This window comes from Phyllostomus hastatus, unplaced genomic scaffold (genome assembly GCF_019186645.2).
Source record: "Phyllostomus hastatus isolate PE091 unplaced genomic scaffold, TTU_PhHast_1.1 phas_contig_38, whole genome shotgun sequence".
Lineage (NCBI taxonomy): Eukaryota > Metazoa > Chordata > Mammalia > Chiroptera > Phyllostomidae > Phyllostomus > Phyllostomus hastatus.
Genome location: NW_025333869.1, coordinates 17,701,757 through 17,773,316, shown reverse-complemented (window position 1 = coordinate 17,773,316; position 71,560 = coordinate 17,701,757). Strand labels below are relative to the sequence as shown.

At 42.0% G+C, this 71,560-nt stretch overlaps 2 protein-coding genes across 3 annotated transcripts; one reads left to right on the top strand and one right to left on the bottom strand.

Annotated features, from left to right (window-relative positions):
• Positions 1-14,559: 14,559 nt before the first annotated feature.
• TMEM254 (transmembrane protein 254) lies at positions 14,560-22,485 on the bottom strand. Its single transcript, XM_045842164.1, has 4 exons — positions 22,353-22,485; positions 20,435-20,538; positions 20,183-20,242; positions 14,560-15,916 (listed from the first exon to the last, which is right to left on the bottom strand). The coding sequence occupies exons 1-4, from the start codon at positions 22,440-22,442 to the stop codon at positions 15,796-15,798; spliced, it is 375 nt and encodes a 124-aa protein (XP_045698120.1). The 5' UTR covers positions 22,443-22,485; the 3' UTR covers positions 14,560-15,795.
• On the top strand, positions 22,337-53,652 carry LOC123820967 (pulmonary surfactant-associated protein D-like). 2 transcript variants are annotated; one of them, XM_045842163.1, is made up of 5 exons: positions 22,337-22,470; positions 43,265-43,466; positions 50,010-50,126; positions 50,752-50,835; positions 53,076-53,652. In XM_045842163.1, exons 2-5 carry the CDS (start codon positions 43,268-43,270, stop codon positions 53,450-53,452), a joined length of 777 nt encoding a protein of 258 aa, XP_045698119.1. In that variant the 5' UTR covers positions 22,337-22,470; positions 43,265-43,267; the 3' UTR covers positions 53,453-53,652. The 2 variants fall into 2 exon arrangements, with proteins under 2 accessions (XP_045698119.1, XP_045698118.1); XM_045842162.1 differs by lacking the exon at positions 22,337-22,470 and adding an exon at positions 41,882-42,026.
• Positions 53,653-71,560: the final 17,908 nt, after the last annotated feature.

The following is a 71,560-nucleotide window of genomic DNA, read 5'->3' as shown; positions in this document are numbered from 1 at the left end:
TCTAAGGTTGGAAGCAAGTAGATCTGATTCTAAAATCCATGCTCTTAAGTATTATCAGGCCACTTTACTCTCAGGCCCCAGGGGAGTAGTTAGGTAGTGAGGGAGTCTGGAGAGAGGTGGAAATAAGAAGACAGCAAACTGTTTTAGTGTAGCAAGTTCTTAGCAGTTAGGGGGAGCCCACCCATAACCACCTGCATAAATAAAATGACATAATGTGCAGAGCTTTTCTTTCACTTAATGCTCCTGTCACCCTGGCAGGCAGCATCAAGGTCCACAGTGAACAAACACCGTGTGAGGCTCGGAGAAGTTAGGAGGTGCCCATGTAGAAATGTGGGGTTTGTTTCCAGGGTGACTATTCCATCCTGAGGCAAAGCCACAGGATGCACATGGGCCTCCCAGCCTGGCTGTGCTGAGGGGACAAATGGTGGGCAGTCTGGCAGGGGGCTATGGGAACAGGAAATAGGGGCTGGCCACCTCTCTGGGGGTGGAGTGGGAGGAGAGGGACAGCCCTATTGAAAGGGCTTTGGTGGCTAGGAGGGTGGGAGCTGCACAAAGCTTCTTTGTCTTCTGTCTTGGCACAGGCAAGACCAGTCCAGGAGAGCCCTCAGCACTATGTGGGTCAGGCCACCTCCTCTCTGCATAGATGCAGGAGCCCAGGGGCACACAAATTATGGTCAGAGAAATTGAAACACTTGGGTGTGGGTATTCATGTTTCTGTTGGGGGGACAAAAACAAGGGGCACTTGACAAACTGAGATTTAAGAATTTTTTGTTTTTAATCCCACCTAAGGACATGTTTCCATTGATTTTTGTAAAGAGACAGGAAGGAAGAGAGAGAGAAACATTGATGTGAGAGAGAAACATAGATTAGTTGCCTCCTGCACACACCCTGATCAGGGATTAAACTCGCAACCCTGGATCGAACTGGCAACCTTTCTGTGCACAGAATAATGGTCCAAGAAACTGAGCCAACTGGAGAGGGCTTCTTCTTTTTTAAATCTACCTCCTTACTTGCAGTTCTGAATCCTCCCAGGCAGGGCAGATGGGGAAATCTGTTGGGTACAGGAAGAAGTAAAGTTTGGGAGGAGGGTAGAGGTCTATTATTAACAATAATTATAGTTCTAACAGCCAATGTTCATTGATTCTGACTTTCTGTCAAGCACTGTTCAAAGCATTGTGTGCTTAATTTCTCTGTTAATCTGGGCTATCTGCTGCATGAGGTGGCTTTTGCAGTTATCTCAGAGCTTGGCAATAGCAGTTTCCTAAACAGTGTGATTTGAAGTCATGAATCCACATTTAAAGGTGGCGCAATAGAATCCTACCACCTTGGCTTTGAAATATTTTTGCACACATTCATATTGCTTATTGGCAATTCAGTTAATAGGTAATTCTGAGATCCTCTGTGCACTTGGGTATCAAGGAGTCCGTTGGCATTTTCCCTAGCCTTCTGAGAACTTTGTTTGCAGTGTTCTCTAGGGATGTCTCATTTTGCTCCTTGAGGTTGGAGTTGGGGTAAAATGTAACCTGTCTGAGGACTCGGTTTGCCTGACTACTCAAAGCATTTCAGTTAGAATCTCTCAGTAATGGGAGGTTTCAAACCCTGACCTTATCCTTACTGGCTGTGAGGCTTTAGGCAGGTCACCTTCCTTCACTGAGCTTCAGTTTCCTCACCAGCAAAGAGGACTAACAACATCATCTACCTCACAGTGGAAAATTATGAATGCCTTGCTTGCCTCTGACATGCTTTTCAGCTTTCTTGAGCCTGTCACTGTTTCCTGGTCTTATTTATTTGCAGGTTGGGAGCTTCCTAAAGGTAGAAAGGGTGTGAGCAGCTCCTGACAGGGCTATGGAGGACTTTGGAAGGAGTTCAAGGTTTCCAAGGAGTCAGAAAAGTCAACTGCTGACCAAGTAAGAGCCAGCAAAGAGGACAAAGAACACCTGACTGCTTCCTGAAGGAGGTGCAGGAGGATCACAGCCATTGCTTCATAATCTTTTTGGAGCACAGACCCCTTTTAGGATTTTATAAAAGCAGGGGACTTGTGCCCTAAGTATACACCTACACTCACACATACACACATGCAACTTTGTATACAACTTCAAAGAATTAATTGACGATCTCAGTGTATGAGACATCATATAAAAAGCCCAAATTGACTTTTTGGAGGATGAGATACCACATAGAGTCCTAAGTTGTTCTAGTCCTTCCAAAGAGGTTCATAAGTGAGCCCATATGAGATCAACAAAGACCAGCAGAAAAAACCACCCATCTGAGCCCAGCCCAAATTGGTCATGTGCAGAATCATGAGCTAAATAATGGCTATTGTTTAAAACTACTACATTTGGGGATGGTTTATTATACAGCAAGAGCTAATTGATACAATCTCCATGAAGAAAAATTGGAAATGCTATTGGCAGACACAAAATAAGACTTGAACAAATGGAAAGACATATCATGTTCTTGGATAGGAAGACTCAAGGTCAGGGAGATATCATTTTCCCCTAAGTTATTCTATAATTTAAATAAGCTACAAATGAAATACAAATAGGGTCTTTTTATAATCAGATGAGCTGATTTTAAAGTTTATATAGAAAAACATTCAAGAACCAGGAAAAAAAAACCCAGAAGAGAAACTAGCTGTTTGCTGGGCCTCTTTGGATTCCAGACAATATCAAAGCTTCACTGACTCATCCATGGACCCCAGGATAAAAACCTCTATTTTAGAACTTCGGAGTGATGAAGGGCAGGTTCTTCTTTCTACATTCTGCAAGACAATCCTCACTCAGCCCACATCCAATGTTACAGGGATGATTCATCTCCTCCCCGTTTCTGGATATACCTTTTTGGGTACCCAGCCTCCTCTAGTCCCAGTGGCCTCTTAAATCTCTACCTTGATTCTGCATGAAGCTGCCTGGTCTCTGACTCATAGACCCTGAAGACTAATGTCCATTTACCTACCCCTTCCACTTGGTCTGGATGTAGCAGTTACAGCTCACCTGCTTGGAGTTATCTTCCCCACAGTGACCGTGGAAGAAAAGCTTGGTACTTGCTTGGGGTGGGGCCTGGGGCCTGGCCATGCCTACCCCTAGAAGATGTTGGTGCCACTAATACTACCTTGGAGCATATCTCTTAGACAACCAGGCTAAGATGTGCAACATTCTGCACATCAACCCTCCTTCCCAACCAGGCAGCATGGCTGGCTCTGTGCTTTTCAGTTAGCCCCTCCTCCTCCCCTTGAATTAACTCCTATGGTGAGAAATCAAGAAGCATCACTGCCATCTTTTACAAGACCCAAGCTTCTGTTGTATAGTTTCCCAGTGGCTTCAGAGTAGGCTGCTGTAGCCAATCCTTGCTCAGATTCATGTTCAGATACCTGAGGGAAATCCTGTCTCTTGGAGTCCTTCCAGTCAAAGATGAAATGAGTTGGCCCAGACACAATCTGTCTGGGGGAGAAAAAGGCTGGAGATTCCCTCCAGTGGAGAATGTCCCCAGCCCTTCCTCGAAACAGCTTTTATTGAGATCAGAATGCACAGGGGTATACTGCAGATGTGCATTGCTTATCAATCAATGTCAAAAGGCTATAATTACAGAAAACAGCTATTATCTATAGATAACAATTAAAGAAACACAGATCTGCCTCAAGTTAGGGTCTGTTAGATAAGCTGACACCAGAGGGTCTTTAAGGCATGGATCATGAATTCAGGAGTTCACTCCCTTATGCTTTGAACTTAAACATCTGGTTTATACCAACAGGGTTATACAAAGCAAAGCAAGCTTTAAAGGGTACAATGCATTCTTCAGGCCTGATTTCCCACGGGAACCCTCAGTGATAGCTTTGGGTCATGCCCACCTCCTGCATTCCCAGTTTTCTGGTCGTCTTACAGGTCTCTTTCAAGACTTTGCTTGCCCAGGGCTACAGTATCCCATACCACACAAAATGGTCCCTAACAGATACCATTTCAAATAGACATTTCAACTGGACTCATTGCTTGAAATAGAAATGGAGTAATTTCTACATAAGGATTAGATGGTGGAATCTATTTTAAATGTGTACTCTTCACAGAGCCATGTATTTTACTGTGAAAATACTGATGCCAGGGAGTGATTTTAAATGTCATGGTTATAGCTATAATTTACAATCAATAGGCCATGAACACACATATGCTACAAACACAGGCTTTGGAGTCACAGGGATCTAGCTGTGATTCCTGCTTCTGCCACTCACTAGCTCAGATTGTTAACAACCTACTTAATTTCATTAGGCATCAGTTTTCTAACTGGAAAAATGGCACAGTGGCACCTACCTCCTAGTGGCTAAAGGGAAGATTAAGTGAAAGAATACACTTGAGGTCCTAAGCACAATGCTTGGCATACAGTGAGTGTAAAATTAGTTTTTGTTCTTATTACTATTAACAAAGAGGCCATTCTTTGGGATTCCTGTGGGTTCAAGGATATAATGAAATTACACAAGAATTCTTGCCTCTGGCCAATAGTATGTTTTGCAACAAACATGACAGGATGCCAGGACAATATTAGTGACACATTGACAACTGAAATTTTATAATATATTTATTTTCAGTTCCCTAGGAAATATTCTGTAATACTCTGAAAACCCAGCAAGCTCTGTAGCTGTGCAGATATTATAGCTTCATAAATGCTATGAATACCTCTATTCTATGTACATGTGCAACATATTATTGCTGCACCTTTAACCAATGGCAAGAAAACCCCTAGGTCTGTGAGTGTTTATGGTATTTGTGCATTGCTATGGATACAGTATCAAAGGCAGGCGCCAGTAACATGAATAGGATGTAGTTTAGGGCAGCTAACAGTGATGGAAACTATTCTCACTCTTAATGGGTCATTCTTGGATAATATTTGTAAAATATTTGGGAGGTGAGGCATGCTATTGAGAACATTTCTCTGGCTGCTTCATCCAACAGTGCTGACAGGCAGCTTAGTGAAATGCTAAGGAGTCTGGGACTTTGGTCTGCCACCAAATTGGCTGGGTGACTTTGCTTCGTGGTTGCTTTGCTTCATGGGCCCTCAGTTTCTCCCAGTGTCAAGTGAGGGGGTCTCTCTGAAGATTTTTGCAGTCCTTTCCAGCATTCTCATTACAAGTGGACACAAACATGATTTTATCTCATATCCTGTGTAGTTTAATGCAGTTCTGGTGCAGTCAAGCAAAATTAAGAGAGATTTTTGGAGGCATCCAAGATGAGCTATGTGAGTTGGCTAGCTTGGACTTTCTTTTCCTGTTGTTACCTGTCTTGTTCACAAACGTAGCAGGTTCAAATTGGCTCTCACACTGTCTTGGAGACAGATTTTTTCCTCCTCCAAGGGAGCAACGTGGAAAGTGGGCAACTCAGCTCCTATTGTCAAATTGTCAAGAATTAAATGAAAATCAGATTAAGTAACCAAACTCCCACTGTCCTCAGAGTCCTTCTCAAGATGCCTAAGTTCAGCAGCAGTTGACATACTGGAACATGATTGGGTCTTATCACAACATTTTATTTATTTTAAATACTTTATTTATTGATTTAAGAGAGAGAGGGGAACACTGATTTGTTTTTCCACTTATTTATATATCGTTGGTTGATTCTTAGGTGCCCTGACCAGGGATGGGACCCACAACCTTGATGTACCGGGATGACACTCTAACCAACTGCACTACCCAGCCAGGGCCACACCACTATTTATTTAGATTAAAAGTACATGCTCACAGAACAACAACGTGGTTTTTGCAAGAATACATGCACAGCAAATGCACTGGAATCATTGCCTGGGAGTCATTGCAGGAGGAAAATGGGGATAAAAGGAAAGAAACAAATCAAGAGGGGAGTAAACACTGAGACTCAAAGAGAGGATAAAAGTTACCCAAGGTGATATAGGTAGTGAGTAGCGGGTAACAATTTGAACAGAGCAGTCACTCAAAAGCCAAGGACTCTATTCCATTACAGTATACTTCCTTTTGCTCCTAATGGAAACAAACAGTAACAACAAATTATCAAAGTGTGACTTGTTATTTATCAGTTCTCTAGAGGGTTGCTATGTTTTTACTTTTTCCTTGAAAAGTAAAGTACCTGCAAGATTCCCTCTTAGGGAGCTTTCTCTTTATCAGATCTTGTATAATTTGGGTGATTTCATTCCCCAGTAGCATGAAAGTTATAGTAATTAATTTGAGTCAAGTTGCCTGAGATCGTTTCAGGGTAAATAATTCCAGTTCATCGAGATTTTAGACTCTAGAGGGTTAAAGAGTGGAAAGCATCTCAAAATTTGTTTCTTAGTCTGGTATACCACTCTCTCAGGGATAGCACCTGAAATAAGTGAGGTGTTTTGTGAAAGAGCCTCTTCTTCTTTTTGTCTGGGAAATCTACACCATGAAGCATCTATTAAAGGAATTGACATTTAAGGAAAAGGCAAAATAAAAAATATTCATGTGTGCCATGGCTGGTGTGGCTCAGTGGATTGAATGCCAACCTGTGAACCAAAGGGTTGCAGGTTCCATTCCCAGTCAGGGCACAAGCCTGGGTTGTGGGCCAGGACCCCAGTAGGGGGTATGCGAGAAGCAACCACACATTGATGTTCCTCTCCCTCTCTCCTTCCCTTCCCCTCTCTCTAAAAATAAATAAATAAAATCTATACAAAATACTCATATGTATTGCTTTTATTTGCAAAATTACACACAGGAAGGATAAACAAGAAATTAATGATATTTGTTATGTAAGGTAAATGAAAATAAGATTGAATTTTCCCTGTTACCAAAAGAGAGAGATATTTTCTCCCTTCTCTTTTCTTGGAAACCCCTTTTTCTCTTTGGAAGCTTCTAAAGTTTTCTCTTTGTCCTTATTTTTTTGAAGTATATTTTACTGATTATGCTATTACAGTTGTCCCAACTCTTTCCCCCTTTGCCCCCCTCCTCCTGGTATGCCCTTCCCTACAGCAATGCTCCTCTTAGTTCATGTCCATGAATATTGCGTATAAGTTCTTTGGCTTCTCCAGCTCCTGTACTATTCTTCACATCTCTCTGTCTGTTTTGTACCTACCAGTTATGCTTCTTATTCCCTGTACCTTGCCCCCATTCTCTTCCTTCCTTCTCCCCTCTGATAACTCTCCATATGATCTCCATATCTATGATTCTGTTCCTGTTCTAGTTGTTTACTTACTTTGTTTTTGTTTTTAGATATAGCTGTTGATAGTTGTGAGTTTGTTATCATTTTGATGTTCATAGTTTTGATCTTTTTTCTTAAATAAATCCCTTTAACATTTCATATAAGGGCTTGGTGATGATGAACTCCTTTAGTTTTACCTTGTCTGGGAAGCACTCTATTTGCCCTTCAATTTTAAATAATAGCTTTGCTGGATAGAGTAATCTTGGATGTAGGTCCTTGCTTTTGATGACTGTGAATACTTCTTGCCAGCCCCTTCTTGCCTGCAAGGTTTCTTTTTGAGAAATTAGCTGATAGTCTTATGAGAACTTCCTTTGTAGGTAACTGTCTCCTTTCCTCTTGCTGCTTTAAGATTCTCTCTTTATCTTTAAACTTTGGCACTTTAATTATGATATGCCTTGGTCTAATCCTCTTTCCGTACAACTTCTTTGGGACTCTCTGAGCTTCTTGGACTTCCTGGAAGCCTATTTACTTTGCTATATTGAGGAAGTTCTCCTTCATTATGTTTTCAAATAAGTTTTCAATTTCTTGCTCTTCCTCTTCTCCCTCTGGCACCCCTATGATTTGGATGTTAGTATGTTTGGAGATGTCCCAGAGTCTTCTTATTCTCTCCTTATTTTTTTTTAAATACTTGTTTCTTCATTCTGTACTGGTTGACTATTTATTTTATCCTTCCTTATGTACCAAATCATTGATTTAAATCCTGGTTCCCTTCCCTCTACTGTTGGTTCCCTGTGGATTTTTCTTTATTTCACTTAGTGTAGCCTTCATTTCTTCCCTTATGTGTTTGCCATACTCAATGAGTTCTCTGAGCTTTCTTAACACCAATGTTTTGCTGTGCATCTGATAGGTTGGCTATCTCCATTTCATTTAGTTTTTTTTTTCTGGAGTTTTGTTCTGTTCTTTCATTTGGGCTACATTTCTGTTTCTCCTAAATTTGGCAGCCTCCCTGTGTTTGTTTCTGTGTGTTAGGTAGAGCTGCTTGACTACTTGTCTTGGCGCACTTGTTACATTGTATGGGGTAGAGTCTTAAATATTCACCAGGGTGGGGCAACCGGCTTCCCTGCTTTGTGGTGCTGTATGTGAGGGAGAGGTCAAGGAGGGAACAATGCTGCTTACCTGGCCCTCACCCTGTTTCCAGTCACTTTACCCACTTCTGGTATGAGACTGGCATCCCTCTAGCTTTGCACTGGAGGTGATTCCCAGAGTGGATGGGTTTGCATAAGTTCTAGGACCTTGGGGCCCTTTAAATGAACTCTCCAGGGAGACCAGCAGTTTATTCTGCAGCCCCAATCCCACTTGTTTGTATAACCAAAAGTTATGAGGCTTTATTTTCCTGGTGTGGGGACCCTGGGCTGCGTGGTCTGGCCTCAGGCTGCAATCACTCACTTCCCAAGTGTTCCTCCTGGTTTTTATTCACCGCAGGTGAATGTGGGACTGCCTGTTTGCTGGCTGCACAGCTGCTGCTACACTGCCATCACACCGTGACCTCTCTAACCCCGGCTCCCTGGTTCCACCCCTCCTACCCATCTGGATGAATATTTCTTCTTTAATCCTTAGTTGTCAGACTTCCATACCATTCTACTTTTTTGCAGTTCTGATTGCTTTTTGTTTTGAGGTTAGTTGTGCGGGGAGGTGAATCATGTCTACCTATGCCTCCATCTTGGCTGGAAGTCCTCTCTTTGTCGTTACTATTCTAAAGTGTTATTGTTCAGGATGTTTCCTTACCACATTTGTTTAGCACTTTTTAAGCCCATTTAAATAAAGTCATTTGGGGGAAATTTATCTACATTATTTCTTCAAATATTTCCTTCACATTATTTTTACTTTTCTCTCTATCTGGAACTACTGCCCAGGCATCAGCATTTCTAAGTTAATTGTCCACATTTCCAAGTTTTTCCTTCACATTTTGTATCTTTTGTGTTTTCCTATTGTAAGATTTCCACAGTCTTGTATTCACAATTTTTTCTTCAACTACATTCATTCTATTTTACTTTTTCTATTTTCATTTATTAGATTCTTTATATCATGCCCATCTTGAATGAATTCAAAAAGTTTGGAGGCTTTACTAGAAATAAATTACAAAAATTTATTCAAGATTCTTAGGGTTTGCAAATCATAAATGAAACTAGGCAAAAGTCCAGAAGTGTTCTGAAGAAGAAAGAAGAGTCATTTTTTTGAAATATATATATTTTTTAATATTTATTTTTACTTTTAGAGAGGGAAGGGAGGGAGAAAGAGAGAGAGAGAGAGAGAAACATCAATGTGCAGTTGCTGGGGTCATGGCCTGCAGCCCAGGCATGTACCCTGACTGGGAATCGAACCTGTGACACTTTGGTTCACAGCCCGTGCTCAATCCACTGAGCTACACCAGCCAGGGCTGAAAAGAGTAATTAAAAAAAATTATTTATTTATTTTTAGAAAGAGGGAATGGAAGGGAGAAAGAGGGAGAAAAACATCCATGTGTGAGAGAAACATGGCTTGCAAGCCCTCCACAACCACACCAGGCAGGACAAAGTTAAGAGTTCTTATAGTGAAAAATGCATTCCTGAGAAGAATCAGTCCTGGATTCGGGGCCCTAGGATTGGCAGCAGGATGGTTATCAGTCAAATGTCAGGTGGTATGGAAAATGGATGACAGGTCATCTGGAAGATGGCACCTGAAAGTCTTTTTATGTCTGGTGGTGTGGATGATGGGAGTCACATAGATGTCAGGTGGACAGGATATGTGAGTCCTTCAGGGAGTAACCAGAGAGTTATCTGGAGTTTTGACATGATATTGAGGCAGGGCTGGAAAGTTCAAAATTTAAGTTCCTAGGCCAGTTAAAACAAGTATATAATAATTTTCTCATGCCTCATTCTACTCAATTTTAGTAAGTTAGCAGCTTGCCTATAGTGACTCCATCTTATTTCTTCATTCTGTTCCTCAATGAATATTTTTACTTAGTTCTTTTTTGTGATATTTTGTTCCTATTTCATATTGCTAATATCTTCTTTTATTAACTCTTTATCTCCTATTCATGGAACATTTTTAGTTCTAATGCTTCTGTTCTAATGCTTCTCTTCAGATGATACGTGGCTCTGTGTATAGCTGTTGTCCTCTGCTGCCTGGTTATTTGGCTTGTGAGCTTGTTTTCTCTTGGGGCCACAACCAGCATGTCTCATAACGTGCAATGGGGGAGGGCTGAGGCTAGACTCAGTTTATGTTGAAATCAATGATTTAGAGTTGAGAATCTAGGAACCATGAAACCCTGAATGAATCATTGTTTGATGCCAATCCACTGGTCACTTGTTTGCCTGGGTTTTAACTTTTAAACCTTTAGAAGGAAATGATGATGTAATTCACGACTATGGTGATTTGGTTGGGAGCATGGTGGAGTGAGCCCAAGGGCTGACAGCCTGTGTTTATTTCAATGAACTCTCCCCTATTCCTCAGAAGGGCTTTTGTGTTACTAGTAATGACAAACATTGCCATGGCACTATTACTGCCCACTTCTGTACTCAAGGGCCAGGCCATTGACCATCTGTCCCAAGGCACCTTGAGGGAGAGACAAGACTAGAAGGTAAAAAGTTCACCTAGTTTGCTCTGCTGCCCAAGGCTACAGCCACCAGTACTCCCACCCCACACCAATTCCAGTAGTCTTCTGTCTGGAGGCAGCAGGGGTGGGGGTGATTCCTCAATTTCCCCCCTTGATTTTAAGAATCTCTCACTGTCTACTACTTCTTCAGGGTTGATCTTGGGAGAGGGTATCAGTGACTTCAGCTAGTCAGCCATCAGGGCAGGGGTCCTGTCAGTGTCTTCAACTGTAAAATGGGCATAATTGTTATCTCAAAGTGATGCTGAGGATTTTGGATATTTTATATCAATGTCTGTAACAATATATTTGAAAAGTATTGGATTCTTTTTACTTTCAAAGACCTCAGTCCCAACCTTTATTCTCAACGAGGGAGGAGTATGCAGGCAGATATGACAGTTGGCTAATTTGATGAGCAGTTTTAGCCTAATGACACTGCTCTTTGCCAGTTGTTGTTTACATTGAGTGCTGAGCTCCCAGTGAGGTACTTAGCAACTTTTCTTACTGACTAAAACATGTTAGCACATACAGAAATCAGTCCCAAGCCTCATAAAATCAGGGTTGAACAGTTTGATTGATAAATTTTCTCTAAAACTCTTGCTACTCAAAGTGGTCTGCAGATCAGCAATCTTAACATCACCAAGCAGCCTGCTAGACAGCAGAATCTTGGACCTGCTCCACACTGAATGAATCAGAAACTGTATTTTCACCAGATCTCACCTGATCCACCTGCATGGTTAAGTTTGAGAAGTGCAAGATGCATCACTGGCAACTATCAAGCTTCCAGGAAAACTATACTCTTGCTTAATGTGTTATCATGTACAAAGTTGCTTTACTAGATGATTTCACTGAAATTTACCATTCCATTTCATCCCAGCCACAATGTAAAATTATTCATACTCTTTTTAATAATAAAACTGAGGTCCAGGAAGATGGCTACTTGTCTAAAACCCTGTGGCTAGACCTAGGTTAAAGCCTACACTTTTTTCAGTGAGTAGTGTAATACTTTTTGATTACTAATAATATGCTATTAATATGCCCAATATTATCATTAGTATGCATAGTGATTTAAGGTAATAATTATGCTTCATTCTCACATGTGTTGGAGACAAATATAATGAACCAAGCTTGGTTTTTTAGTTACTCTTGCTTAGAACGATTTTTTTTGTCTATTCAGGTACAGTATAGACATGACTGAAGTTGTGACAGTTGTTTCTACATACCTGTTTAGCCAACACTTCCCCACTTTACACTAAAGGTGACATTCCTCTCTTTCATTCATAACAGTGTCAGGATTTCAATTTTAGTGGCAATTGTAACTAATTTTTATTTACTAGGAACATCCTGTGCAACATGTTGGCACAAAGAAAAAGTTCTCGCATGACTATTTCCCTGAACAGTATTAGTATGCCAAAGATATTTTCCCTAATCCAACTTCATGATAACACAAACAGAAACAAGGCAATCATTATACTCAATCCTATTAAGAAAGCTTAGGAATCATCTTAAAATGTTTGATGATAGAAATTGCAAACACAGTATTTTGAATAGGATTTTCAAGTGTCCACTGTGTAATCAAAGTATAGCTCTCCTCTTCATAAAGAGAAATGTGAAATGACAACTGTACACTCATTATCCAACCTCGGTGAAGAGGGAACAGTGATTCCCAATTTGATGTGGACAAGTGACCTTGCAGAGAGAAGGGTCTCACAGACTTCAAATGTATTACTCAGCTGCCCTACTGGCTTTTTTTTTTTTCCTCCCTCCCTCCCTCCCTCCTTCCCTTTTTTTTTTTTTTGTCTGTGCTGGTAAGGGGAGGATAAATGATACAACTCATGGTGCTAAACTAAGAGCCTTTGATTAACAAGGCTCCAGGAAGGGCTGGGGCAAAGATAAAAATATGATTGCACTGTGTACTCTAACCTCAACAGCAGACTCTCCATGTAAATACATACAGGCTCTCAGATGGCAAGCTGTTTTGCTAAAGAACTCTTTAGCAATTTATTTAACCTTTTAAATGGAATATAACCTCTTAAACCCAAAACTTGTTTTAAGACCATGGTTTATAAAACACATTTAGACTTGGATTCCATAGTCATAAATATTTTCAATGTAGGAAAGTGTTAGTTTATAAATCTGGCCTGCTTTTACTTAAGTTGTGAGGTCACTAGTTGCCCCCCTTCCCCCACCCAACGGTCCTTTTTTGTTCTTATAAACTATACATGCTCTATACATGCTCTTGACAGTTTGGGGACGAGCTGGGTAAAGTTCAGCTTGGCCTCCATGGCTGCTTCCACCAAAATGCCTTTGGCCTTTTCTTATCCAAACTCAACATAAAGATGTTTCTCCTAAATCGCCACTATGACTGCAATTCAAAGCCATGATGTCTCCATTTTTCTGTTTTTTGCTTCACAGACTTACTTCTCAGCTCCTGGGCTGTGGGGGAGGGGAGAAACACAAGATGCAGTCACTCTGGCCTCTCTCTGTGGTGTTACTGCACCTTGATGGGATGCAGTGTCTGTAAAATAAATCACTGGCACCATTTGTCCAACAAGATCATTTTTTTTGCTGTAAGCCATATACCCAAAATAAGATTACAGAATTTTCTACTTTTGGCATTAAAAAGTCAGAATAGTCTCACTTGCAGCATAGATTGCATGATACGCTAAATGAATTGTTAATGGAAACTAGAGGACAGTCCCATAATAAAAGGAGACACTCGTGCCCACTTGGGGGTCAGTGTGCGTGGAGAAGTTAAGTGGGCTGTGGGCAGCTTTATAAATGTACTGAGGAGTATACAAACCACGACCAGGGCATTCTGCATTTATTGGTGAAAAAAAATCCCTGATATCTGAACTGGACAAACAATTCTATAACAGAGTCTACTTGAGAAAAGGTAGAATCAAAAGTGTGACAATACATCAAAACTGACACAAAAGCAGTATTTTATTGGAGACAGTTCATAGCATTTCATCAAATAAATTCATTTCATTCAATAATCTGCCATATTGTTTCTGGCAAAATTAATACTATTGTCAATATTTCCCTTGGAGAGGACCATGCTTTCAAAAAAATCTGAGTTGGATTTTTATGTTTAAAATATTCTACCATACCAAAAAGCAATCCCTAATCAGAAGAGAAACAAAGGGAGACAGATTTGTAGAAATTGATCTCCACTAGAAATAATTCATTGTCCATAATCTTTCAGGGTTGTGCTTTTACATGGGGACTTTTTTTGGGGAGGGGGGAAGAGGGCTGTTTCTCATAAATGTTTGCTGAAAACACACAGTATACCCTACTTCAGCGATTTTCAACAGGGGTGCTGCAGCACACTGGTGTGCAAGAATTTTTTAAAAAGTTTCATCCTCACCCAAGGATAGGTTCATCGATTTTCAGAGACAGAGTTTAAGTGGGAGAGAGGAAGAAACATCAATGTGAGAGAAACATTGATCAGTTGCCTCCTGTAGGTACCCTGACTGGGGACTGAACTCACAACCCTTTGGTGAACAATGATCCAAACAAATGAGCCACCCGGCCAGGACTGCAGCAAGAGTTTTTAAAACACACAATACCTGATTATTTATCAGGGGTACTGACCTCTTTTCCTTTACATTGTCAAATAAGAAATGATAACAGCCTGGCTGGTATAGCTCAGTGGATTGAGCAGAGGCCTGTGAACCAAAGGGTTGCTGGTTCAATTCCCAGTCAGGGCACACAAGAGGCAACCACACACTGATGTTTCTCTGTCTTACTTTCTCCTTCCCTTCCCCTCTATCTCTAAAAAAATAAATAAATAAAATCTTAAAAAGAAAAACAGCCAATACAACAATAGTTGTGTGGTATGAATGATTCAAAATTATACCTGTTTTTTTTTGTAGATCAGCAAAAAATATATTTTTTGGTGTGCCATGAGATGAAAAAAGTTGAAAATCACTGCCCTACTGTAACCAGTCAGTATTAATGAGGTATAATGAGGTGAATTGGTGGAAGAGGTGGTAACCAGCTGGACCACCCATGGTCTAGAATCTCTAGAACAGGAATGTTTGTGTTGGAGTAAGCCAGAGCTGAAGGGAGACACCTATAGCATTTGGAGAAAAGGACCAAGAATAGGAAAGTGTGAAAAAGATATAGGTGTCCCATCAAGGGACCAACAGAAAGGTGGTACTACCAGTCAAAGATAGTCCTGTGCTTTTCCTTGAGACTAGGTTACACTAAATGGGTTCTGCAGTTTTCACATAAAAATTGGATTGATGCTAGACAGTAAAATCAAAGTTTCCCTTCTTTGTTCAATAAACACTGATAGAAAACCTGTGTGCAAGGCAATCGGGCAGGTGTTAAAGGTAAAATGAAGCTGTCTAAGATGTAGTCCTGACTTGAAGGAGTAATCCAGCATTAGTCATCAGACCTTGCACTGTGTCCAAGGGGCCATATGGAGGGAAGAATCACTCTGGTTGGCAGAATCAAGAAAGGCATTCTCCAATTCTCTCTTCTTGGGTGTCAGCATGTCCTTTTGCCTTTATGTATCTGCTCAGTCTGCCTGGTTCCAGGCACTGGCTTATCTTCCTTATCTTTTTTGGTAGTGTGAGAAGTGAAAATTTGAAAGGATAAGATTTTGCCTCACTGGTGCTAACAAATGCATTTGGAATTGATATATTGTGGATGTGTTTACTCCCCCATGGTCCAGAAAGGTGGAAAAATTTTGGGAAAAGAGAGCTAAGATGGTTATAAGGCGTTTTAGTCAGAAGATGGGAGCAAAGGTACACCAACAAACAAATTCAGTATGTGGCTTAAACCAGATGATAGGGAGAGAGCACCAACACAGCCAAGGACTTCAAGAAGGTAGCTGGAAGCCCTCTGACAAATAGCTTAGTCTACAGAATAGGACAGCTAAAATCTTTTCCTATGATCTACTCAAGTTCAACCAGAGCATATGAAATAATGAATAACTAGAGAGTCTTAACTTTCTAGAAAATAGAAAGATGGAATAAACAAAGCACCCCCCCAAAAAGGTGAGGTTGGATGTCAAAGTGTAGAGAAAGCTTCTGAATATGTTCTTTAAGTTTTTTTGGGGTGCTTTGGTTTGTAAGCAATCAAGATGGAGAGGGAGGCTATCCCAAAGAGGAAAGTCTGTAGGAACCAGAGTAGTTGAGCCCAAGCATTCGTTATGCCTTTTGACCTAAAAAAAGAAAAGAAAAATTTAACTGTCAGAATTTTAATATTATGGTTTCATAGGAGTTACTGCCTTCTATTTTTTAAAAATAATACACTCCTTCTAACTACTTTCATTGGGTTTATTTTGCCATTTTCTACGGCATCTTAACTCAAATGCTTAGTTGATTTCTTTTAATTTTTCTTGCGCATTTAGGATGGTACACTCTTCCCTGAGAAAGTCTGGCCACTGCCTAGAGCACTGTATTATACCACTGTTTCTCACATGATTTTGATGAGTGGATAGAGTTAAAGTAACACTGGTATGGCTTCAGAGCAAGAAGAAAGTGTTTTGAAGAAATACCGTATGTGAATCTTAGCTTGGCCAACTAACCGCTGAGACCCTGGGCAAGTCACTCATTCTTTAGACAATTTCCTTGTCTAAAAAAATTGGAATAATGGTATTTAGCTCATCAAATTTCAGATAATTTATGAGATAATGGACACAAAGTGCTTAGTAAAGGGCTTGACATATAGTAATAATAAACACCTGTAACTAAACTACTTAAAACAAAGCTCAAAAGAAAATGACCCAATTGAAGTGAGTGATGTGCTACAGTTTCATCTGTATATAAATAAGTCTCACATGGATGACTTTTCATTGAAAACAAAATTAAAAAATAATATGTAAAAATGATACACAGTTGATCCTTGAACAATGTAGAGGCTAAAGGAACTGACTCCTCCACATAGTTGAAATCTGTGTATAACTTCTGACTTCTGCAAAATTTAACCACAGTTGGCCCTTTTTATTTGCAGGCCATAGGTCTCAGGAACCCTTGGAGATACAGAAAACAGAAGATGCTCAAGTCTCTTGTATAAAATGATGTAGAACAATGCAAACAGGCCCTCCACATCTGTGGATTCCAAACTGTGGACTGAAGACACTATTTTCTATCAGCAATTGGTTGAAACCACGGATGTGAAACCCATGGATATGGAGGGCTGACTGCATGTATTAAAAAAAATACCAAACATGTTCTTTAGGGGTCAAGGGCAATTTTCTACAATAACAAATTAAAGGAGAAAAATCATATGATAATCTTAATAAATGAAGAAGAAGCATCTGATAAAATTTCAAAATTCATTCTGACCTAAGATCTTAGCAAACCTAGAAATGTTAGAATGGAACTTCCTTATTCTGATAGTGGAGATCTACACAATTCTAGAAAAGACACGATACAAAATGCTACAAGCTTTCCCTTTGATCAGAAACAACGCAAAAATGCCTACTACCACCATTTCTAGTCACTACTGTATTGGAGGTACTAGTCAGTGCAATACAAAAAGAATCCTGAATAAAAGATATACAGAATTAGCCCTGGCTCATGTGGCTCAGTAGATTTAGTGCCGGCCTGTGAACTAAAGGGTTGCCAGTTCAATTCCTAGTCAGGGCACATGCCTGGGTTGCAGGACAGGTCCCCAGTTGTGGGGGTGGCACGTGAGAGGCAACCACACACTGATGTTTCTCCCCTTCTCTTTCTCCCTCCCTTCCTCTCTTTCTAAAAATAAATAAATAAAACCTAAAAAAAAAAAGATGTACAAAATTGAAAGGAAGAAATAAAACTGTCTATATAGTGTTACTTACAATAGTAAAAACTAGACTTAAAAGTCCATCACAATGGGAATTTGTTAAATACATAAATACATAAATATTGAGGTACATACACATATAGACTACTATGCACTAACAAAATGAATGAGACAAATTTATAGATATAGACATGGAAAAATAGGAATAAATGACAAGGAGAAAAGTTATGGAAGAGTGTGTGTGTGTGTAGCCACCCACATACAAAATGGTGGCTATAAAGCAAAACATATAGTCCAATCTTAACTCTGGTTAAAAGGAATTCACCAATTCATTTTTATTGCTGGATGGTGGGATGTGGGATGCTACATATACACAATATGACTTTACATATTAAGTCATTCACTTGAATTATTCATTCATTCATAATCTAGAAGAAATGTTTATTTTGTTTTATAGTGACCAACAATACATTCCAACATGTTTGACCATAAAGAAATGATTTCAAGACCAAAATAATGGTGACTGAACTTCTCCACATTTGTTCTACCTCCACCCTTCAAGAAATGGATAGGAGGATGTTAATGAGTCTTTTGGTTTTCATTAGAGGTTCTAAACCAAGAACAAAATAGGTGTCAGGTACTCCAACAATGTAAGTTGAGGGGCTGAACCACTCACCTTTCAGCCAAGATTTCACCCAGAGGCTGAAAGGGCCATTGAAAAAAGGCACTAGTGTGCTGTGGCACTTCCTATCAGAAGTGAAGCCCAAACAACAGCTTTAACAGAACCACTTGGAGACCATGACAAGAATCCCCTGGAATTTAAGGGAAGGGATTAACATCTGATTTAAAGTTGAAAGACTGGTTGGCTTGCCTGCTGGGTACAAGGCTGTACTGTGAACAGCATGCACTTGCAGATTCAGCCCAATGGTGGGATGAAGAAACTGTTACTGTGAGCCATACAGATTTTGTGGAAGGACACTGGATGTTGGTGAGCTTAAAAGGGACCTGGGCTTAGAGGCCTGACTGAATGGAAGAAGAGAATTCAATAAAAGAGAATTTTCCCCCAATCATAGATCACAAGGAGAAACTGCAATGGCACACTGTAGGATGTGTCTGAAGAAACCAGCAGGGGAACTGCAGAAGGCAGATCCCAAGTGATGAGTGGTTTTGCAAACACCCACCAGAGCCCCTCTGGAGGGAAGAGCCAACACTTGGTATGCAACATTCTCAGCACCCAGCTGCTGATCACAAGGCAGACTGTGCCCTGTTGCCCCTAACTGCTCCCACAACCTCAGGAGGCCACAAGCAGCTGCTAATGAATAGAAAAAGAGATGGAGAGGAGACATCAAATCCCCTCTCTTCTACACAGCAGGATCCTGAGCACCAGCTTGATGAGAGCAGACATTCTGAATAGATAAGAGTTTCCAGTTTTAGCCCTGGCTGGTGTGGCTCAGTGGACTGAGCATCGGCCTGTGAACCAGAGGGTCACTGGTTCAATTCCCAGTCAGGGCACATGCCTGGATTATGGGCCGGGTCTCCAGTGGGGAGTGCACAATAGGCTGCTGCACATTGATGTTTATCTCCCTCTCTTTAAAGAAAAGGAAAAAAAAGTTTCCAGTTTTAGTAAATTCATGGGACTATACTGGAAAATATCACAGGGAAAACCTACAGAACTGCTTCAGATTTCATCCAGGCGTAGGGTGGGAGACAGACAACAATCTATACAGTGAGTGTATTTGGAGAGGGGTGAGAAAGAATAAAGCTGGTTTCAGTTCCTCCCCTGGAAACTCTAGCTTGTTTAATCAACCAGAAGACAGAGTACTACCCATTTAAAGAACTTAGCAGTGTCTGGGATAGTGCGTACCCAATAAATATGAATTACTTTTATTAACAGAACATAGTAGTAATACAATACCATATTTTCCACTTTTAGCAGTAATACAGCAATAATAGAGGCAACAGTCTTGACCAGAAAAATATCAATTGCCAAGCAGTTTGGCATGACCATAACTATCTCTTTCATTACATCATACTTTCTGTATATGCTACATTAAGTTCAAACATAAAGAGAACCTTTCCTAGTACTCTCACACAGTATTAACCTACACTGGCATCTGCTGAGTGGCATTTAGTCAAGTGGCTTTTAACTTGCATTTACTACCCGTGGAGCTTGTGAAAATAACACAGTCCCATGTCTGAAGCAAGGCCGACCAGATCAGGATCTTGTGGGTCTGGAAATCAGGCTTGTGTGTTTCGAAGAAGCTCCTTAGGCAACTCAGTTGTGAAAGTAGGATTGAGAATCATCAGCCCAGTCAGTAAGTAAGCCTTTTCAAACTAGAAGGCAGCTTCCTAATCTTTGTTCTTGTTGGTGCAAATACAGAGAGGTTTTTTTGAAAAAAAAAAATAAGAAAAGTCATCTAAATTAAGTAACTAAACAATTTTCCCCTGTCAGTTAGGCTTTTGAGAATAATTAAGTTCCAATAGATCTAAAATTTATTAGGCTAACACAAATGAAATGAATTCATTCATTAAACATTTATTGACTACTCCCTCTGTGCTGGCTCAGTATTAGGTGTGGGGATTCAACTCTACCCTGAGAATGCTCTCAGCCTACAAGTACATGAATTATTTAAATGGGGCTACTCTCAACTTATATCAGATGCTAAGAGAAAAGTGACAAATACCTATTTAAAACACTTACTTGCACAATACCATGGCATACAAGGACTCTCCCACATGGATCAGCCAGGCAAGCCAATACCTGAAACAAAGTCAGCCCAGTTTAAGGTGAAGGTTATTTGCTGATGAATTCTAACAGAGAAACCTCAAAAAGAAGGTGCTTTAATGTGAACTAGCACCATTCTTAGATATCTAAAGGCAAATGCAGGCCTCCCAAGTCTACAGGGAGACCATAACTGCAGTGGTCCAATCCCATTGCTGCTGTTCTCCTTACCCATTGTGCAGGAGGGTGTGATGGTGGTCCACCAAGTACTGAGTGAAGATGCCCAGAGGCCCTAGGCTCTGATAAGGAATACTTTGAGGCCAGAAGACAACCCACTGAAAGAGAACCAAAGGCACAGAACACCTATTAGGTCCCTTAACTCATTGCATTTGAGAGAGGCTATGAAATAATCCTGATTCTACAACAGTAAGGAGAGAACAAAAAAAATTCTGAATTAAGTCATGTGGGGTTCCACTCTTGACTTCTATTTTCTGAAAAATATTCTAGTGGGAGATTTATGCTGAGGAAACTATGTGGTTATCAGACTTATTGCCCAGGTTGGATGACTTCTATTTTTAATGAATTCAACCAAAAGATTTTTTTATAAAGTTTATTAACAATTTTAAGAGCTTATGTGTCCTGGCTAGCTTCCTTACTGCACAAACTATGGCTTGGGCCAAATACCCATTTAATTTACAATCCCTTTCTCTTCTTTCATCTTTTCTACCTCTAAAACTGTGACTGATTCACTGCACAGAACTGGAAAATAAGTAAGATCAGGTTTGTTAAGTGCTAATAGCAACTACTTAATCACATACCAACTTTCCCTCTGTCAATTAGGCTTTTGAGAATAATTAAGGCCCAACAGATCTAAAATTTATTATTCCATACAGATTCCAGCCAAGAGCAGTACTACCTCTCCCATTATAGTGTTACACACCTAAAATTTAAATAAAGCATAAAACCAAGTCATCCTCCCAAACCAAGAAGAATGGAATGGGCAGCACCCACCAGCTCCACAATATCCCAATATGAAGCCACCAAAGCTTCACTCTATTTATATCCTAACTACTCAGAGATGCAGACTCAAAGAACAGAAGTGCACCTTTGAAATTTTTCAGTTCAACACCTCCACTTTACATATGGGGAAATTAGCACAAAGATGGTCAGATTCCACAACAAACAACCATTTGGACAAAACACTTCTAATCCTGTGTCCAGGATATACCAGGAAATATCCAAATAGTTTTGCCTTCATTCAAAATTATACCAAGTCAGTCTCCAACCGACTTTTCCAGTTTTGCCCTTTGTTTTTTAAATGAACTCTGTCAGGCAGACAAGAGTTGCTCCTCCTCTCAGTAGAGATCCTCTGCCTTCTTGGTTCCATATCCGTGCCATAACATTTATATCCTCTCTATTCTTTCTTACCAATTAAATCCTACTCATTCTTTAGGTTTATCTCCATTCCCTAACCAATTCCAACTGCCTCAAACATTCTCCTTCAGAAGCCCTATCCTGACTTGGCAACCCTACGGCAGTGTAACCTGGTTTCCTCGCGGAGTTCTGAGACTGAGCTAAAACGCAGTAACCGTGAGCAAACAAAAAGGCAGAGGCACTATAAAGTAGAAATTGGGCTGCAAGGCTATTGAACTTCCGCTTAGCGAAGTAACCTTGGCAACCTCCACCAGCCCAAGCACGGGACGACACTCCCCGGGAGCCCCTGGCCCTGCGAGAGCCTGGCGAGCCCAAAACAGATGCCCCGCCCCTTCCGACGCCTCACCGCGAGATATCCTAGCCCGAGGAAGGTGACCAGCAAGGGCAAGGGTCTGCCTGTACGGAAGTAGGCAGTGGCAGCCTTGCCGGCCTCTGACTTTGCCACCACCATTTTGAAAGATATGGACACTGAGCCGTGGGGTGGAGAGCAGTACCTGCTCCCGCCCTCACACAAGAAAGCCTGAGTAGCTGGTTTTTCAGGGCTTCCTGCGTCGGCTAAAGACGCGAACAGATCAGTGCGCCTGTGACTTTGTCTGGAATTTAGTCTCCTTCCGCAGAGAGCGCGAGGGTGCTAGATTGCGTCTGCGCGACCAGTCCTCCCTGAAGGCCCGTATCTTGCGTTGAATGAGGCGCTTGCTCCCTTCACTGCCTTTACCGTGTAATAGCCAAAGGAGAGGGTGATGATGGTGAACCAGAACAGACTGCCCCTCTGGAAGTAGGCTTTATTGTCCGCTGCCAACCCCATCGCTGTAGCACATTCCGGGGAATGCGAGGTAGGGTACCGCTTCCCTCGGAGATGGAGGCGGGGTGGGGGCGGGGCCTGGCCGGCGCTCCTCCCTCCCTCTCCCTTCCTCCTCCCTCCCTCTCTCTCCCTCTTCCCTCCCGGGTGGGAGAAGGTTCTGTGGATTGCAACGAGAGACATTCTTGCTGGATTCTGGGCCGGTGGGCTGGACATCATCTGCAGGGTAGAACCCCCTCCCCCTCAGTGTCACTTTGCCGCATTTAAGATGGAGGTGTGGAAATAGGTGCTGTTTTACACATGTCTAATAAATACGAGTCTAATTTTTGAATTTAAGCTCGGCTGGCTCTGTGAGGAACAACGCTGTTCCTTTAGATCAGACGTGTGGAACATGGGGCCTGCGGTCAGCCCATACATAAATGTTTCCTCAGTGACGATTAGGCAATGAGGACTGTACAGAGTGATCCCTGCAAAACTGGAAGATAACTCACCTTCAGTGAATATTGTTAATCTCGTTTTTGCTGAGCCCAATCCCACAATCATCAGAAAGGGTCAGAAGGCAATAAAGGAAAGATGGCCCAGTTTTGTGAAACTCATTTCTCTAGGACAAGCCGAGTAACATTCTATTGTATATTTGTATTACATCTTCTTTTTTCAGTCATCTGTCAATGGACTCTCAGGTTGTTTCCATATCTTGGTTATCGAAAGTGATGCTGCATAGGGGTGCATATGCTTTTCAAATTAGTGTTTTGGGTGAATACTCAGGATAAATACTCAGAAGTGGAATTTCTCGGTTCTTCTTGTTCTTGTAACAACCTTTGCTTTAAAGTTTTTTTTTCTGTTGTAAGTATTGCTATCCCAGCTTTTTTTTGTTTCCATTTTCCTGAAATGTCTTTTTCCGTCCCTTTACTTTCAGTCAGTGTTTGTGTTTTGATCTGAAGTGGGTTTCTTGTAGGCAGCATATGTATGGGTCTTGTCTATATCTTCTGAAGAAATACTTTAGTCCTTTGACCATTTTAAAATGCAGTTGGGCCCTGGCTGGTGTCTCCATATTGTCTCCCTTCCCACCTTCCCTCTGGTCACTGTTTGTTTTTTCTTTGGCTAGTGTCTCCGTATTGTCTCCCCGCCACCTCCCCTCTGGTCACTGTTCGTTTTTTCTTTATTTCAATGTCTGTGGTTGTATTTTGCTTGCTTGTTTGTTTTGTTGTTTTGGTTCTACTTATAGGCGGGGTCATATGGTATTTGTCTTTCACTGCCTGGCTTATTTCACTTAGCATAATGCACTCCAGATCCATCCAAGGTGTTGTGAAGGGTAGGAGCTCCTTCTTTCTTTCTGCTGCATAGTATTCCATCATGTAAGTGTACCATAGTTTTTTGATCCACCCATTTACTGATGGGCACTTAGGTGTTTTCCAGCACTTAGCTCTTGTAAATTGTGCTATGAACGTTGGGGTGCATAGGTTCTTATGGATTAGTGTTTCAGGATTCTTAGGATATAGTCCCAGCAATGGAATTGCTGGGTCAAAAGGCAGTTCCATTTTTTGTTTTCTGAGGAAATTCCATACTGTTTTCCACAGTGGCTGCCCCAGACTTTGTTCCCACTAACAGGATACTAAGGTTCCCTTTTCTCCACAACCTCACCAGCACTTATTGTTTGTTGATTTGTTTATTATGGCCATCCTGATTGGTGTAAAGTGGTATCTCATTGTGGTTTTAATTTGTGTCTCTCTGATGCTGAGCATCCTTTCATATGTCTCTGGATCCTCTGTATGTCCTCCTAGCAGAAGTGTCTGTTCAGGTCCTCTGCCCATTTTTTAAAGAAGATTTTATTTATTTTTAGATAGAGGGGAAAAGAGGGAGAAAAAGAGGGAGAGAAACATCAATGTGTGGTTGCATCTCACGCGATCTTTACTGGGGACATGGCTTACAACCCAGGGATGTGCCCTGACTGGGAATCAATTTGGCACCCCTTTGGTTCACAGGCCAGTGCTTAATGCACTAGCCACACTAGCCTGGGCCCTTTGCCCATTTTTTAATTGGGTTATTTTCTTCCTGATGTGGAGTCGTGTGAGTTCCTCATATATCTGGGACATCAAACCCTTGTCCAAGGTATCATTTGCAAATATATTTTCCCAGATGGTTGGTTTCCTTTTTATTTTGCTGTTTTCTTTAACTGTGCAAAAGCTTTCTATTGTTTAAATATATTTTATTGATTGTGCTGTTACGATTGTCCCATTTTCTCCCCTTAATCCCTCTGCCATGTATACGCCCCCACCTTCACTCCCTCCCCCTTAGTTCATGTCCATGTGTCATACATATAAGTTCTTTGGCTTCTACATTTCCTATACTATTCTTAACCTCCCCTTGTCTATTTTGTACCTACCAATTATGCTTCTTATTCCCTGTACATTTTCTGCTATTCCCCCTCTTCACTGATAACCCTCCATGATGATCTGTTCCTGTTCTAGTTGTTTGATTAGTTTGTTTTTATTTTTATATTCAGTTTTCTATAGTTGTGAGTTTGTTGTCATTTTACCATTCACAGTTTTGATCTTCTTTTTCTTAGGTAAGTTCCTTTAATATTTCATATAATAAGGGTTTAGTGATCATGAAATCCTTTAACTTAACCTTGTCTGGGAAGCACTTTATCTGCCCTTCAATTCTAAATGATAGCTTTGCCAGATAGAATAATCTTGGATGTAGGTTATTGCCTTTCATGACTGTGAATACTTCTTGCCAGCAAGGTTTCTAATGAGAATCAGCTGATAGTCTAATGGGAACTCCTTTGTAGGTAACTGTCTCCTTTTCTCTTGCTGCTTTTAAGATTCTCTCCTTATCTTTATTCTTGGGTAATTTAATTATGATATGCCTTGGTGTGTTCCTTCTTGGATCAGACTTCTTTGGGACTCTCTGAGCTTCCTGGATTTCCTGGAAGTCTATTTCCTTTGCCAGAATGGGGAAGTCCTCCTTCATTACTTTTTCAAATAAGTTTTCAATTTCTTGTTCTTCCCCATCTCTTTCTGGCACTTCTGTGATTTGGGTTTTGGAATGTTTAAAGTTGTTCTGGAGATTCCTAAACCTCTCCTTATTTTTTTGATTTCTTATCTCATCATTCTGTTCCAGTTGAATGTTTCTTTCTTCCTTCTGCTCCAAACTGTTGATTTGAGTCATGGTTTCCTTCCTGTCACTGTTGGTTCCCTGTATATTTTCCTTTATTTCACTTTTCATAGCCTCCACTTTTTCCTCTATTTTGCAACCATACTCAACCATTTCTGTGAGCATCCTGATTACCAGTGTTTTGAACTCTGAATCTGATAGGTTGCCTATCTCTTCATCACTTAGTTGTATTTTTTCTTTAGCTTTAATCTCTTGTTTCATTTAGGCCATTTTTTTTTGTATCGGTGTGCCTGTTACACTGTAAGTGGCAGAGCCTTAGGTATTCACCAGGGTGGGGCAGCCCACATTGTTGCACTGCATTGCTATATCTAGGGGAGTGCTCCGAGAGCTGAGCAAGGGGAGTGCCCTTGCTCAGCTCTCGGCCAACTTCCAGTCACTTCCTCCACTACCCACAAGCAAATTGGGCCCTTCTGGTGCTGATCCCTGGGTGGGTGGTTTTGTGTACATTCTAGAACCCTATGAGTCTCTTCAATGAACTTTCCTGTGTCGTTGGGTGTTTCTCCCACCACTGCAATCCCTACAAGTTTTCAGTCAGAGGTTTTGAGGCTATTTTCCCTGCACTGGAACCCTGGGTTGTGTGGTCTGTCTTGCTCCCCAGTTTTTCCTCCCTGTTTATCCATATGGAAATGTGAGACTACCTGGTCTGTCTGCTGCCTTGCAGCAAGTCCTCTCCACCCTGGCTGCCCATCTCCACCCCTCCTACTGGTCTGGATGAATGTTTGTTCTTTAACTCCTTTGTGGTTGAACTTCCATACAGTTCGATTTTCTGGCAGTTTTGGTTGTTTTTTGTTTTTAAATTTGTTGTCCTTCTTTTGGTTGTGCAAGGAGGCACAGTGTATCTACCAATGCCCCTAATCTTGGCCAGAAGTCCTCAGGAGCTTTCTATTTTGATGAAGCCCCATTTGTTTATTCTTTCCTTTATGTCCCTTGCTCTAGAGGATACATCGGTGAAAATAGTGCTGCATGGAATATCTGAGATTTTCCTCTCTATGTTCTCCTCTAGGACTTTTATGGTGTTCTGACTTATATTTAGGTCTTTTATCCATCTTGAGGTTATTTTCGTATATGGTTTAAGTTGATGGTTGAGTTTCATTTTTTTGCATGTATCTGTCCAGGTCTCCCAACACCATTTGTTGAAGAAGCTATTGTTACTCCATTTTAGCCTTCTGTCTCCTTTGTTGAATATTAATTGACTATAGAGACTTGAGTTTATTTCTGGACTCTCTATTCTGCTTCATTGATCTATGTATCTGTTCTTATGCCAGTACCAGACTGTTCTGATTACTGTGGCATTGTAACATAGTTTGATGTCAGGTTTTGTGATCCCTCCTGCTTTGTTCTTCTTTCTCAAAATTGCTGCAGCTATTCAGGGTCATTTATGGTTCCATATACATTTTTGAAACATCTGTTCTATATCTGTGAAATATGTCATTGTTATTTGAATAGAGGTTGCATTGAATCTATAAATTGCTTTGGGTAGTGTGGCCATTTGATAATGTTAATTCTTCCAATCCATGAACACTGTATATGCTTCTATTTGTTTGTGTCTTCCTTAATTTCTTTCTTCAGTGTTGTATAGTTTTCTGAGTGCAGGTGTTTTATTTCCTTGGTTAGGTTTATTCCTAGGTACTTTATTTTTCTTGTTGCCATATCGAACGTTTTTTTGCCCTAATTCCTATTTCTGATATTTCATTGTTGGTGAACAAAAATGTCTTCAATTTCAGAATATTGACTTTGTATTCTGCTGTTTTGCTACATTCACTTATTAGGTCGAGTAGTTTTTTGGTGGAGTCAATAGGATTTTCTGTGTACACTATCATGTCATCTGCAAACAATGACAGTTTTTCTTCCTACTTTCCAATTTGGATGCCTGGTATTTCTTTTTCTTGTCTGATCTCTGTGGCTAGGACTTCAAATACTCTGCTGAGTAGAAGTGGTGAAAGCGGACATCCTTGTCTTATTCCTGATCTTAGTGGGGAAGCTTTTAGTTTTTGCCCACTGAGTATGATGTTGGCCGTAGGTTTGTCATGTATGGCCTTTATTATGTTGAGGTGTTTTCCCTCTACTCCCACTTTGCTGAGGGTTATTTTTTTTTTTTTACCATAAATGGGTTCTGTACCTTACCAAATGCTTTTTCTGCATCTACTAATAGGATCATGTGATTTTTTTCTTTCTATTTGTTTATATGATGTATTACATTTATTCATTTGTGAATATTATGCCATCCTTGCATCTCTGGGATAAATCCCACTTGATCATGGTGTACAACCTTTTTAATGTATTGCTGGATGCCGTTTGCCAATATTTTGTTGAGGATTTAGCATCTACATTCATCAGCAATATTGGCCTGAAGTTTCCTTTTTTTGTTGTGTCTTTATCTGGTTTGGGGATTAAGATGATGCTGGCCTCGTAAAAAGAGTTTGGGAGTTTTCTCTCTTCTTGGATGTTTTGGAATAGTCTGTGAAGGGTGGAGGTTAGCTCTTCCTTAAATGTTTTGTAAAATTCTCCTGTTAAAATGTCCGATTCAGGGCTTTTGTGTGCCAGGGGTTTTTCTATTGCTATTTCAATTTTGCCAGCTGTTATAGGTCTCTTCAGGATTCTGCTTCTTCTTGATTCAGTTTTGGAAGATTATATATTTCTAGAAATGTGTCCATTTTGTCTAGGTTGACAAATTTCTTGGCATATAGTTGTTTATAATAATTTCTTACAATCCTTTGTATTCCTGTGGAATCAGTTGTAATCTTTCTCATTTCTGATTTTGTTTATTGGGGTCTTTTGTCTTTTGTTCTTGATGAGTCTACTTTAAAGGCTTGCCGATTTTATTTATCTTTTTAAAGAACCACCTCCTGGATTTATTGATCCTTTGAATTGTTCTTTTAGTCTCTATATCATTTAATTCTGCTCTGATTTTGTTATTTCCTTCCTTCTACCTGCTCTGGGCTTTGTTTTTGTTCTTCCAGTTCTTATAGATATAGGGTTAGGTTGTTTATTTGAAATGTTTCTATCTTTTTTAGGTAGGCCTGTATATTTATGAACTTCCCTCTCAGGACTGCCTTCACTGTGTCCCATAGGTTTTGGATTGTTTGAGTTCATTTCCATTTGTTTCCAGAAACCTTTTGATTTCTTCCTTGATCTCATTCTTTACTCATTTATGGTTTAATAGCATGCTATTCAATCTCCATGATTTTGAGTGTTTCGGGTTTCTTCCCTTGAGGTTGGTTTCTAGTTTCAGTCCCTTGTGGTCAGAGAAAATGCATGATGTGATTTCAATTTTCCTGAATTTGATGAGGCTTGTTTTGTGTCCTATCATGTGGTCTATCTTTGAAAATGTTCCATGTGAATTTGAAAATAATATGTACTTTACTTTTTGGGATGAAAGGTTCTACATATATATCAGTTAAGTCTTTTTGATGTTTTATGGCATTGTTCAGTGCTGCAATATCCTTGTTGATATTTTGTTTGGAAAACATCCATTTTTGATGGTTGGGTATTAAAATCCCCTAGTGTAAGTGTGTTGCTATCTATATCTTTCTTGAAGTTCTCAAAGATTTTCCTTTATATTTGGGTGTTTCTTTGTTGGGTGCATATATGTTTATAATGTTTATGGCTTCTTGGTGGATTTTTCCCTTGAGTGTTGTGAAGTGGCCTTCTGTGTCTCTTTTTATGGCCTTTGTTTTGAAGTCTGTTTTGTCTGATGTAAGTATTGCTACCCCAGCTTTTTTCTCCTGTCCATTTGCTTGGAATATTTGTTTCTAGCCCTTCATTTTCACTCTGTGTAGGTCTTTTATTGTGCGGTGGGTCTATTGTAGACACCATATGTGCAGGTCATGTTTTCTTATCCATTCAGCTGTGTTATGTTTTGATTGGGACATTTAATCCTTTTACATTTAAGGTTATTATTGATAGATACTTACTCACTGCCATTTTACTCCCTTTGTACTTGTGTTCCTCTCTCTCTTGCTGTTTTTCTTTCTTTTCTTAAAGCAGTCCCTTTAGTATATATTGCAGTGCTGGGTTGGTGGAGGTGTATTCTTTGAGTTTTCTATTGTGTGGGAACCCCCTTATTTTGCCTTTCATTTTAATTGAGAGCCTTGCTGGATAGTGTAGTCTTGGTTGCAGGACTTTGCTTTTCCTTATTTGGAATATTTCTTGCCATTCTTTTCTGGCTTGAAGTGTTTCCATTGAGAAGTCAGCTGCTAGTCTTATCAGAGCTCCCTTGTATGTTACTTCCTGTTTCTTCCTTGCTGCCTTTAGGATTCTCTCTTTGACTTTTAATTTTTCCATTTTAATTATGATGTGCCTTGGAGTGAGCCTCTTTGGGTTTCTCTTGATTGGGACCCTCTCTACTTCCTGGATTTGTGTGACTTTTTTTCTCATCATATTAGGGAAGTCTTACATCATTACTTAAAATTTTTTTTAAATATATTTTATTGATTATAATATTATACTTGTCCCGTTTTTCCCCTTTATTTCCCTCTGCCCTGAACACACCCTCCCACCCTCATTCCCCCTCTTCAGTTCATGTCCATGGTTTGTACATGTAAGTTCTTTGGCTTCTACATTTCCTATACTATTCTTAACTTTCCCCTGTCTATTTTCTACCTACTATTTATGCTACTTTTCTCTGTACTTTTCTCCCCTCTCTCCCCTTCCCACTCCCCCTCTGATAACCTTCCATGTGATCTCCATTTCTGTGATTCTGTTCCTATTCTAGTTGTTTGCTTAGTTTTTTTTTTTTTTTAGGTTTGGTTGTTAATAGCTGTGAATTCGTTGTCATTTTACTGTTCATATTTTTTGTCTTCTTTTTCTTGGATAAGTCCCTTTAACATTTCATATAATGAGGCCTAGGTGATGATGAACTCCTTCAACTTGACCTTCTCTGGGAAGGACTTTATCTGCCCACCGCCCGTTCTAAATGATAGCTTTACTGGATTGAGTAATCTTGGCTGTAGGTCCTTGCCTTTCATGACTTGGAATATTTCTTGCCAGCCCCTTCTTGCTTACAAGGTTTCTACTGAGATCAGCTGATAGTCTAATGGGAACTCCTTTGTAGGTAACTGTCTCCTTTTCTCTTGTTGCTTTTAAGATTCTCTTCTTATCTTTACTCTTGGATAATGCAATTATGATGTGCCTTGGTGTGTTCCTCCTTGGGTCCAACTTCTTTGGGACTCTCTGAGCTTCCTGGACTTTCTAAAAGTCTGTTTCCTTTGCCAGATTGGGGAAGTTTGGCTTCATTATTTGTTGAAATAAGTTTTCAATTTCTTGCTTTTCCCCTTCTCCTTCTGGCACCCCTATGATTCGGATGTTGGAATGTTTAAAGATGTCCAGGAGGTTCCTGAGCCACTCCTCATTTTTTTTTTGAATTCTTGTTTCTTCATTCTGTTCTGGTTGAATGTTTCTTTCTTTCTTCTGCTCCAAACTATTGATTTGAGTCCTGGTTTCCTTCCCATCACTGTTGGTTCCCTATAGATTTTTCTTTATTTAACATAATGCAACCTTCATTGCTGCCTGGGTCTTTTTAATGCTATTAAAGTACTCAGTGAGTTCCTGGAGCATCCTCATGACCAGTGTTTTGAACTGTGCATCTGATAGATTGGTTATCTCTTCATTGTTTAGTTGTATTTTTTTTTCTGGAGCTTTGGTCTGTTCTTTAATTTGGAACATTTCTTTTTCTTGTCTCAGCATACCTGTTACATAGTAAGAGGTGGAGCCTTAGGTGTTCACAATGGCGGGGCAACCCATATTGCTGAGTTGTGATGTGGTCTTGATGAATATTTCTTTTTTAATTCCTTGATTGTCAGACTTCCATACAGTTTGATTTTCTGTCAGTTCTGGTTGTTTTTTTGTTTTTAAATTTGTTGTTGACCTTTTGGTTGTGTGAGGAGACACAATGTTTCTACCTACAGCTTCATCTTGACCAGAAATTCCATCATTACTTTTTCAAACTGGTTTTCTATCCCTTGCTCCTCTTCTCCTTCTGGTATCCCTCATATGGATATTAGTATGTTTTATATAGTCCTGCATTTTCTCTTAACTCCCCTTAATTCTTTTTGAGTCTTTTTTTCCTTTTGTTGCTCTTTTTGGGAATTTTTTTCTACCTTGTCCTCTAGTTTGGTGATTCAATCCTCTGCTTCATCTAGCCTGTTTTGGATTCCTTCTACTGTGTTCTTCAATTCAGGAATTGGATCCTTCATTTCTTCTTGGCTCTTGTTGATAGTTTCTATGTCCTTTTTCATGCTGGTGTAATTTGTAATAAGTTCCTTGTACCTTCCCTGTAGTTTTTGGTAATTCTCACTGAGCTCATTGAGTTTATTTATAATCATTGTTTTGAACTCAATATCTGATAGCTGACTTGTCTCTATTTGTTCAGCATTCTTTCTGAAGGTCCCTCCTTTCCTATCATTTGGTGGTTGTTTCTTTGTCTTCTCAGTATTTGTGAGAGTCTTCTTCTTTGCCTCTGCTTCTCAAGGTGATCTGTTTTGACTCCCTGAATTTATGGTATGAACTTTTGCGGTAGGAGACCTGTGAGTTTCATTGGTATAGTTTCTCCTTGATCTCCTGAACTTGATGCTCTTGGGATGCCCTTTATGCCATTTATGTTGGCTCTCTGGATGTAATTGGCTTTTGATTGTTGTTTGGTTGTTCTCTGGTGGGTCTTTCCCTCCAGCTGGTTGACTGAGGGTCACTCTGCTCACCATGTCTCAATGCTGTTATGCAGATGCTGCCAGAAAAAAAAACACAAAGCCCAGGGAACAAACCCACATCTGCAAAAATATACCCTCCTCCCCCGCAATCCCACTATCAACAGCAAATGAACCAGTATTAATAAGGGTATGAAGAGATTAATACTATTATAAGAAAGGAGAGAAATAAACTATAGTATAAAATCTAGTGACTTAATATGCACAAACTTGATGGACAAGAAATGAATGTTAAAAGCCTATACAGGAAATAAAATATTGCAAATCATGGAGGAGACCACAGTGGATTTCATTTCAGTAGCCTCTAGCATTTACCACTGTTTTTCCTTTCTGGATCCACCTCTGGTGATGTCAGATACTGACCCTGTATGACCTTAGGCAGCCTGCTCTGAGACTGCCAGGAATCTACTCTCTGTGGCTGAATTCTTCAGTTGTTAATCTAGTTACTCTGTACTCAGCAGTCAGGTTTAAGACCCATAGTTCAGGGGAAAAATGTTCCCAAAAAGACCCATAGTTCAGGGTTATGCTATTATAGTGGTCCCACTTTTTTTCTCCCCTTGATCCCCCTCCACCTGGTACTCTCTTTCCCTCCAGCATTCTCCTCCTTTACTTCACGTCCATGGTTCATATATATAAGTTCTTTATCATCTCCATTTCCTATACTATTCTCAACCTTCCTCTGTCTATTTTGTGCCTACCAATTATGCTTCTTAATCCCTGTACCTTTCCCCCCATTCTCTCCCTTCTTTGTCCCTACTGATATCCCTCCTATGATCTCTGTTTCTGTTATTCTGTTCCTGTTCTAGTTGTTTTCTTAGGTGTGTGTGTGTGTGTGTGTGTGTGTGTGTGTGTGTGTTTTAGTTTCAGTTGTTGATAGTTGTGAGTTTGTTGCTATTTTAGTGTTCACAGTTTTGATAAACAGTAAAATGACAACAGTTTCTTGAACCACTCCAACTCCTCACTGGTTTTTACAGCCATAAGTTATTATGGGGATTGTCTTCCAGGCACTGGAACCCTGGGCTGGGTGGTCTGGTCTGGCACCGGGATCCCTTGCTCTTGAGGGATCCCTCACTCTCAAGGTTTCTGTCACAATTTTCATCCACCAGAAGTGGATGTGAGTCTGCTCATTCCATGTTTCTGTGCCTCTACAGGTGTTTCTGTGTCTGCCCTTCCTACCTGTCTGGATTAATGTGGCTTCTTTAAATCGTTGGTTGTTGGACTTCTAAACAGTTTGATTTTCTGATGATTCTGGGTGACACTTGTTTTATAGTCTAGTTGTAATTTTTGCTGTAGTTGTGTGAGGAAGTGAGGTGTGTTTACTTATGCCTACAACTTGACTGGAAGTCCCCAAACCATTTAATGAAGAGACTGTCTTTTTTTTATTGTTCAAGTACAGTTGTCTCCATTTTCCCCCCACCACTTCTCCCTACCCCAGTCATCCCCACCTCCCACCTTCCCACCCTCCTACCCCCTTTGGTTTTGTCCATGTGTCCTTTATACATATTCCTTAGCATCCCTTCCCCTTCTCCCCCCATTATCTCCTCTCACATCCCCTATGGTTACTGTCAGTTTGTTCTTAATTTCAGTGTCTGTGGTTATATTTTGCTTGCTTGTTTGTTTTGTTGTTTTGGTTCCACTTATAGGTAAGATCATATGGTATTTATATGTCTTTTACTGCCTGGCTTATTTCACTTAGCATAATGCTCTCCAGATCCATCCAAGCTGTTGTGAAGGGTAGGAGCTCCTTCTTTCTTTCTGCTGCATAGTATTCCATCATGTAAGTGTACCATAGTTTTTTGATCCATTCATTTACTGATGGGCACTTAGGTGGTTTCCAACACTTGGCTCTTGTAAATTGTGCTGCTATGAACATTGGGGTGCATAGGTTCTTATGGATTAGTGTTTCAGGATTCTTAGGATATAGTCCCAGCAATGGAATTGCTGGGTCAAATGGCAGTTCCATTTTTTGTTTTCTGAGGAAATTCCATACTATTTTCCACAGTGACTGCTCCAGTCTGCATTCCCACCAATAGTGCACTAGGGTTCCCTTTTCTCCACAACCTCACCAGCACTTATTGTTTGTTGATTTGTTTATGATGGCCATTCTGACTGGTGTGAAGTAGTATCTCATTGTGGTTTTAATTTGCATCTCTCTGATGGCTAGTGATGCTAAGCATCCTTTCACATGTCTCTGGATCCTCTGTATGTCCTCCTAGCAGAAGTGTCTGTTCAGGTCTCTTGCCCATTTTTTAAATTGGGTTGTTTGTCTTCCTGGAATGGAGTTGCGTGATTTCTTTATATATTTTGGAGCTCAAACTCCTATCAGAAGTATCATTTGCAAATATATTTTCCCATATGGTTGGTTCCCTTTTCATTTTGCTGATGTTTTCTTTACCCATGCAGAAGCTTCTTATTTTGATGAAGTCCAATTTGTTTATTGAAGAGACTGTCTTTACTTCATTTTATGCTCTTTGATCCTTTGTCATATATTAATTGACCATAAAGGTGTGGGTTGATTTCTGGGCTCTCTGTTCTGTCCCATTGATCTGTCTGCCTGTTCTTATACCAATACCAGTGTTTGTTTGTTTGTTTTTTAATTATAGTGGGCTTGTGTAATTTTATATCAGTTACTGTTATACCTCCAACTTTGTTCTTCTTTCTCAAGATTACGGAGGCTATTTGGTGTATTTTTGTTCTACATAAATTTTTGGAATATTTGCTCTAAGTCTGTGAAACATTTCCTTGGCAGTTTACTAGGATTTGCACTGAATTTATAAATTGCTTTTTGTAGTATGGACATTTTAATGATGTTAATTCCTCCAATCCATGAACACAGTATGTGCTTCCACTTATTTGTATCTTCCTCAGTTTTTTTCTTCAATGTCCTATAGTTTTCAAGTACAGGTCCTCTACCTTCTTCGTTAAATGCATTCCTTTATTTCTTATGTTTTTGTTGTGATAGTAATTGGGATTGTTTTTCTTTCTGACAGTTCACTATTGGTATATAAAAATGCCACTGATTTCTGCCTTGGCTGGTGTGGCCCAGTGGATTGAGTGATGGCCTGCAAACCAAAAGTGCCACTGATTTCTGAATATTAATTTTGTATTCTGTTAACTTGCCAAATTCATTTATTATACCTATTATTTTTGGGGAGAAGTCTTCAGGGTTTCTATGTACAATATCATGTCATCTGCAAATAAGGACAGTTTTACTTTCTCCTTTTCAGTTTGGATGCCATTTATTTCTTCTTTTTGTCTGATTGCTGTGCCTAGGACTTTCAGTACTCTGTCAAATAAACGTGGTAAATGTGGACCTCTTGATCATAAGGGAAACACTTTTAGTTTTTGTTCATTGAGTATGATGTTAGCTGTAGGTTTGTCAAAAATGGCCTTGTTATGTTGAGGTATGATTTGAAAAGGGAACTCTTGATACTGTTTGTTAGAATGTAATTGGAACAACCACATGGAAAACTGTATGGAATTTCCTAAAAAAATAAATATAGGATGCCTATATTATCCAACAATCCTATTTTTGTACATATGTCTAAAGAAAACATGATTATCTTGAGATATCTGTATTCCCATAATCATTGCAGTATTATTCACAATACCCAAGATATGGGAGCAACTGAAATGTCCTCTTAAAATGAATGGATAAAGAAAACATTATACACACACACACACACACATACACATACACACACACTCTCATGTATATGTGTGTATGTATATATATACATATGCAATATTATACAGACATAAAAGAAAGAAATACTGCCATTCATGATCATATGGATGAACCTGGAGTGTACTAGGCTAAATGAAATAAGCCAAAGAGAGAAAAACAAAGCCTACATGGTATCACTTATTTGTGTATAACTGAACATTTTATTTCATTTTCTATTTTTAAATCCTCACTCAAGGACATTTTTTAATTGCTTTTTCAGAGAGTGGAACAGAGAAAGGAAGGGAGAGACAGAAATATCGATGTGAGAGAGAAATATTAGTTGGTTGCTTCCCATATGCACCTAGACCAGGAATCAACTTGCAACATAGGTATGTGCCCTGAGCAAGAATCAAACCTATAACTCTGAGACTTCCAGCCAAGATGGAGACATAGGTAGACACACTGTGCTTCCTCACACAACCAAAATAAGGACAACAATTTAGAAACAAAAAACAACCAGTATCGACAGAAAATTGAACTGTATGGAAGTCCGACAACCAAGGAGTTGAAGTAGACACATTCATCCAGACCGGTAGGAGGGGTGGAGACAGGAAGCCAGGGCAGAGAGGGCTTGCAGCAGGTCAGTTGGTGGACCCTGGGCACACAACGTGGCAGTGGGCAGAAACAGCAAGGCAGTGGATTGTGAAGGGGTGCAGTGCGCAAGGCGGCTGCCAGGCTGGGTGGTCCTGCATTCGTGCACAGATAAACCAAGTGGAACTGCGGAACGAGATGGACCACACATCCCAGGGTCCCAGTTTGGGGAAGTAAAGCCTCAAGCACTGATTGAAAACACCTGTGGGGGTTGAGGTGCTGGGAGAAACTCCCAGCCTCACAGGAGAGTTCATTGGAGAGACCCATAGGGTCCCAGAATGTACAGAAACCCACCCACCTGGGAATCAGCACCAGAAGGGCCCATTTTGCTTGCTTGCTTGCAAGTAGGGGAAGTGACTGAAATCCAGCAGAGAGCAGAACAAGCGCCATTGTTCCCTCTTGGACCCCTGCCCCACATATAGCCTCACAACCCAGCAACATGGGTTGCCCCACCCAGGTGAACACCTAAGACTCGACCCCTCACTACGTAACAAATGCATCAAGACAAGAAAAAATGGCCAAAACAAAAGAACAGATCAAAACTCCATAAAAAATAGAACTAAGTGATGAAGAGATAGCCAACCTATCAGATGCACAGTTCAAAACACTGGTAGTCAGGATACTCACAGAATTGGTTGAATTTGGTTGCAAATTAGATGAAGAAATGAAGGCTATGCTAAGTGAAATAAAGGAAAATGTAGGGGAAACCAATAGTGATGGGAAGGAAACTGGGACTCAAATCAATGCAGTGGACCAGAAGGAAGAAAGAAACAACTAAGCAGAAAAGAATGAAGAAACAAGAATTCAAAATAATGAGGAGAGGCTTAGGAACTTCCAGGACATCTTTACACATTCCAACATCCGAATTATAGGGATACCAGAAGGGGAAAAGGAAGAGCAACAAGTGGAAAAGTTATTTGGACAAATAATAAAGGAGAACTTCCCCAATCTGGTGAAGGAAATAGACTTCCAGGAAGTCCAGGAAGCTCAGAGAGTCCCAAAGAAGTTGGACCCAAAGAGGAACACACCAAGGCACATCATAATTACATTACCCAAGATAAAAAGGAGAGAATTCTAGAAGCAGCAAAAGATAAGGATACAGTCACCTACAAAGGGTTACCCATCAGCCTGTCAGCTGATTTCTCAAAAGAGACCTTGCAGGCAAGAAGGGGCTAAAAAGTATTCCAAGTCATGAAAGGCAAGGACCTATATCCCAGATTGCTCTATCCAGCAAAGCTTTCATTTATAATGGAAGGGCAGATAAAATGCTTCTCAGATAAGGTCAAGTTGAAGGAGTTCATCATCACCAAGTCCTTATTATATGAAATGTTAAAGGGACTTATCTAAGAAAAAGAAGATAAAAAACATGTATGGTAAAATGACAGCAAACTCACAATTATTAACAACCACACCTAAAACAAAAACAGAAACAAACTAAGCACACAACTAGAACAGGAACAGAATCACAGAAACAGAGATCATATGGGGGGTTATCAAAAGGGGAGTGGGAGGAGAGTGGGGGGAAAGGTACAGAAAATAAGTAGCATAGATGGTAAGTAGGATATAGACAGGGAGAGGGTAAGAATAGTATGGGAAATGTAGAAGCCGAGAACTTATGACACATGGACATGAAGTAAAGCAGGGGAATGTGGGTGGGAGGGGGTGTGCAGGGTAGAGGGGAGTGAGGGGGGAAAATGGGAAAACTGTAATAGTGTAATCAATAAAACATTAAAAACATTAAAAAAGCATAAATAATAGGTACAAAATAGAGGGAGGACATAAAACGCCCCCCTGCATCCATTTGGTTAAAGGACAACACTCCAACCAACTGAGTCACACCAACAAGGGCTAACTGAAAAATTTGCTGAGAGTAGATCTTAAGAATTCTCATGAATTCAAAACTGGTTACTGTGTGAGATGATGATTGTGATAATTATCTTGATTATGGGAACATTTTCACAATGTATATATTGAGTGATCACATTGTAGACTTTAAATATGTTATAATTACATTTTTCAATTATGCATTATTTCAGTAAGCCTGGATAAAGAAAGGAAAATGTGATATATATGCACAATGGAAGATTGTTCAGTTTTACAAAGGGAAATCAATTCTGCGATTTACAACACATGGATGGAGCTGGAGGACATTATGCTAAATTAAATAAGCCAGACACAGAAGGGCAAATACTTCCTGATACCACTTTTATGATGAATCTGTAATAGTCAAATGAATAAAAGCAAAGAGTAGATAGTTGTTTCTGGAACTGGGTGGAGGAGGAAATGTGGAGGTAATAGTTAAAGGGTCCAAAGTTTCAGCTGGGCAAGATAGATATGTTCTGAAGATTTGTTGTGCAACATAAGGCCTATAGGTATCAATATCCTATTTTACAGTTAAAAATTTGCTAAGAAAGTAAATACTACGTGCTCTTATCATAAATACATAGAAAAAAAATAAAGGGCAGGAGGAAACTTCCAAAGATGATGGATAAGTTTACAGCCTTGATGGTTTTACAGGTATATACTTATTCCAAGTTCATCAAGTTGTATATTAAATATGTACAGCTTTTTGTGTATTAGCATAAGCTAATAAAACAGTTTAAACACAACTTCATAGTCTCATTGAGAGGGCAGGGAAAGAACATGAGAACACAAGTCACAAAAGAAGATAGCACAGAATGACTGAAAATGTGGGCATGATCTTTTTGAACTGGAATTGTTGGGGACTCTCACATGGAAGGGAGATAAGAAATGGATGTATCAAGCATGTAATTCACTGTGATTTACTTCAAGGGAAGTAAAAAATAATAGGTCAGTGTTAATGCAATTGTTTTTGGTTTCAGAATAAGAAGATTGAGATGTTTCAATCTCCAAGGGCCAGACAGGTTATCATCATGCCACACATGCATTCCCACTTCCTTCCCCAGTCACTAAATACACAGCTAGCTCAGCTCAAATCAAGTGAAGGTATGGAGTGTGTTTCAGATTTATTGTCCATGCCATGAATAAAGACCAGAAATTCTCCAGGAAAATAGGATATGCTTAGAAGTCAGAGAGGGGTTTCAAGCCAGAAACAGAAGAATTAAGGTCCAACCTCAAGGAGAGTAACTGAGAACAACAATACTGTGGCACCCATGGATCAAGAATTAAAGTCAAGATCTGGGGCCAAGTGTTTGGAGCCAGGAGTTGAGGTCAAACAATAGCAAATCAGGCTGAGGTGAGGAGTCTAGAACTATTGTCTTGAATGTTTATTAGTGTCCAGAGTTCTTATGTTAGTGATTTTCAACTTTTTTTATCTCAGTAATTAGCACACATAATTACTAAAATTCTGTGATATACCATAAAATATATTTTTTGCTGATCTAATAAAAATAGGTATAATTTTGATTCATTCACACTGGATGGCTATTTTTATGTTGACTCTTGTCATTTTTTATTTGACAGTCTAAGGGAAAAGAGGTTAGTGCCCCTGACAAAATAGTAGGTATATTGCATGTTTAAAAAATTCTTGTGGCACAGTGGTGGAAAATTGCTGCCTTATGGGCTGGCAGTGATAAGAAATGTAATGGGCCTGCTGAGCTGTGAGTTTCAGCAGTGATGTGGGCAAGCAGCTGGTAAACCAAATATCAGAGGCCCAGCTTAGCTCTGACAAAAGTGCAGCTAATAAGTCCATTAGGGGCTGCAGGTATTGCTGAGGCTACAGTATGACATCAGGAGCCAGTACCCAACTCATCACCAAGAAACCAAGAAACTAAGTAGCTACAGAAAATAAGTAGCATAGAAACCAAGTCATCACCCTAGACCTCATCTTGGGAAGACAGGTTGGCCCAGTGTTTCTCTGTATGAAAGTCTTTGTGATCATCATTTAAGACCTGATTCTTCTCATCTGTGTTGGTGTAACTGAGGAAAGCAAAGATTGTAATTGAAACAGAGTGTCTGGGTTGGATCATAAATAAAACTAGACTCTGTTGTAATGTGGAGTTAGACACAGGAAACATTATAGTCTGTGCTATGTAATGGGATTCCAGGGCATTATAAGGGGAGTATTCAACAAGTTAGGAAGTAGCAATTAGTAGAAACCAAGTTGCAATGAGTGATAAAATATAGGGCTTCTGAAGTAAGTTACCATGAACAGGAGTTTGGTGAACTATCAGGATAAGGCTTGACAAGTAGGCCTTGTGGGGCAGGACAGCAATGGTTCAGTTCAGCCTCCATGCTGATCTAGATCTCTGGGAGGTACCTGAACAGCCTAGATGGAAAGGGCTGTGTGTTAATAAGGAAAGAGCTTTATCACTTGGGGCACATGTTGCTCTACTATGGGATCCTGCTTCAACAATTACAGTATGGGAAGTAAAAGACCTTTTCCCACCAGCTGAGGAAACCTGGCATTATAGATTCTACAATGTGTGAGGAGTTGCCACAGAAGCATCAAAAGTAGGAGCAAGTCAGCACCACCTAAGGGGTGGCCAAAAGGGAGGACTGGGGACATGGGGCTTCTGGTGTGTGGACCTAAGCAAAGCATTGATACGAGATGAAGTCCTAGGGATCTAGTAGGAAGCAGAGATGATAGGAACAGCAGTACGGCAAACAATTGCCTTATAGTCACCGGAAGTTAAAGTTCACTGGGAATTGGTTGCAACAGTGTCTCAGCAGCTCAGGGCTCCAAACTGGTTACTAGACTAATACTCAGAAAGCCCAGCTAAGGAAGTGGGGAGATGAGGAGAAGGAAGTTAAGGGAAGTCCATCCCATAAAAGCCAAGTGAGGGGCTCTCCAATAACTAGAGCAGGAAGCAAAAGAGTGATCCCTGCCAGGTGGCAGCTCCCCAGCCATTGTCCTTATAGGCTGCTGATGCCTCTACAACCTCTCACCTGCCCAACCCCTGCCTGGAAATGCCAAGAATCTCCCAGCTCTTTCCCACTATCTGGATAGTAATGTTGAGGTGAAGGATGAAGAGAAGTTGGTGCAGCACGTCCTGGCGGCTGAAATCTGCAGATGCAGGTTGCTTTTGCAATAGTTATGGAGTAGTTAATAGTAAGTTAATAGTTAAGTCATTGTGCAACTTGCTGGTTTTCTCTGGACCTCATATTTCTGGATATTTATAAAAACCAGAACCTGAGGATATGACTTAACTCACAGAACTGCCATGTTGTGCAGGTGAGATTATGGACTGAGGGTGCTTTGTACACCCTAAGGTGCATAGTGCTAGGAATATTGGTGGCAGGTTTCCAGAACCCAGGTGGGGGTTGAGTGAGTGAGTTAACAAGAAAGAAAACCACCACTTCCTGAAGAGTTCTCAAAGAGTAGGGCTGGGCAGTTGGGGTTTCAAGGCAGCATAAACAGTTAGTGCTTGCCAAAGAAAGGCTAGTTTGCTTGGAGTCCCTGAGGAAGCAATGGTGAGTGTCTCTGTCCTTGCCTCTCGTGTTGTTTTCCCTGTGTTGAGTGAGTATCCCCAGGCCCATCAGGGGTGGTCTGTTTTACTGGTGTTGAGGAAGGCAGTAGCTGTTCTGGTCTAGGAGGGGTGGGTGTGGATGTGAGACAGGGACAGATTTGGGGAATAAGGAACACCCTTCTGCCCCTCACTCTGCTGCTTTTTCTCAGTGGGAGATTTGCCCAGAAAGCAAATCTTAGTTCCCAAGTCCCTCTCACATGGTAACTGGATGTCCTACTGGACATCTGTTCTTTCCTACACCTAAAATTACCCTTTCCCTGACTGAGCACATTTCAGAGGGGCCCCTTGTCCCTGAGGCCCAAGTCATCTCAGGTAGACTGAGCAGGACTCCAGGTGTCCTAGCTGCAAATATAGTATCTCTGAGGACTTTTGCCTTGGGAAAAACTTTTTTCATGGAGACAGAGTCTAGTCCAGGAATGCCCCAATCACCTGGTGAACATGCAGCCATGTACCCATGTTGTGCTCAGAACAAGTGTCGCTAAGTGGCTTTGGACTTTAGCTTCTTCTCAGACCTGTACTGCAGATTGCCAGTGCTAGTCCATCCAAGACCACAAGTGGTAGGAAACAGATTTGCCTTTTTAGAGCCAAGCCAACTTTTTTCTTTTTAGTTTGTACTAACATTTATTTAATTTTAATTTATTTTTTTTTTAATTTAAATTTTTTTTTTACAATTTTTAAGTCATTTTCCAAGTACAGTTTTCTGCCTTTTCCCCCCACCCCTCCCCACCACCTCAGCCCTTCCCACCTCCCTCCCCCATTCCAACTTAATGATGCAGTAGGGAGAAGAAGGTTCAAGGAGGGAAAAGGTACTGCCCAAAGGCACTTGATGAATCCTTCCTGATGGGACAGATGCCTCAGTGAGGAGTTCTACATCTTATCCACTGTCACTGCTGGTGGCAGTGACCAAGGGAAGTCACTAGAAGGGACAAAACAGGACATCTGAGAAGAGGTAGATGCTGCTGTGAGCCCATGTCTGAATTTCAGCTAGGTAACCATGCCCTCCCAGACCAGGCTGTGTGCCTACTTGTCCTAAACTGCCTTGGAGGTCCTGCTGCTTCTTATCCCAAAGATGGGGAGAGGAGGTAGGAGATGTGCCTCCCCTGACCTCTAGGAGCTGTGCTAAGCACTCACCCATGTTCTAGAACTGAGAATGTGTCCTTTTTCTTCATGTCTATCACCTAGGCCATGTCTCTTCTCCTCTTTTCCACGCTGATCCTTCTCACTCAGCCTCCAAGGTCACTGGGAACAGAAATGAAGACCTATTCCCAGAAAACAATGCCCAATGCCTGCACCCTGGTCATGTGTAGCCCCGTGGAGAATGGCCTGCCTGGTCGTGATGGACGAGATGGGAGAGATGGCCCCCAGGGCGAGAAAGGGGATCCAGGTAGAGCTGGGACCATGGGCCTGTCCTAGGGGGAGGGGGTGGCTTTGGAACTGTAACCAATTCAGCAACCCTGGATATTGTGCTGTGGAAGCCTTGGAAATGGACACTCACCTCCTTGGGAAGGAGAAGTCCTGTAGACACTCAGTCCATCTAAAACAGTGCTTTACCAGCTGCCAAGTGACTGACTATCCTGAGCCTCCATGTGTCTCCCCACATCACCCAGCTGCCCTGATTTCTCCCCTGGGATCTTCTTCTTTTTTATTTTATTTTACTTATTTATTTTTTGAGACAGAGGAAGGGAGAGAGAGAAACATCCATGTGCGAGAGAAACATCAATTGGTTGTCTCTCGCACAGTCCCAGCTGGGGGCCTGGACTGCAACTCAGGCATGTGCCCTGACCAGGAATCGAACCAATGAACTTTTGGTTCACAGGTTGGTGCTCAGTCTACTTAGCCACACCAGTCAGGGCTCCTCTAGGATCTGATTCCTCTTACCCAAAATATGAGCCAATAGTGTGTAAATGACTGGAACTTGGGGTGCTGTAGAGCCATGCTCCTACACTTAGCAAATGTTCATTGAGGGTAAATGGGGCCTGTGCAGGGTGTTAAATATTTTATTAAACTAAAGTGCAAGAAGGGTGAAAATGGATGTGGCTCAGTTGTCCATACTCAGGCCTGATCTAAAGGATTTGTCTTAAATATTCTACAGAGTGAAGGAAAGGGAGTTCATATTTCATTGTCCAGCTGTGTGCTTGAGCATTCACTTGTATATAAATTTAATCCCACTTATCAGGGACACATTACTTCATTTAACAGGTAATAAATATGAGATTCAAGGAGGCAACATGGAAGGGGATAAGGAGAAGGGCTTCTGGGTCAGACAGGTGTGTGCTTGATTGCTAGCTCCATCTCCAGCAGGGACACCTTGGGACAAGCCACTCAATGTCCCTGAGTCTCAGTTTGCTCATGTGTCAGTGGGAAGGTTATTTGCCACATAGTGACAACTAATTGAGCCAAGGCTTTATTTTATTGAGTCATCAGGATAAAGTTGCATCTTCCTGCTATACCATCAGGTGAATTCTCCTGAGCTTTGCAAAGGTACTATTACTAAGGGTGTTATCCAAGAAATACTGTCTCATATGGGATAGTCTGAGTGTGACTGGCAAGAAGGGAGAATTCAGTAAAGCAGCAATGAGGGTGAAGGGCCAAAAGGGGCACTTGGCTTGGGCTATAGATGCACCAACTGTGCATTTATCTTTGCAGAGGTTGTGTTTTGGTTGGAAGAGGAAGAAGGCATTTAAGCTGGAAAGAATAGGTAACATTGCCAGGCTTTGCAGGGTGAGGAACAAGCAAGTATCCATCTGTCTTTTACAGAGAGAAGGTAGCTCCCAGTGGGAAAGGACTGGGTCTTAAGAAGGCTGCCTGGAAGTGTTCTTAGAAGAACGGTGGTTTTTAAGGTGCCAGCTCTCCCTTGGAGACTCCCAGCTCTCTGTAGCATCCAGAGGGACCCTGAATTGAATCCTGGGGAGGACGCCCTTTCCTAGGTGGTCCTCTAACCTGTGGCATGGAGTCTGGCTGAAGCCTCCCTTTCTTCTGCATGTGCTTCGTGCACATCCCAAGCCTAGGGTTGGTGCTTGGAGAGAGAACAGTGCACACTAGGCCTGGGGGCCCAGGCTCCACACTGGCTTCTTAATTCCAGGCACATTAGTCACTTAATCTTAATGGGTCTGAGAATTTATTGGAGCACTCTAGTAGCCTCAGTACCCTCACCAGGTAGGTCTGGGTGCGACTTGTGACACCTGCCCTGCAGATTCTGATGCACGTGGTCCCAGGAAGCTGCTGTAAAGGACAAGATGGGCCTGAGATGAGAGACCCTTGAGCAGAGGTGGAATGTGGAGCCCAGGTTTCCATGGTGATGCCCAGACATACCATGGAGGGCCAATGAGACCTGGGCCCTGCTTTGTAAGCTGTATTTACAGGGACAATTCACTTAGTTCTCAGTGGATTCAGCAGAGTGCCCCCGGGAACATGCACCTCCCTTGGAGAAGACCACACACTTCACAGCAGCCCACATGGCCTCTCTCTTCCCCTGCTTACTTGTCTGATCTTGTCGCCTTCTCCACCTCCCCACAGTCCCTGGGCTCCCACCACACTGGCCTTTCACTGATCTGTCAGTACACTTGGGGGCCTGCCTCCCCAGGGCCCTGTCACTGCTCTTCCCAGAGGCACACTCCTCACCACCTTCCTAGCCTCACTCACAAACCAATAGCTTCTCTGACCACCCACTTAGAAGATACACCTGACAACACTCTCCACACTTAATATCTGTTTCTGTGAAGTTGAATTTAAGCTTCATGAGGAAGGGATCTGAATTGTTGTCTTTCTCTTTCTCTATTATTGCCCTGCATTTAGGACAGTATGGTGTAGAAGCTCTGAGAACACTGTGGAATGAATGAATGTGAGATGCAAGGAGAAGAGGAGTTTCGGTACAGTTGAGAGTGACCACACTTCTGGTCCATGAAGCTTCACTTCAGGTGCAATTAGAGTACAGGGATACATCTCTTGGGGAAACTAGGATGCAAAATTAGTACTTCAGGAGACATGAGTGCTTGCTGATGAGGGTGTGTCTTCTCCATCTGAGTGCTCTCCTGGCATCCATGCTTGTGTGCTGAGGATGGGTCACCTTGAATGTGCCCTTCTATGGGTTGTCTTCTTCTCTTGGCCCATCTACCTGTTGCCATGTTGGCCAGGATGAAACCAAACGGGAAGCTCAGCCTGGGGTCAGGGCATCTCTGCCCCGCATAGTGTGCTGTTGAATATGAAATATGGGGCTCATCCTGGAACCCTCCATGTTCCATTTCATTCCTAGTGAGGACTGTAACTGGAAGCAGAACACCATGCCCAGTACACAGCCTCTTAAAGGCACCAGTCCTCCACCACCAGCACATTCTTGCCCCAGGCAGGTCTGACCCAATCCTGCCCTGAGAGCAGGATTTCCAAGTCTGAAATGTCACCTCTCCTCTACAAATCTCTCTGCATCCTTTTCACCCTTTAAGTCCTACTTTGTCCTTCAGTAAAAGAGCTCTGAGACTATATGTGTGTGTGCTGTGATGGGGTGAGGGGCATCTCACATATTGTCTTCCACACTCATTTCCTGTGCCTCCCAGTTTCACATTCTGCTACAAATCCCTTGCAGGACTGGACCTGGCAGTAACATTTGTATCTTGCCCACTGCCAGGCATGAAGTTCTGTTCCATAAATGGTTTCTTAGTGAACCAATAAATGGAACAATGAGCAAGTGGACAAATATGTGAATGAACATGTTAGCACCACCTGTCAGATAGTATTTCTTTTTTAAAAATTTTTTTCTTTGCCCTGGCTGGTGTAGCTCAGTGGATTGAGCGCGGGCTGCGAACCAAAGTGTCGCAGGTTTGATTCCCAGTCAGGGCACGTGCCTGGGGTCACAGGCCACGACCCCCAGCAACCGCACATTGATGTTTCTTTCTCTCTCTCTCTCTTTCTCCCTCCCTTCTCTCTCTAAAAATAAAAAAAACAAATAAGATCTAAATAAATAAATAAATAAATAATTTTTTCCTTTGTTTTATCTTTTTTTTTTGCTTTGTTATACCATCAGTCTTACTCATTTTTTAAAAACTGAATTTATTGGGATGATATTGGTTAATAATATTATATACATTTTAGGTTACAATGTATTATACATCATCTGTACATTGTATTGTGTGTTCACCACCCAAAGTCAACTTTCCTTCTATCACCATTTATCCCCTCTGTACCCTCTCCTGTCTCACTCCACACCTTTCCTCCTCTTGTGTCTTTTTTTGCCTATGAATGCTTATAGCAGCTTAATTTGGAACAATTAAAAGATGCAAACAAACAAATGCCCATCAACTAATGAATGGATAAATGAAATGTGTTCTATCCATATTCAAAGCATATTATTGAGCATACCAAGGAATGAAGTATTGAGACATGCTGCAAGGTGAATAAACCTTAAGAAGTCACTCCCAGTTAATAAAGTCAGATACAAAAGGTAATATATTGTATGATTTCATTTGCATGAAATATCTAGAATAGGTAATAGAGGCAGAAAGCAGAATAGTGATACCAGGGGCTGGGTTAAGAAATAGGGGATAAGGAGTGACTGTTCAACGGCTATGAGATTTTCTTTTAGGGTGACTAAATGTTTTAGAACTAAACAGAGGCAGTAGTTGCATGACATTGTGAAGGTGCTAGATGCCATATACTTTAAAGAGATTAATTTTACATTATGTAAATGTCACCACAATAAAAAAAAGAATCACCAAACTTATAGAATTGAGTGTAAAATTCTTTTTTTTAAAGAAAGTATATTTTAAAGATTTTATTTATTTATTTATTTATTTATTTTAGAGCAAGTGGAAGGGAAAGAGGAAGAGAGGGTGAGAAACATCAGTGTGTGGTTGCCTCTAGAACGCCTCCAACTGGGGACCTGGCCTGCAACCCAGGCATGTGCCCTGACTGGGAATCAAACCAGTGACCCTTTGGTTCACAGGCTGGCACTCAATCCACTGAGCCACTCCAGCCAGGGCAAGTGTAAAATTCTTAAATATTAATATCCATTTGCTCCCTTTACTTTTTTGGGTAAATCTTGTATAATTTCCGGCTTAGGCAGCCTTTGCTGAGGTAACACGTCCCTTTTAAAAGTTTGGTTATTTTTCCAAAAGAAAAGTGATATATGGTCACTACAGATAAACAAAAAGAAGGAAATTAAAATTACCTTAATCGTACCACTCAGAAAAAACCAACTTAACACTTTTGTATAAGCCTTTCCTGTGTTTTTTTCCAAAATGTATTACATGTGCACATACCCTACAACGTCTCCACATATTATTGAAAGAGAATCATATTGAATGTAGTATTTATAACATACTTTTATTATTTAATGATGCATTAGATAATAATTTGGTCTATTTTCTAAGGGCTCAAAGGTATGTTGCAGGACTTTTCTAATTTTTAAAATTGAGATATAATTGACATAGAACATTGTGTTATTTTCAGGCCTACAACATAATGATTCAATATTTGTATATATTGTGAAATGATCATCCATTACCACATATAGTTATATTTTTTCTTGTGATGAACACTTTAAGATGTATTCTCTTGGCAATTTTAAAATATACAATACAGTGCTATTAAGTATAGGCACCATTCTGTACATTACATCTCTAAGGAATTAGTTATTTTATGATCAAATGTTTGTATGTTTTCACCAGCTCCATGTGTTTTGCCTGCCACCCAACTCCTACCTCTTGCAACCACCAATAATCTGATCTCTATAGTTATTGTATGAGTACTATTTTTCTTTTAGAATCCACATATAAGTGAGATCATACTGTTTTTGTGTTTCTTTGCTTGAATTATGTCAGTTACCATAATCCCTGAAGGTCCATTCATGTTCTTGCAATTGGCAAGATTTTTTCTTTTTATGTCTGAATAATATTCCTCTGCATGTGTGTGTATCACATTGTCTTTATCCATTCATCCACAGTGGACACTTAACTTGTTTCTATTATTGATTACTATAAATAATGCTGCAGTGAACATGAGGGTACATATATCTTTTCTTTTAAATATTCTTTTTCTTTTTAAAAACAATTATATTTATTTTGGAGAGAGGGGAAGGGAGGGAGAAAGAGAAGGAGAGAAACATTGATGTGATGGAGAAACACTGATTGGTTGCCTCTTGCACCCCACAACCAGGGACCTTGCCTGCAACCCTGCATGTGCCCTGACTGGGAATGGAACCAGTGACTTTTCCCATTTACAGGATGATGCTCAACCCACTGAGCCACACCACTCAGGTTCTGATAGCTTTTGAATTAGTGCTTCATTGTCTTTATATAAATACCCAGAAATGCTTTGCTGGGTCATATTTTTATTTTTTGGTTCTATTTTTAATTGTTTGAGGAAAATGCTTATTGGTTTCTATAGTGGCAGCACCAACTTACAGTCCCACCCACAGGGCACAAGGGTTCCTTTTTCTCAACATCTTCACCAACACTGTTATACTTTGTCTTTTTCATAATAGTCATTCTAACTGATGTGAGGTGATATCTTGCAGGTTGATTTGCATTTCCCTGATGATTAGTGTCACATGTCATTTCAGATAAAATTTTGGATCTGGGAGGAGGAAAGCAAGGAGTCCATGATCAAGGGTAAATGTTGTCAGATTGCCTGCTGTAAACACTGCAGTCTGTCTAGTCACCATCATCCTCGAGCAGGTTAGGGTAGGCATTACTGGGCAGTAGGGAGAGTTGGCTTGCCAGGAGGGTCCATCACTGGCCATGAGGAACTCTCTGTACCTGGAGGGAGTGTGCTGTGAGCCACAGGGATAGTCTTATATACAAGGAAGGTTGGTTGCTGGGTGGTGGAAATGGTCCATGTACAGACAGGGGATGTGGCTGTGTTTGGAACAGACTGTGTGAGGGTGAAAATGCTGGGAAATGTGCACAGAGCTCACCCAACTCTTCTCTGATCTCAGGGCCTGCAGGAGCCATGGGCCCACAGGGACCTCCAGGTGCCAGGGGTCCCCCAGGACTGAAGGGGGACAGAGGTGCTCCTGGAGACAGAGGAGCAAAAGGAGAAAGCGGGCTTCCAGGTAAGGTAGCCTCCCTTAGCTTTGGGAACCCCGACTAGTGGGGGAGGGAGGAGGGCTCTCTTCAGCTCAGGATAGCCCCTCCACTCAGTGGTCAGTGTGTTTCAGGCGTGCATGAAAAGCAGACAAGGCTGACAGGCTGGAAGGCAGGAAGATTGGGCTCTGGTTTTAGACTCTGTTACTTGGTGCAGGGTAGGCCTGAGCAGTTTTTCCCCATCTGGTCATTTGGACAAGCACAACTCCCATTCCATTCACTGGATAACTTTGAGCATCAAATAATCCAGGGATGGGAAGTACTTGAGGAGTGTGCAATCCTGTCCCCCCACCCCACCTCCCAAAGGAAGTGCTGTCAGATTCTCAGAATGTGAAGTGACAGTGTCATCTGGATCAGTGTCAGTGGGGTGCAAGGACCTGCTCAGGGGACAGTTTGTTCACAACAGCAGCACAGGAAATGTTGTGGGCAGCAGGGCCTGTTGTGTCAGCAGATGTGGGCTTTGGGGGGCCAGTCCCAGCTCCTTACTCTACCCCCAATAATGCCAGCAACTGGGCACCCTTCCCTTGAGGCCCAGACTCTGAGCCAATCCCTGGCTGTGCTGGACTAGTCTTCAGTCTACTCCTCTCTCTGCAGACATCACTGCTTTGAGGAGGCAGGTGGAAGCCCTACAGGGACAGGTACAGCGTCTTCAGGGTGCCTTCTCTCTGTACAGGAAAGGTGAGTTCCTGGACCTGGACCTGAACTTGAGCCAGACACTGGGGGATAGGCCCCAGACTGGGTCTGTGTTTTGTTTTGGAGTTGGCTGGGTCTGAGGCAGGCATGGGTCTGGGACTGTAGTGGGATGGGGGTGACTGGCTAGACCTGGGACTGGGGCAGGGAGTGGGGCTAAGGCTAAGGATAAGGGTGGAACAGAGCAGTGCAGCCACCTGTTCTTGGAACTGGAAGTAGATGCAAGGGGCAAGTAGCTGGATGTGTCCCTTATCATGAGTTCAGTGGGCTGGCAGAAGCATGGTCAAGGCTATGCGGCTCCAGAATGCCCCCAAAATCACAGCCAACTGTGGCCCAAGCCACATCAATGCCCTGAGCCCAGGGCAGTCCAGCAGACCTTACTCTTGCCAACCCTGTGTGGGTCCCTGTCATATATGGGGATGCCTAACCACCCAGGATGCATTTCTTAGCTCTGTGGGGCTAGGTGTAGGAAAACCCCAAGATGTTGCTGCCCAGCCCACAGCAGCAGAGACTGCAGACTCTGCTCTGAGAGTTGAGGCTGGGATGCTGTCCTTGGATCAAGACTGGTGAGAGCCAGATGTTCACATTTGGCCCTGAGAATCTCACCTGAGGCATGCCCTGGGTCTGGTAGGGGGCTGGTGGTCTCTGGGCTCTGGGTGTTCAAAGCAGACATTGCTCCCAAAGCCTGGAATGCTGAGGAGTCTGAGGCCTCCAGGAGCACACACCCGAGTGCCCTGTGCCTGTGAGAATCTCCTCCTCTCTCCCTATTTTGCTCACCCTGACCCCTGCTCTCCCTGATGTCACCTTTGAATTCAAATCATTCAGCACATCTCACTGATCCAAAAAAAAGAAGAGTTCCTGATGGAGGAAAGCATAAAGGGTGAGGCATAGGGTTGGCTCCAGAGCATCTAAGCCCACTAAGTACCTACATATCAAGGATTTGCACATGTACTTACTCACTCACTCACTCTACATACACGAGCACAAACACTTATGCAGGCACACACAAATAGTCACACACATTCAGATGGACCTTTTAGGCTCCCATTACCTTGTGATGGAACATAGCTATATTCATGTATGCACATGTGTACCCATGTAGATGCATGTAATGGCATGTGACCTCTTGTACTGACCTTGTATAAGGCTACTCTGGGTGCCATCTTGAATCTGTGGATAATGTGCACTATGAGCCCTTGTGGAAGGTACTCACAGGTCAAGGGCAGTGGGTTGGGGTGCAGCCTGGGCTCCTGACCAGCTCTGTGAGATCCAGTCATAGCCCTCTGAGGAGCCCTGAAGATTTCTATGCACAAACCCAGACATCAAAGGAATGGAAAATGAGGCAGAATAAAAACAGATAGTTAAGTGTCATACAAGTGATAGTTTTATAAAATATATTTTCCATTTAGAGATGAGAAATTGGAAGCCCTGTAAAAGGAATTGACTTTCCCTTGTCCTCCTGGACAGTCATTGTCAAGGTGGGGTGAAACAACCTGGCCTTCTGATTCCCAGACAGGGCTCTGCAGCACTGATTTTCTCTCTGTCCCCCCACTCCCACACACACAGATCAGATGCCTTCAACACCTCACCCAGCACTCTAGCTTCACCCACATGCACACCATGAAGCCAGCATTGGGCTGCACACAGTGCAGAGATTAGCACATTGCTGCTTGGAGATGGCCCACCCATTCTTTTCCTTTCCCACACCCCACACACAGCGCAGACCTTCTGACAATGACATGTGCCCTACTGTTACGTGGGTTCCAAGTGAGATCAGAGGGAGCACCTGCATTGTTATCCATGGTCTCAGAGACTGGCCCAGGCTGCAGGGTGCCATTCCAATGGCTAAAGTTGTCCCAGCTCTAACCAGTAATTAGAAAACCAATTCTGACATGCAACGTTGGGTAATATAGAAAGAGCATGTGTTAGCTTTAGTGTCAGATCAACTAAGTTTTAATTCCTAACTACATTCGATGGTTACATGACAAGGAGCCTCTTACTTAACCTTTGAACTCAGGGTTCACACCTGTAACTAGAGACCCCAGAGTCACCTTAATAGAAAGCCTTGTAAAGTTGGGGCTACTCTGGTACCAAGTGTTTCACTTTTGTCCTATCTGGTGCTCTGATACCCTGTGTGGGAGGCCTGGACCTCTGGTTGGAGCACAAGGGTCCCCTGAGCTTTGGCTGGGTGTTGTCAGAACCTAAAGCTAATTGTCCTCTTCTGTTAGTGGGTCTGTTTCCTGATGGCCGAGTTGTTGGAGAGAAGATATTCAAGACAGGAGGCTTTGAAAAATCTTTTCAGGATGCACAGCAAGTATGCAGACAGGCTGGGGGGCAGTTGCCCTCCCCACACTCTGCAGCTGAGAATGAGGCCTTGCAACAGCTGGTCGCAGCTCAGAACAAGGCTGCGTTCCTGAGCATGACTGACTCCCAGACAGAGGGCAAGTTCACCTACCCCACAGGGGAGTCCCTGGTGTATTCCAACTGGGCCCCGGGGGAGCCCAACAACAGTGGTGGGGAAGAGGACTGTGTGGAAATATTCGACAATGGAAAGTGGAACGATAAGTCCTGTGGAGAGAAGCGCCTTGTGATCTGTGAGTTCTGAGCCACCCAAGGTGGATGGGGCACTCGTGGCCCAGAAGCCTGGCCAGCAAGTCAGGGCCCAGACCTGTGAGCTGCCAACATCCCATCAAGAAGATGACATCTCTGCTGGCCATGGCTTCTCCACAGAGCCATGGGATGAGGCCAGAGGTAGGGCTCCTGTGGAACACCTCTCTCAGAATAAAATATGAATCTGGCATCACACACTGGCTGACCTGTCATTGGAGGAAGGGACAGCCTGCATTCCCAGTCCCAACGGATAAAATTGGGTGTCAAAGACTGCCCTGTCACAAAATCCAATGGTTCCTCTTCTGCCCTCTGTGTTCTCAAACTGTCAGACACAGAAGTGACTGCTCAACTTCTCTGTTACTCTTCCTCCTCTTTCTTCAAGACATCACTCTCGCTTTTATCCTTATAGTCGTTCTTTTTTAAAATTTCTTTTTAATATATTTTATTTATTATGCTATTAAAGTTATCCCATTTCACCCCCTTCACTTCCCTCCACCCTGCACACCCTCTCCCACCCATAATTCCCCCCTTTAGTTCATGTTCATGTGTCATACTTATAAGTCCTTTAGCTTCTACATTTCCCATACTATTCTTGCCATTCCCCTATTTTCTACCTACCATCTATGCTACTTATTTTCTGTACCTTTTCCCCCTCACTCCTCCTCCCACTCCCCTGTTGATAACTAACCCTCCGTGTGATCTCTATTTCTGTGGTTCTGTTCCTGTTCTAGTTGTGTGCTTAGTTTGTTTCTGTTTTTGTTTTAGGTGTGGTTGTTAATAATTGTGAGTTTGCTGTCATTTTACTATACATGTTTTTTATCTTCTTTTTTAGATAAGTCCTTTTAACATTTCATATAATCAGGGCTTGGTGATGATGAACTCCTTCAACTTGACCTTATCTGAGAAGTACTTTATCTACCCTCCTAACTGAAAGCTTTGCTGAATAGAGCAATCTTGGATGTAGGTCATTGTCTTTCATGACTTGGAATACTTCTTTCCAGCCCCTTCTTGCCTGCAAGGTCTCTTTTGAGAAGTCAGCTGACAGTCTGATGGGAACTCATTTGTAGGTTACTATCTCCTTATCTTTTGCTGCTTCTAGGATTCTCTCCTTCATTTTATCTTGGGTAGTGTAATTATGATGTGCCTTGGTGTGTTCCTCCTTGGGTCCAACTTCTTTGGGACTCTCTGAGCTTCCTGGACTTCCTGGAAGTCTATTTCCTTTGCCAGAATGGGGAAGTTCTCTTTTATTATTTTTTCAAATAACTTTTCCACTTGTTGCTCTTCCTTTTCCCCTTCTGGTACCCCTATAATTCAGATGTTGGAATGTTAAAAGATGCCCTGAAGGTTCCTAAGCCTCTCCTCATTATTTTGAATTCTTGTTTCTTCTTTCTTTTCTGTTTGGTTGTTTCTTCCTTCTGGTCCACTGCATTGATTTAAGTCCTAGTTTCCTTCCCATCACTATTGGTTCCCTGTGCATTTTCCTGTATTTCACTTAGTGTAGCCTTCATTTCTTCATCTAATTTGTGACCAAATTCAACCAATTCCATGAGCATCCTGATCACCAGTGCTTTGAACTGTGCATCTGATAGGTTGACTATCTATCTCTTCATCACTTAGTTGTATTTTTTCTGGAGCTTGGATGTGTTCATTCGTTCATTTCAGCTTTGTTTCAGCTTTTTTCGTTTGTTTTGTTTGTTTTTTTTTTATCTTGACATGCCTGTTGTGTAGTGAGGGGCAGAGCCTTAGGTATTCACCAGGGCAGGGTAACCCACGTCGCTAGGTTGTGATGCTGTTTGTGGGGGAGGGATCTGAGAGGGAACAATTGCACTTGCTACACTCTCTGCTGGATTTTAGTCCCATCCACTACTTCCCCCAAGCAAACTGGGCCCTTCTGGTGCTGATTTCCATGTGGGTGGGGTTGTGTATGTTCTACGACCCTGTGGGCCTCTCCAACGAACTCTTCTGTAAGGCTGTGAGTCTCTCTGGGCAACTCAACTCCCACAGGTGTTTTCAATTGGTATTTTGAGGCTTTATTTTCTCAGGCTGGAGCCCTGGGTTGTGTGGTCTGTCTCGCTGCTCAGTTTTGCCTGGTTTATCTGGGCTTGAATGTTGGACTGCCTGGTCCTCCAGCCACCTTGCTTGCCTCTCCCATCCACAATCCGCCTCCTCGCTGGGTTAGCCCACTGCGACCCTGCACTGGGGGATCTGCCAGCCACTGCTTTTTTTTTTGCTATGACCCCACTCAGCCCAGCTGTCCGACTCCGCCCCTCCTCCCAGTCTGGATGAATGTATCTATTTTAACTCCTTGGTTGTCGGACTTCCATACAGTTCAGTTTTCTGTCAGTACTGGTTGTTTTTTTGTTTCTAAATATTTGTTGCCCTTATTTTGGTTGTGCCAGGAGGCACAGTGTGCCTACCTATGCCCCCATCTTGGCTGGAAGTTTGAATCCTTATAGCTGTTTTTATCCTTTTGCTAGTCCATTCTCCTCTTCTTGACCACTTAATGGTGACATGCTCAAGCCTTAAGGCCCCCTCCTCTTCTCTCCTTATCCTCACTCCAGGGATGAGTTTATTATGTCTACGGCTCAGATCTCTTCCACTGATGGCAGCTAGATGTGTATCCCTTCTCTGGGCCTCTCCCTGAGCCCCAGACTCCTCTAGACAATGCAAGCTGAAGCCCAAGGGCTGGGAGGTTCCAGTGGCTGCATCTTGCTTCAAGGCCTGAGCCATGGAAGCTGCACAGAACAGTGGATAGATATGGGAAGTCAATCTGCTGCTCCCTGGACAGACTGCAAGGCCTCTCTCATCTGAGAGCCTCCTCCTCATCTTGCTACTTAGGACCTGTTTCTATCTGTGTCAATATGCCTCCTGGATCATGGGAGGGAATACCACTTGGACAATCCTAATGCCATCTGAAATCTCAGGCACAGAGGGCATCCAGCCATGCTCACAGTCCTCCTCGAGCCTGACAGTTTCAGGAGGTTCTTTTCCCCACTTTGCCTCAGAAACAACCTAGGCAGATCCCCTTCCTTGTTGTACAGATATGGAAACCAAGACACAGAGAGGGGAGGAGACTTGCACAGGACCACAGGTGGTATCAGTGCTGCAGCCTAGCTGTGTGTAAGGTCTTCTGACTCCAAACCTTATACTTTTGACTTGTAAATTTTTATGCCAAATATCCATGTATATTAGTTGAATTTAATGTCACTTGTTCTTAAGGAACTGGAATGACACCAAGTGAACTGTAAGCTCCTAGAAGAGGGGCAACAAATACCCCTTCCCCAGCCAGTAAAACAACCATTCTCCTATGCTACCAGACACTGGGAAGACTGCCCTTTCTGGCTCCCCATGAATGGGACCCCTAATCCCCACCCCTCTTCCCAAGACTGTTGTGGCCATATCTCATGTAGGACGGCATATCTGAAAACAAAAAGCCTTACCTCCAAATAGCATGCAGCTCAGGCTCTCTGCTAAGATCTTTTTGCTGTTACTGAAAAAAAGCCCCAATTCCTAGCTTCTGAAATATGTCAGTAATGGAACAGTGAGCAAATAATCTTCAGTACAGGGACTACAACTGGACACAATCAGCCAGGGAGCTTAGAAAGGACTTTTTTCATTGCAAATAAAAAGAAAAACAATTGGATATGGCTTAACCAAAAAGAGGAGTTTTTTTAAGATTGAAGAGTTCTGAAGTGGCTCGAGGACTGGGTTGCACAAGTAACACTGTGAGATCTGCCTGCATCTGCCTCCCTTCGTGCATCCTTGCCTCTATTCCTTTTTTTTCACACTCCCTCTGCTTCTAGCCTCTCAGATGCCCAATCATAGGGAATCTTGTGTCACACAGAGATCAGAAACTGTTGCTTGATGTCAAGTCAGTATTCCTGTGGAAATGAATCTCCCTCTTTCATATTCCCACCTCTGGTCTAATAAACCAAACCTGTGGGGTTGACTACACAGGACAAAATGGTAACAGGATGCATGCAGTGTCATGGTGATCTGCCCAGACCCTCTAAAAGTGACCACTACCCACCCCAGAACTTAAGCCAAACAGATCTTGTCAAGAGTGAAGGGAAGAATGGCAGAACTGTGTGACTTGGTAAGAAGGAAAAAAAAATCTGCTGTGGTGTTAAGAATGAGAACGTTGGATCCCCAAGTTCTAGGAAGAAGTTTTAGATCAACCTCAAATGGGGTCTGGTTTGCTCTCTAGTGCAGAGAATGAGAAAGGAGGATCATTTGGGCTCTATAGAAATAGTCCAACTAAACCAGAGGACAAAGGCAAGTATTTCAGAAAATTCAGGCCTTAACCCATACTGAGCACAGAAACTTCTCCTGCACTCATGTTCATGAGCTGAGGTCAACACAGATTTTAAACACTATTGGATCCTTCCCAACCATAAGTAGACATGGTCTCTAGTTTAGTAGCCTAGGTGCCAAGTGAAGACAGGACTTACAACTCAAGAGATGTTGTTACCCCTTACAATGCTGGGTGGCATCATGGGAGTAGACTGGAGTCCTTCTATGTCTAGAGGGTGACAACCACAGCAGTTTCATAGGGAAGCTGCTGTTCGGTTAATAGAATATTCTCAGATCACTTCCTGGTTCTCAATCTTCCTGCCACAAACTAGCTCACATCCCATAATGAAGTGACATAGAGTAAGGACACTGTGAAGTTTGCTTTCTTAGGATCTTACCTTTGTTTTGAATTCCCTTGATGAAAAACACTGACATCTGAGTTGCTCAAGTTCAAGGCATTCTCAATCACTCTTGTCTTCCAGATATCCTTAATTCAAATTTAATGGTGTGTTTTGTGTTTTTAAGTTACTTGTGATTTCTATACTAGAGCCAAGAAACCAGGTATCTATTGGTGGAACAAAATATTAAGTTAAATAAGTCAAATATTTATCCAGGCCACCCGTCATACCCTCATAGATACTACAGCTCTACATGTGCCTAACATTGGGGATAAGCTGTAGACTTGTGTTCCTGTGCACAGTCGAGATGCTCAACAAGTAGATTTGAAATGAGTGGATGATTGTCAAATCCTGTAGCCAGGAAAAGAGAAGAGAGCCATCTCTTGGTGCAATCACCAAGCTGCTCAGAGGCCAAGACACTCATTATTGTTCAATCTAATTGAACAATAGCAGGTATTGTTCAAGCAGGTATCCTGTGGTAGATTTTACTGTTTTTTCCCCTCAGTTTCAATAAGAGAGACCCTATGAAGGCGGGTGTGTGACCAGTGTTGCCTCTGGGTGGAAACAGAACTGGCCAGTACACAGTTCTGAAGGGTCCACTTTTCCACGGCTGTGGTGAGAGCAGAAGCATCAGTGGTGATGATGTTATTATGTAACCCAGCATCCTGGACACCTGAGCCAATGCACGGAGAACAACTGTCTTTGAAGATCACTTGGATGGATCTACCTGGGCCTGGAGTGAGATTTGGGGGTTGTTACTTCAGCATAGGTAGCTCCATCTTTACTGGATAATTTTAGAATATGAACCTATTTGACTTCCATTTACTTAAGCAATGCAGTCTCTCTCAGACCACCTGACTCAAACAACTTTGAGCCACAAAGGCACTCACAAGGGCCCTCCCTGCATGAACAAAACAGCACTTTTTGTATTTGTTTAGTAAGTAGGCAGAGTGAATAAATGAAAGAGTTGAGTGAAGGAAATTCCTGACTATGGGGATGAATAAAGAGTTTTTAAGATGTTTCTAGGCTCTGTAGTCTGAGGAAATAGCAGTGTGGCCCCACTGCCAGCCTTCCTGCACTTACATTAAATCCCTGAATAGCTGGGGCCATGCTAGGGCCAAAAAGTCAGGTGACAATTTCAGGCCAAGCAAATACTTTCTGTGACCAGCAAGCTGGATCAGGGCAGGAAGGGGTGTGTAAAACCAGTGTGAATTTAGGGAAGCCCAGCACACTGACCATGGCTACAGAGGACCTGAGAGGATAGGAAGAGGATGAGGATGTGAATTCTCCAAAGACTGAGTTCCAAAAAAGAGTGGGGCTGGGAAGACCTCATCACGAGGTCTTTTGAAAGAATACACATCCCAGAAGAGTCAGAAAAAATAATTAAATAACATTATGAGAATGGACTTGTTCATCTTACGTTAAAAAGTCTTAGAAAACTAACGTAATTGCAGTAGAGTGTTACTGACATAGGAATAAGTAGAACAATGTAAAAACCACCCAAAATACCCAATATATACACACACATATACATCATACATGCATGATAAAAATAGATTAACCCCAGCAACCACCACAGTTGGGGGGGGGTGAGGTGTAAGGGGACTAAATGGAAATGGAAAAAAAATACAATAAAGATAAAATTTAAAAAATAGATGATCAAATTATAAGAAAATAATGAACCATTCCATTAATAACTCTGTTAAATGGTTAAGCATTTAGCAGAAAAATAAAAACAGATTCTTTTACTTATATGTATTAAATTAAAAATCTGAACAACTTAGAGACAGTAATTTATATAGTCTTGGATAGAAGAACTATCTAATCATGATATCAGAGAGGAAAACACAAAGCAAAAATGTCTCATCTGACTACACAAAAAAAATTGTAAACCTTCTCTTCATAAAACAACAGAAGAAAATAAAAATGATTCATTTCAAAGTATGCAGCAGAAAAAATCATTAACAAAATGATGAACAGCTAAGTAGTAATGGGAGGGGAAAATATGTAAGAATGAAATTTCATAAAAGAAATACAAATGGCCAATAGTGATGAAACATAAAAAATGTACAATCTTAGTAGTCACTAAAGAAACTCAAACAGCAGTAAGTATCCAAAATTTATGGACTGGAGTTAGAGCTACATTCAGAGGTAAATATACTTTACTTTCATTATTAAAAAATTAAAAAAAAAGCATGGACATTGAGTGTGGTGTTAAGGCACCTCTGACTCATCTGTCCATCCTCCCTCTCAGACCCAGTGGGTGCTTCTGCCTCTGGCTTCCTCAGAACCCTTTCACATGGTGCATCCAAACTGCACACCACACTTTCTGGTCCCTGCCTTTGGAGTGCTTGGGATCCACATGTCATCAGTGTTGGGGGAGAGGGTCACAGAGGAACAGACACAGATCACAAGCAAGGGTCAGCTCAGGAGGGCAGGATTTGTCTGCAGAAGATGTTCTTGCTGGGGAAAAGGTCACACATACAGCTCTCCATACGGAATCTGATAGTACTTTTGGGACTGCCAGTGTCATAGTTTCTTATGTGAACAGGAAGCTGAACTTGGCAGAAGTGCCAGGCAGGGCTGGACAATGAGTTGTTTTCCTCACACCTTCTCAGATCCCTTGACAATAGCTGCAGGGTTAAAATGGCTTCCAGGGGCTCATCTGGGCTGAGTAGAAAGCAGTTGATTACTATGTCTGCCACTGACATGGGAAAGGAGATGGGCAACACGTGTGCTAGTGTTTGCCATTCTTGGCTTAAGAAGACCCTGCTCTGCTGCACTTGAGGGAACCCAACCAGGGCGATCCCCTGAGCTGCATCAGTGAGCCAAGTGAGGGCACCTCCGGGAACTCTGTGAGAATCCTCGTACTTCCATCAGCTGGACCTCCAGGAAGTGCAAGGACTGTGACATAACACAGACTGACAGCTGGTGGGACAACAGTGTCACCTCCATTTGAGACCTGCTGGAGATCCCCACCATCTCTCTGCATGCCAGGCCCTGTTGTGGTGTCCACACAGGTCCCAGGGCAGCCTCTCTAGTTTCCTTGGTTACATACAGGTCCTCAGCCTGACCTCCACTGCACTGTTGAGAGAACGTGGGGTCAGCACAAAGATCACAAGTAAACTCTTAGCGATGTTCTCCAGAAGATCCCAGTTCAGAGAAAAGTGCAGACTCTCCCGCTGATGCTGAGGGGTGGGGGCGGGGAAAGCCTAGGGCTTGTTTCTGATTGCCCTTCACAGCCATCCCTCAAAAGTTTGCAGAGGTAGCTCAGGGAGATGCCTGCACATCCACCCTCCACAGGGCCAGTCCTGTCCCCACAGGGTTTCTGGATCAGCCTAGACATTGAAATCTGGGGCAAGCAGACAAAATATAGGGTCAAGATGGCATCTGGGTTCTGCTCTGAAGAGCTCACAGTGAAGGTTTGGAAATGAGACAGACACACAGATATGGAACTGAGAATTCCACCAGTACCAGGGCTTTGTGGACAGTGAGGGCTGTCTGGTCACCAGTGACAGTGTGCGTCTGGGTCTGTCTGTATGGAGTAGGATGTTTAGGGAGGGAATTCCAAGTGGGTATATGAACCAAGTCAGAAGGGGAGAGGAGGAAACTAGGAGCATCTAAAGCTGCACCCAAGGAGCTCATGTGGCCTCCTCACTCACTTGGCCTCCCAAGTGAGTCTCTCTGAGTTTGCTAGCCCTGTCTTAGAGATACCAGCAGAGGGCAGCATGAAGCCACAGCTCCAGGTGCCCAGCTAAAACCAAAGACCCTAGAAAGGGGGCTGTGCCCAGAGTCATGGTCCAGCATAAGTCTGGCTTCTTCTCTCTTGGATCCAGCTTGGAGCTGAGTCAAGCTCCAGGGAAGGGTGTTGGGTCAATCATTATGGGAGAGGAATGCAAATCATTCATTCATTCCACAGTATTTGAGAGTGAGGTGGTCCTCAAACCTTTTCTAGGCCCTGGGACTGCCTAGTAGGACATAGTTCATCATACTAATCATAGCAACTACAAGAGCAGATGCTGGCATGGCATTTACTGCAGGCCAGTGCTCTCCCAGCTGCCTTCCTTGTATCAGTCCAGTTGTCCCTCAGAACAACCCTGTGAGGTGGGCACTACCAGTCAGTAACCCACTTTTACCAAGCAGGGAACTAATGCACAGGGTGTATGTGACTTGCTTGGGATCACATGAAACGAGGTGGTGGAGCCAGGGTTTGAGTCCAGGCAGCATGGCTCCAGAGTCCTCTTAATGACATTGCTACACTGACAAACTCAAACAAATAAACAGTCAAGATGATTTCAGGCATCTATATTCACTAACAAGAAAATAAAACAGGATGTTGTAACGTTGATGGGGTTTGGAATAACCTTTGATTCAGTGGTCAGATAGAGACCTGGAAGGGGAGGACAATGGTGCCAAGGGGACACAAGACCTGGTGGCAGGATGGGATCATGTGGTCACCCACACAATCTCTGTTGAGACCTATGGCCCCAGTGTACAGCTCAGGTTCTCTTTGTGGGCCCACTTGTCTATGACCAAGCACCCAGAGGTGACATACCTCACCTAGAGCTCCGCAGTGATGGGTGTGCAGAGAGAGGCACCAGGTTATGAGTTGGGGGAAAGGCAGGGGTTGGGACCCCTCACAGCAGGATGCTGGGGATTTCAAGCACTGAGTCTGCTGGTTTCTATACAGAAACTGATACACCCACACATGCACCCCCAAATTTGTGTGCACACAGTTCCCCATCAGGTTTCAAGTGCCCAGTGCCCCGTCTTCTCTGACATTCCCCAGAGCAGTTCCAGGCCCAGACCTAGAGCCTGAAGTCAGGAAGCAGTCAGACCCTGGCAATGCACAGGGAAGGATTTTGGCCAGCAGTTGCTTTTTATTGTACTAGTGGGGCACTGATCATTGAAGGAGATCACTTGGGGTCTGACATACAGAGTTCAGCAGAACCCCCTTCCCTCATGTAGGGTTTACAAGGATGCAGAAGCCCTGGCCTCCTGGCTCCAGGGCTCCCTGTAAAGGTGAGAGGCAGGCAGAAAGCATCTATGGTGATGGCATTTTCTTGAGCAGCTGTTTCCCAAGCTGGCCGAACACTTGGGTCAACTAGGGGGCTCAGAAAGTGAAGATTTCTGATCTTGATCCTCTGGATCCAGAGTGGAACCAGCTTGATCCTATGAATTCGTCAAGCCTTCTGAGCACTTCTGCTGGCCACTCCTTTGAAGAGCCACTGAGGGTGGCACAAGTATCTGCTTGCCAGGACATGGCAGGCTGGACCTTGTGTTTGCAGTGACTACCTCAACCCACGTGTTTGCTTAGCTAACAAATGACTACCTGCTTCCTGCTTCTTTTGAGCACCACACTTGTGCTTTCCTGGAAAAGGCACTGGCCCATGGTTAGGACACTCCCCTCTGTACACACACAGATTGCAACCAGGATTGGAAGCACCCCCTTCCCCAGAGGGACCCTGCCCTGGGCTCCTCCTCTCTTCCTAGCACTCCATCAGTCACTTAGGGTTACTAAGACAACATCACTCTCCAAAGTGCACTTCCCGACAACTCCAGCCCAGCCCCCTTGATGACATTTGGTCTCTTCCTGGCTGATGAGAAACAAAATCCCTGAGTCTTGTCAGACTCAAAAGTACAGATCAGTTACACAACTGTGAACAAACAGCCCTGAGGTCAGAGGCTCTCTGTCACATCCATATACAAGGTCCAGGGTCTGACTATGGCCCCTCCTGCTGGGGGGTCTCTGGCAGCTGCACAAAAGGGAGAGTCTGGTCCAGGGCAGAAAGGAGGTTTGACAAATGTGAACTCGAGGCCTTTAGCTGGTGCTCCAAGTCCCTATTCTCTGGCTGGGGCCTGGCTGAGAGAACAGCAGCGCTACTGGACTCTAAAGAGAGATTACTGTACAGGAGTGAGACCCTGCAATTTCAAGATCAAGGCCAAAGACTTGGCCTTCAATGTTGCAAGTTTGGTAGCTGTTTTCACTGTGGCAGAGGAAGCAACCCCAGTGACTTTTTTAAAAAAATAGAATAACAGCTTTATTACATCTGATGTCACCTTTAATGATTACATTATGAGAAGAGTTTGAATTTAGGGATTATATCCCTGATAAAAAGATGTGTAAAAAATCCTGCTTCATATGAATTAACTTGAAAGTGTTCAAACACTTTATGATAGATTTTCCATAATGCAAAGCAGATTGAAGACTAAAAGTAGACTGTTCTAACATATTTTCCTCGTAGAGCAAATCCTGTATCTCTAATCTTACAGGAGACCGTTGACTTATGCATGTCACTTAAACTCACAGCTCCCATCTGGACCAGGGTTGATTGGCCATTCTAACTTACTCAGACTGGCTTTCTGTGGACTTGAGAAATAGGTGATTAAGTGTTCAGGGAACAATTACTTTGGACTAAATTGACACCTAACAAAAACTAAAAACAGTTCTCATATCCCATAGCTTTTGCTCCTGAAATGGGCCCCACAGAACTGAAACTGTGTGTGACCACTGATTCTTTCTTCTCGAGAAGGGAGAAGCCTTGATAGACCAGTCGAGATGGGGGATTGAGGCCCAAGGAGCCAACATGTCACTCAATGTATTAGGGAGATGCTTCCAAACCTGAATTTCCCACCCACTCAACTACCTCTCTTTCAGTCTCTCATGGCATACAGAGACCCTGGCCTTGCTCTGCCTTGAGCATTACCCTGGAGGCAGAGCCCAGGCTCCAGAGAAGTCTAAACACCAGCTTCCTTTCCAGGGATGCTCAGAGACATGACCCTCAATCCTTACTCCTTTGAAGAGGCAGCAAAGAAAGATAGCATCTCAGAATGCCTGCAATGGGGCTCAAAGGTCACTCAGAGTCATCCCCATTCCTGGAGTCCTGGGTGAATGTGTTACCTGAGGCCCCAAAGGTCTGTTTGTGGAGCCCCTACCTTCATTTGGACCCCATGCAAGAGGTGTAATCAAGGTATGTCCCTTAGTGAAGGGAACTGCCTGCCCTCAGCTCTTGAGGGAGGGAGAGAGACTGTCTGGAGAGTCACCATGAGTCTGTACTTTCTCTCTGGTTGCAAGTCCTGGGAAGCCTGGATGAATTGCCGGTGCTATATTTGGATTCTCATGAGGATCCTATATCTTTATTTTATTTATTTATTTTAATGGGTTAAAGATAGTTTATTCAATAAATGGTGTTTGGAAAATTGAACAGACATACAAAAAAATGAAACTAGACCACCTTCTTATGTCACATATGAGAATAAATTTAAAATGGATTAAAAACCTAAATGTTAGGCTCGAAACCATAAGTGTCCTAGAAAAAACATAGGCTGTAAAATCTCACATATTGCTCATAGCAATATTTTTTCTGATATTTCTCCTTGGGCAAGTGAAACAAAATAAAAAAAAAACAAATTGAATTACTTCAAACTAAAAAGATTTTGGACAGCCAAGAAAAATTTCAACAAAGTGAAAAGACAACCTAATAAATGCAAAAACATATATGCTGATACATGTGATAAAAGGTTAACATTCAAAATTTATAAAGAACTTAGGAAATTTGCCCTGGCTGGTGTAGCTCAGTGGATTGAGTGCTGGCCTTGGAATCAAAGGGTTACCTGTTCAGTTCCACAGTAGGGCATATGCCTGGGTTGCAGGTCAGGTCCCCAGTGGCGGGTGCACAAGAGACAAAGCACACATTGATGTTTCTCTCCCTCTCTTTCTCCCTCCCTTCCCCTCTCAAAAAAAATAAATTAAATATTAAAAAAAAGAATTTAGAAAATTCAACACCAAAATAAAATAAATAAATGATCCAGTGAAAAATGGACAAAGGACCTGGATAGACACTTCTTCAAAGAGGACTTAGAGTTGGTCAATAGACACATAAGATGCTCAACGGCACTAATGATCAGAGAAAAGTAAAGTAAAACCATAATGAGATATCAGCTCACACCTGTCAGAATGGCCATCATCATTAAATCAAGAAACAACAAGCACTGGCACACGAAGAGAAAGGGGGGTCCTTCTGTGCTATTCGTGGGTCAATAAGATTTAAGTCACTCTTGCTTTTATTTAATGGTTTCCCTTCTTATCTTGTAGTCTAGTGGTTTATATTTCTTTTAAGTATATTTTAGTGATTATGCTATTTACAGTTGTCCTATTTTTACCCCTTTATCCCCTGTACCCTGCACCCCCTGCCACCCACCTTCTCCCACCTTAATTCATATCCATTGGTCATACTGATAAGTTCTTTGACTTCTCCATTTCCCATACTATTCTTAACTTCCCCCTGTCTATTTCATACCTACCATTTATGCTACTTATTCCCTGTATCTTTTCCCCCACCCCCCTCCTCACTTCCCTGCTGATAACCCTCTATGTGATATCCATTTCTGTGATTCTGAGCCTATTCTAGTTTGCTTAGTTTGTTTTTGTTTTTGTGTTTTTAGGTTCAGTTGTTGATAGTTGTGAGTTTGTTGTCATTTTGCTGTTCCTAGTTTTGATAATCTTTTTCTTAGATAAGTCCCTTTAACATTTCATATAATAAGGGCTTTTTGATAATGAAATCCTTTAACTTGACCTTATCTGGGAAGCACTTTATCTGTCCATCCATTCTAAATGATAGCTTTGCTAGATAATGTAATCTTGGATGTATGTCCTTGTCTTTCATGACTGTGAATACTTCTTTTCAAGCCTCTTCTTGTCTGCAAGATTTCTTTTGAGCAATCAGTTGTTAGTCTTATGGAACTCCTTTGTAGGTAACTGTGTCCTTTCCTCTTGCTGCTTTTAACATTCTCTCCTTATCTTTAATCTTGGGTATCTTAATTATGATGTATCTTGGTGTGTACTTCCTTGGGTTCCACTTCTTTGGGACTCTCTAAGCTTCCTCTATTTCCTGGAAAGATATTTCCTTGGGAAAGTTCTTCATTATTTTTTCAAGTAAGTTTTCAATTTCTTGCTCTTTTCCTTCTGGTATCCTTATGATTCAGATGTTGGAATGTTTAAAGTTGTCTTAGAGGCTCCTAAGCCTGTTCTCATTTTTTTTTTTGAATTCTTGTTTCTTCATTTTGATGTGGTTGATTATTTATTTCTTCCTTGTGGTCCAAACCTTCAATTTGAGTGCTGACTTTCTTCCTGTCACTGTTGGTTCCCTATGCATCTTCCTTCATTTCACTTTTCAGAGCCTTTACTTTTTCCTCCCTTTTGGGACCATACTCAAGCATTTCTGTGAGCATCCTGATTACCAGTATTTTGACGTGTGCATCTGATAGGTTGGCTCTCTCTTCATTGCTTAGTTGTATTTTTTTCTGGAGCTTTGATCTGTTCTTTCATTTGGGCCATTGTTTTGTCTGGGTGTGCCTATTATGTTGTAGTAAGGGGCAGAGCCATAGGTCTTTCCAGGGCAGGGCAACTCACATTGCTGTGTTGTGGCACTGTATGTGGGGGAGGGGCCCAATAGGGAACAATGCTGCCTTCTCAGCTCTCTGCCAGCTTTCAGTCACTTCTTCCACTATCCAAAATCAAATTGGACCCTCTGGCACTGATTCCCAGGTGGGTGGGTTTGTGTATGTTCTAGGACCCTGTGGGTCTCTCTGATGAACTCACCTGTCAGTCTGGGAGTTTCTTCTGCTGCTGCAACCCACACAGTTTTTTTTCAGTCAGAAGTTTTGAGGCTTTATTTCCCTGCAGTGGAACCCTGGGTAGTGCAGTCTGTCTTGCTCCCCAGTTGTCCTTTCCATTTTATATGCATAGAAATGTGGGACCACCCACTCCACCAGGCACCACCTAGCTGCATGCTCTCCCAGCGGCTTGTCTCCACCCCTCCTACCTACCTGGAGAATGTTTCTGTTAACTCCTTGGTTGTTGGACTTCCATGAAGTTCACTTTTCTGGCAGTTCTGGTTGATTTTTGTTTTTAAATCTGTCATTGCCCTTCTTTTGGTTGTGTGAGAAAGCACAGTGTATCTTCCTATGCTTCCATCTTGGCTGAAAGTAGAATCCTGTATCTTTAGATTAATGTCACATGTTCTTGAGCTAACTTGCATGGGTCCCACTGCTTGCTGATAAGAATTAATAAGGGAATACAGGGAGATAGTTGCCTCAGTTCTAGATGAGGGGAGAACAATGGCAAGTGGCTAAATTTAGAGAGAGGAGCTCTGAAAAGATAATAGGTGCTAGAGCGGTAAGAATAGGCCAAGGAGAAGCCTGCAAGGGGAATGGAAGTATCCGAGTGTGTCCTGCAGATTTTCCTTGTAGTTTCCCTGACTGAGGGGGTGATCATTACATACTGTGAAACATCCATGTGAAGTACATGACTGCTTCTTTTACAGATTTATAGGCTGAAGATATTGTCCTCTGTGCACAGTATAAACAAACAAGACATTCCCCTCAGGGTAGACCATGCTCACTGCTCCCCTTTACATAAAATAAGAAGAATAATGTACTGGTTACCCGTCTGTGTTCTCATTGCTTTTTTGGCTATGAGAAAATTTAGGTGTAACTTTTATTCTTGGTTGAAGTAATTTTTTTTCCGAGTCATCTTATGTGTATCCTCTTTTTTGGTAAGTTTGTGGTCTTGTTGCATCCAGCAAATGCGAGAACAAATGTCGGAGACTTTCAGGGTATCAAAGATGTTGCTTTATTGGCCAAGTTTAACCTGCGCAGGGGCGAACTCTCAAAGTGTCCAGAGACACGGTACCCACAGGGGCTGCAGATGAGAGAGTCGCCCCGAGCGCTCACAGCTAGGTTCTCATACAGGGGTTTTGGCGCGAGCAAGCAATCAAGCGTTTTACAGAAGCTGATGTGGCAGTTAAGCTATTTGCTTACAGAGACTGCGCTCGGGAACAGGGTAAAATTCAAATTTTTAAAACTAAACAAAGCATTGCTTATCTAGCATACCCAGGGGAGAATATCTGCACGACACAGGACGTTTGCACTCTGTCTCCCTTGTTAGTTTCTTTTAGCTACAATGCGGTTCCTGTTTACTAAGGTCACATTTAGTTCTTAATTTTCTTGTTCCCAACAGTCTTTCCATTGTCTTTTTTTAATTTTTATTTTAATCATTGTTCAAATACAGTTTTCTACTTTTTACTCCCAATCCAGCTCCCCTCCCACCCCTCCCCACTTCCCTCCCATTACCACCCTCCCCTTAGTTTTTGACCATGTGTCCTTTAAGTTTGTTCCCATGAACCCTTCCCACTGTCCCCTGAAATTCCCTCTACTCCCTTCTGTGGGCACTGTCAGCCTGACCTCTATTTCAGTGTCTTTGGTTATATTTTGCTTGTTTCTTTGTTTTGTTATTTAGGTTCCTGTTAAAGGTGAGATCATATGGCATTTGTCTTTCACTGCCTGGCTTCTTTCGCTTAGCATAATGTTTTCCAGCTCCATCCATGCTGTTGCAAAAGGTAGGAGCGCCTTCTTTCTTTCTGCTGCATAGAATTCCATTGTGTAAATGTACCATAGTTTTTTGATCCATTCATTTACTGATGGGCATCTTGGTTGCTTCCAGCATCTAGCTATTGTAAATTGTGCTGCAATGAACATTGGGATGCATAGGTTCTTTTGAATTGGTGTTTTAGTATTCTTAGGATAGAGTCCCAGCAGTGGAATTGCAGGGTCAAAAGGCAGATCCATTTTTAGTTTTCTGAGGAAGTTCCATACTGCTTTCCATAGTGGTTGTACCAGTCTGTAGTCCCACCAACAGTGCACTAGGGTCCCCTTTTCTCCACAACCTCTCCAACACTTGTTGTTTGTTGCTTTGTTTATGATGGCCATTCTGTTTGGTGTGAAGTGGTATCTCATTGTGGTTTTAATTTGCAACTCTCTGATAGCTAGCGATATTGAACATCGTTTCATGTGTCTTTGGATTTTCTGTATGTCCTCCTTGGAGAAGTGTCTGTTCAAGTCCTTTGCCCACTTTTTAATTGGATTCCTTGTCTTCTTAGAGTGCAGTCTTGTAAGTTCTTTATATATTTTGAAGATTAAACCCTTGTCTGAGGTATCATTGGCAAAAATGTTTTCCCATACAGATGGTTCTCTTTTAATTTTGATACTGTTTTCTTTAGCTGTGCAGAAGCTTTTAATTTTGATGAGGTCCCATTTGTTTATTCTTTCCTTTATGTCCCTTGCTCTAGGGGACACGTCAGTAAAAAAGTTTCTTCGTGAAATATCTGAGATTTTCCTACCTACATTCTCTTCTAGAACTTTTATGGTGTCACCTTTTACATTTAAGTCTTTTATCCACCTTGAATTTATTTTTGTATATGGTGTAAGTTGGTGCTCAAGTTTCATTATTTTGCACGTGGCTGTCCAGTTCTCCCAACACCATTTGTTGAAGAGGCTATTTTTACTCCATTTTATGTTGCTGCTTCCTTTGTCAAATATTAATTGACCATGGAGACTTGGGCTTATTTCTGGGCTCTCTGTTCTGTTCCATTGGTCTATGTGCCTGTTTTTATGCCAGTACCAGGCTGTTTTGATTACAGTGGCCTTGTAGTATAGTTTAGTGTCAGGTATTGTGATCCCTCCTACTTTACTCTTCTTTCTCAAAATTGCAGCAGCTATTCGGGGTCATTTATAATTCCATATAAATTTTTGAAGTGTTTGTTCTATGTCTTTGAAATTTGCCATTGGTACTTTAATAGGAATTGCATTGAATGTGTAAATTGCTTTGGGTAGTATGGACATTTTGATGATATTAATTCTTCCAATCCATGAACACGGTATATGTTTCCATTTGTTTGTGTCTTTCTTGATTTCTTTCCTGAGTGTTATATAGTTTTTCTGAATACAGGTCTTTTACCTCTTTGGTTAGGTTTATTCCTAGATATTTTATTTTTCTTTTTGCTATTTCAAATGGGATTTTTTTCCTTGATCTCTGCTTCTGCTGTTTCATTGTTGGTGTACAGAAATGCCTTTGATTTCTGGATATGGACTTTGTATCCTGCTGTTTTGCCAAATTCATTTATTAGGTCAAGCAGTTTTTTGGTAGAGTCTATAGGATTTTCTATGTATACTATCATGTCATCTGCAAACAGTGACAGTTTTGTTTCCTCCTTTCCAATTTGGATGCCTTTTATTTCTTTTTCTTGTCTGATCACTGTGGCTAAAAATTCCAATACTATATTGAATAGAAGTGGTGAAAGTGGACAGCCTTGTCTTGTTCCTGATCTTAGTGGAAAAGATTTTAGTTTTTGCCCATTGAGTATGATGTTGGCTGTAGGTTTCTCATATATGGCCTTTATTATGTTAAGGAATGCTCCCTCTATTCCCACTTTGCTGAGTGTTTTTTATCATGAATGGGTGCTGTACCTTATCAAATGCTTTTTCTGCATCAATTGATATGATCATGTGGTTTTTGTCTTTGCTTTTGTTTATGTGATGTATTACATTTACTGACTTGCGAATATTGAACCATC

What these genes read in the sequence shown, in the direction of transcription:
- TMEM254 (XM_045842164.1), bottom strand. Translation starts at nt 22,442, where the DNA reads ATGGGGTTGGCAGCGGACAATAAAGCCTACTTCCAGAGGGGCAGTCTG. An exon ending in TCTCCTTTGGCTATTACACG is followed by an intron (nt 20,539 to 22,352) that starts GTAAAGGCAGTG and finishes GTTCTCTTTCAG; the next exon opens with TGGGTTGTCTTCTGGCCTCA. An exon ending in TATGCCATGGTATTGTGCAA is followed by an intron (nt 15,917 to 20,182) that starts GTAAGTGTTTTA and finishes TTCTTTTTTTAG; the next exon opens with GTCAAAAGGCATAACGAATG.
- LOC123820967 (XM_045842162.1), top strand. An exon ending in AGGAGAAAGCGGGCTTCCAG is followed by an intron (nt 50,127 to 50,751) that starts GTAAGGTAGCCT and finishes CTCTCTCTGCAG; the next exon opens with ACATCACTGCTTTGAGGAGG. An exon ending in CTTCTCTCTGTACAGGAAAG is followed by an intron (nt 50,836 to 53,075) that starts GTGAGTTCCTGG and finishes CTCTTCTGTTAG; the next exon opens with TGGGTCTGTTTCCTGATGGC.